The 72089-nt window shown below is 45.1% G+C and overlaps 4 protein-coding genes across 4 annotated transcripts; 3 read left to right on the forward strand and 1 right to left on the reverse strand.

Annotated features, from left to right (window-relative positions):
* The first annotated feature begins 6451 nt into the window (after positions 1 to 6451).
* Positions 6452 to 7405, forward strand: LOC146341500 (olfactory receptor 5V1-like). The gene has a single exon (XM_084807495.1). The coding sequence runs from the start codon at positions 6452 to 6454 to the stop codon at positions 7403 to 7405; it is 954 nt and encodes a 317-aa protein (XP_084663621.1).
* Positions 7406 to 22799: 15394 nt separating this feature from the next.
* Positions 22800 to 23765, forward strand: LOC146341501 (olfactory receptor 10A4-like). Its single transcript, XM_084807496.1, has one exon. The coding sequence runs from the start codon at positions 22800 to 22802 to the stop codon at positions 23763 to 23765; it is 966 nt and encodes a 321-aa protein (XP_084663622.1).
* An 8248-nt stretch (positions 23766 to 32013) lies between these two features.
* Positions 32014 to 32961, forward strand: LOC146341502 (olfactory receptor 5V1-like). Its single transcript, XM_084807497.1, has one exon. It carries the CDS (start codon positions 32014 to 32016, stop codon positions 32959 to 32961), a length of 948 nt encoding a protein of 315 aa, XP_084663623.1.
* A 9021-nt stretch (positions 32962 to 41982) lies between these two features.
* On the reverse strand, positions 41983 to 42939 carry LOC146341503 (olfactory receptor 10A7-like). The gene has a single exon (XM_084807498.1). The coding sequence runs from the start codon at positions 42937 to 42939 to the stop codon at positions 41983 to 41985; it is 957 nt and encodes a 318-aa protein (XP_084663624.1).
* Positions 42940 to 72089: the final 29150 nt, after the last annotated feature.

Below are 72089 nucleotides of genomic sequence, written 5' to 3' on the forward strand. Positions count from 1 at the left end.
TCTATGTAAGTTTTAATTACCTGAAGAAGAAGAGTCGCCATTTAAAAAGAAAATGGCAACTCCCTCCAAGACAGCAATGGCTGTAGGTGACCTCCATGGGTCCAGGTAAGGAGCAGGGGCCTTGCGAGCTGGGTGGGCAGTTGTTCAGATCGGCCCAAAGCAGCCCAAAGCACTTTGGATCAATCTGATGTTTCAGCCTGACCCACTCCAGAACTGGACCGCTTCAGTCCAAATCACCCCCTCCAGTTCGGGATTCAGACTGAAGTGGTGTGCAGCCCTATAACATTCCTGCAAAGATTCCATCTTGAGACTTAAACATGACTATTCTATCTACCATTCTTCTGCTTCATATAAACCTATACTGATCTAAATTATTGGAGTGTTGCTCCTTGTGAAGCCAAAAGGGCACCACCCACACACAAGAGGGAGGAATTAGCAGGCCTGGATAGGGATGTCATAAGCATCCATCCGGGGGTGGAGTCTGATGGACTCCCTCCTGCTCGGCCCCCCAGACTCAGCTTGCTGAGTCCCTACCCCCACCCACCGAGCTGCCAGGACTTACAGTCCCGCCCATGAACATCCGCAACCAAGTCACAAGTGGTGTCTTCCTGTTTTTCCTAAATTAAATCTTGCACACAATGGCCGTCAATTTCCAGCCAGCCACTGTGTTCAAGATTAAATTAAAGAGTGCTGGGGGCTGGTCACTGAGGCCCTTCTTCCATGTGCCCAGCCCTTGACAGCCAGCGTGAGGAAGGAGGGTGACCGCAGCACCCCGGTGCTCTCACCCTGGCCTCCTTTAGAGTAGGCCAGGGTGAGAGGCTGGGGCCTGGCTATGCCTAGGACTCAGTAATCAAGCCCTTGTGTGCATAAAGCACAAGGGCTTGACTGGAGTCCTTGGCGTGGAGAGGAGGTCCAGCTTGCACAGCTCACGGGTGGGGGAGTGAGCAGGGAGGCTCACCGAGCAGGCCCGGTCTGTCTGAGCTGCAGGGGAGGCAGCTTGTCAAACTCCCCCTGCCCCAGACAGAGATGGGCTTGTCCATTCCTAGGCCTGGGAAACCCCAGAAGTACAACAATTTGAGAGGGGGAACTCTAAGAGGCAAATCAACCCTAAAGTAGGGATGGCAGAGAATTCTGCCACGGATCTCGGTGAGGCCGAATGCCAGTGTATTGCCGGGATGAGACTTACCTGGGGCGAATCTTCCGGGCTCCGGAGGCGGCTGGACTTCTGACCAACTGCCGCCGCCACCATTTCCAGTCTTGTTATTTTTTTTTTAAAAAAAGACATGATAGGCTACATAAAGATTTACATAGCCTATCATGGCTGGGTTTTTTTAAAAAACAAGCATGACGTGATAGGCTACGTAAATCTTTCCGTAGCCTATCATGGCTGGGTGGGTTTAAAAAACAAAAACCGCATACGCAAATGGCGGCGGCTATGGCCACCACCATTTGCGTTCCTTATTTTGGACCATCTTAGTCTACGTAAATATTTACGTAGACTAAGATGGCAAAAATAAGGGGAATGCAAATAGCGTCCACTACGCTATTTGTGTTACCCTTATTTTCGTTGCCTTAGTCTACGCAAATATTTATGTAGATTAAGACGGTAAAAATAAGGAACGCAAATGGCGGCGGCTGTAGCCGCCGCCATTTGCATATGCGGGTTGTTGTGTTTTTTTCCCCAGAGCCCTCCGCAGCCAGAAATCCGGCTGCAGACAGCTCTGGCCTGGCTGGGCCTGGCAGGCTGCTCCTTGGAGCTGCCGCGGAGCACAACCGGCCGTGGAGGATTCCGGGGGGGAGGAACGGAGCGCCTCCCCCCCCATCGAGGATTCCGGGGGGAGGGACGGAACTCCTCCCCCCACCACCATCAACATAATCCATGAAAGGTAAGTGACTTTCGTACATCCCTACCCTAAAGCCAGTGTGATGTATTGGTTAGATTGTTGAACTGAAACTCAGGAGATCCAGGTTCTAGCCCCCACTTGGACAAAGGGTGACTTTGGGCCATTCACTGGCTCTCAGCGTAGTGTACCTCACAGGGTGGTGAAGATAAAATGGAGAGGAGGATTATATAAGCTGCCTTGGGTTCCTGAGGGAAAAGGTGGTATAGAAAAATATAAACAACAACCCAAAGGAGCCCAATGAGGACTAAGCATGTTGAGTGTGCGTGGAATGCTGATTGACAGTTTGGGGAGGGGTGGGGACAGAGTATCCTGGAAAAATATATGACTGAACAGGATCACTCCACAGTACAATGCTTTGCCACAGGTCCCATTAGTATATGCTAGTCCTAAGGAGTAATTATGGAGTCACGTGCCACTATTTCACTCTTTAGAACATGTTATGACAATGTCACATTGGTAATCTATGTTTAAAAGTAGTTCTGGGGAAATAAGGTGTCTCAGCTTGTTCCCTCACATAATTTATTAATGCTTCCAATATTTTGATACTGCATTTCTTCTCCCTTAAGACACAGACAGTCCAAAATTTTCATGACCTGTTGTTGTTTTTTAGAACAGTCATGGTCCTATCAGGATCAGATGTATCTTTTTGACAGTTTCTGAATTAAAAACAAAACAAAACAAATGTGTCCCCACACATGCTGGCTTCTCTTCAGAGGTCTGAAGTAAGAATGGGTGAATGAGCGATGTTCAAAATCATCCAGATTCTCCAAAAATTGTCTCGCTGCCTATGTCATGCCCAGTGCCCATTTGTGTTTGTGATTACTGCTCACTCTGCATGAATGGAAAACTTGCACAAATCGAGCAGCGATTGAATGGGAGACTTACGCAAATTTCCCCAAATCTGCACAGATTTCCTAATTTGAGCAGCTTTCCTCTGTAGACTAAAGCAGGGCTGATTCAATCCACAAAGGATATTTGCGCAAATGAGGAAATTTGCACAAATGGGGAAATTTGCGCAAATTGAACTGGGAACCGGGAACGAAATAAACACATGTTCAACAATTTACAAATATTTTTGGAGGACACTTGTCCACAGTCATGTTGATGTTTGGAGTTTCGAACTGGGTATGCCTGCATGTTTTGCGAGCAAAAATGACATTCTCATGCATCCCTAGTCTGAAGAGTCTTTTTAAGAACATTTGGCTGAAAGCACTGAGACACTTCCCCATGACTGGGAATCCTGATAACACAAGGGGCTCCCAATTTCAGGGAGGCATCTAAACGTGCTCAGCAAAATGTACTTAGAAACAGAAAGGACGAGCCCACATGAGTGGGAACATTGGAGATGAGGTTTATGTATGCATCCCCACTGAATAAGGCTGAAGAGAAACCCACACACCTTTCATACAAACAAAATATACAAGTGTGATAGAGGTTGCCAGTAGGAACGTTTACATGACACCCCCATTCCATACACCCAGTGCTGTGAACTCGTGAGGAAGTGTGCTTGCATCTGTTTGCCACACATTCAGCAGTAATGAGAAAAAATACCGTGTGTATGTACTGTGGCCATTTAAAGTTTCTGGTTGGTTGGAAGAGCCCTACTCATTAATAGTGAATTTGGGCTGCTAGTCACTGAATGCAAGCAGGGAGCTGTGTGAAGAAGACCCCTACTCCCTTCTGAAGATCCTATCCCCTACCACCAATTCACTAAGCAACTGACTGGGATTTGTGTAATCATGATGACAAGAGCAGAAACAATAGCAACAGGGTTGTGAGGGACAGAGGAAGGACTTGGAGGGTGAAAGATTGTGTGTGTGTGTGTGTGTGTGTGAGAGAGAGAGAGAGAGAGAGAATATGCTATATGATGCCGCATTCTCAAATGAAATTAGGGGTGTACGAAACCCTGCTTACCTGGCTCCGCCGGGTTCCGCTGGGGGGGGAGGCGCTCTGTCCCTCCCCCCAGAATCCTCGACAGGGGGAGGTGCTCCGGTCACCCCCCCCCCGGAATCCTGCCTGGCTGGCTCCGCTCCGCGGCGATTCCGCAGAGACACCGTCCGGCTCTGCCCGCGGCCGTACATCTGGCCGCTTGGCAGCAGGGATGCAAATGGTGGTGGCCGTAGCCGCCACCACTTGCATCCCTGTAGTGAGCCATGATAGGCTACATAAGTATTTACATAGCCTATCATGGCAGGCTTAAAAAAAAAAAAACGCATACACAAATTGCGGCAGCTACAGCAGCCACCATTTGCGTTCTGTATTTTTTGCCATTTTAGCCTACGTAAATATTTACATAGGCTATTATGGTGAAATAAAGTGGAACGTAAATGACGTAGTGGGCGCCATTTGTGTTCCCCTTTTTTTGGCCGTAATAACCTACGTAAATATTTACATAGGCTAAAATGGCAAAAAATACAGAACGCAAATGGCGGCTGCCGTAGCTGCCACCATTTGCGTACGCGTTTTTCTTTTTTTAAATACTTACGTAGCCTATCACGGCCTCCGCAGGGACACAAAAGGCGTCCCTGCATTAGCCGTGATAGGCTACGTATGTATTTACATAGCCTTTCACGGCCATGAAGAAGAAGCGAAGTCAGATTCGCCAATGGGAACAGGTAAGTGCTCCGTTTTGCATGACTTTCATGGGTTAGGGGGGCGGGGGCTTTGTCCCACCCAACTTTCATGGGTTGGGGGAGGCAGGGGCTTTGTCCCGCCCAACTTTCATGGGTTGGGGGAGGCGGGGGCTTTGTCCCGCCCAACTTTCATGGGTTGGGGGAGGCGGGTGCTTCGTTCCGCGATGGATTTCGGGGGGCCGAATGCACTTACATTTGGCCTCACTGAGATCCGTCACGGAATTCTCTGACATCCCTAAGTGAAATGGTTCACTGCCGAGTATGAGAGAGGACTGGATTCCTGACAGAGCTTCAAGCGCCTGTGTAAGAACAGGAGGGTTTATAAAGAGCGGGGAAGAAGCCTTTGCATGAGAGGCCCCAAATGACAGAAAAAGTGCTGTGGCAGCTCCTGCACTGGATGGATACTGAATTAGCTAGACTAGTGATAGATATTGATACAAGGTGTTATTTTACCAAGTCCATTCAATGTATTCTAAGTAGGGATATATGAGAAATGTTTTTCAGTTCGTTTTTGTTCAGGATTTACCTAATTCGCACCTTTCAGATGGAACACGGACTCAGATGCAATCAGCGGTCAAAGTCTGTACATTCTGAGCTTGCAATGTGTTTTGTGGACCCCCCCAAAAAAAGTGTTCAACAATATTCATAGATTTGAAAAATGCCCATAAAAAATGTGTACTTTGGAAAGATGTGCTCAACTATGCATTAATCAATGAGAGAAGAATGCATACATTTCAAAGAGGTGCACAGTGGATTCATAAATTTGGAAAAATACACATGAAAATACACTCAGAATTTAATGTGAAAAACAAACACAAAGCTTGTCCTCTGATACGCACTTGAGTTGGAATGAGCTTTGAGATGGAATTTGGAGAATGTTGGCGAGTTTGAGTTTTGCTGCTTTGCACATCATCCCTAATTCGAAGTAACAGACCACCAAACATATCTTCCTGATGTTGAGAGCCCTTCTTCCCATGGAAGTGATAGGTGATTTTGTGATGGAACTGTCAGTCCTGTTTACAAAGGCTACAACAGGTGATGAGACTCCCATGAATTATTAGTACTTCCTGGTATCTCTACGGGAAAATTTCTTATGACCTGCAATTTACTACATTACTCTTTACTGTAGTTCTATGCCCAATGGATGTTATTATTGAGATATGCCCAACAGCATCCCTTAGGAATTAGTTTCCCTCAAGAATTTGATGGCATATATGAGAATATTTTGGCTTGCTGCATCATGGTACACTGCTCTGAAGCAAGAAAAACATTTTTGTTCCTTCTACAAAGTAAGGGTTTGGTCAGTGGGGTATGTTTGTTGCATATAAATGAGTCAGTTCAGTCTGGTTTTTTGATTGAGAAGAATATAAAGAGTCTTGCTTAATTCACATTAGAACAATGAAACAAATGAATTACACACTTCAGAGAATCAGCTTTTGTGCAACTGTATTAAATGTGTGGTTTCTTTCTGTAAAAGAGAGGAGTTGGATTATGGGGAGGGCAACAGGATGCTATTCTATTAGGAGCATCCCAAATGTAAGTTAGGAGTTAGGACAACATCTCTTTTGTTGTATTTTAAGTATAGAACTTCTTCATATGGCAAGAACTTCATATGGCAAGAACAGTGTAGAGTGTGGATAAGTTATGCTTGGAAGGGATGGCTGGGTTAAGGATTTTTTAGCCCAGCATTTTAGGCCAAAGTAATACAAGAAACTTGAGTAGCATAGCCTGAAAATCATAATGGTTCCCATTACAACTACGGACATATAGTAGAAATATTAGTTAAAGGCATACCAGGGGTGTGATATGCTTTCCGTGTATCTATTCTATTCTGCATTCTTTAGTAATTATGATGTCTAATGTGGAAATGCCATAAACATCACTCTTCTACTTATAATATTCAGATTAATTATCATGAGCTTCCCTTGTACTGAGAATCAGACATCTGTCATGGAATTCATACTCTTGGGATTTAAACATATTAAACAAGGAAAGAGTTTCCTTGCCATCCTCTTTCTCACTATGTATACCATCTGCTTCTTGGGAAACTCACTCATAATCACTGTGTCTGTGTTAAACCAGTCTCTCCACACTCCCATGTATTTCTTTCTTGGCAATCTATCTTTCCTTGATATCTGTTATATCTCTGTAACAGTACCAAAAGTGTTGGCAGACCTTTGGGTTCAATGTCCGGGCATTTCTTTAATGGGCTGTGCTGCACAGTTGTATTTCCTTGTTGCCTTAGTGGGCACTGAAGGATTCCTTCTGGCTTCAATGGCTCTGGACCACTACTTTGCTATATGTTGCCCATTGGTCTATGACAGGCTCATGAATAAATGGACCTGCCTCCTGCTGGCTGCCATATCCTGGGCTTGTGGCTTCCTCAATGCTTCTCTCCACACAGCGCTAACATTTCGTTTGTCTTTCTGTCCATCAAATGGGATCAGCCACTTTTTCTGTGACATCCCTCCCTTGCTGAGTATTTCATGCTCTGATACATCAATCAATGAAGTTGCTCTTTTCACAGTGGGTGTGTTTATAGGGCTTAGCCCTTTCTTCTTCACTCTGGTCTCCTATGCTTTCATCCTTCATGCCATTTTAAGCAACCGAGAGAAAGGACAGCATCACAAAGCCATTTCCACCTGCACATCTCATCTCACAGTTGTGATTCTGTTCTATGGTTCTGGCATCTTCACATATTTCCGACCAACCTCAAGCTACTCACTGGAAAGGGACCAGCTTGTGGGAGTTTTATACAATATCTTAACACCAACACTCAATCCAATCATCTACAGCCTACGGAACAAGGAAGTGAAATTGGCAATGAAGAAGTTGATAAGGGAGATGATGTTTCCTCCTGGAATTTAGTTTCATCCACAACAACTGGATTGATTGATATCCATTTGACCCAAATGACGGTGTGAAGAGTGGAAGACTAAGACGAGACCATGGAATCTTTATATGGAATATGTCATCACACAGCTTGTGGTGTTATGAATTGACAGATGTTGTGACTCCTCTGCCTCAACCTGAGTTCTGCATTCCATGCCAAATCTCCCAGTTGTTGGTTGGTTTGTCCATTTGTCATTAATTTGCTTTATCCTGTTTTTATATGGGCTGCAGGTGGTCCCCCCCCAAAAAAAAGACAAAAGACAATTAGCATCCACCCTGTACATTTCCAATGGGAAATTTCTGTTTAGTGAATGTCAGTACAGAATATTGTACACAGATCATAGAGCAGAATAGGTTAGATGGATTGAGCATGACTTTGAGCACTTTGTATTAAGGAATGTGGGAAACTCACAGTTTTAGCAAACTTCTATTCCCTCCCCCCTACCCCCAAACTTACTGTTTTAAGAGAAACCCAAGTGTACTTTAAGGTCTGACTTTGTCTCATCATATCTCATTGGGTGATTCTCATCTGAATTCTTAACAGAAAGAACTTCCTGTTGCTGTATTCAGTCTATATGAGCTTTAGTTCTGGAGAGGGCTGGATGTTCCTGATCTCGTCTGATCTCGGAAGCTAAGCAAGGTCAGCTCTGGTTAGTACTTGGATGGGAGACCTACTGGGAATCAGGCTTCCTGCATTGAGCAGGGGGTTGGACTCAATGGTCTTGTAGGCCCTTTCCAACCCTGTGATTCTGTGAGTTACATGTGGAGAGACCTATGTTTAAAAATTGTGGTAGACATGGCCTGTTTCCCAGTGCATTGTGGAGACATTTATTATGTTTTGTAAAAAGTATAATAAAGGACTGCTGGTTGATTATTGACAAAACAAGATGGTAACTCTTCAAAGATATATGCATACTCCTGCAAAGCCTTGTGGATCATTAAAGCAACAAAATGAATTTTCCCCAACCAAATGCATGTGTGTGTGTGTGGGGCGGGGAGGGGAGGGGGCATAAACTAAAACCTTCCATAATCAACACATATGTGAGAAGTTGAAAGCTGTTTTTATTGTTCTTAACATTGGTAAACGTTTCGGTTGCTAAAATGCCATTCTTGATACCAAAGGCTCTGGAATGGGCAGGAGTCTACCCAGAGCTTGCAACACAAACACACTCACAACTTTGTATGCCTCTGTGGTGGCCTCTTGCCCACAAAAGCTGCCAGATAGGGATGTCAGAGAATTCCGCCATGGATCTCGTTGAGGCCGAATGCCAGTGCATTCGGCCCCCCGAACTCTGTGGTGGAACAGTCTGCCACCCCCCCTGTGGATCCCCCCCAGGACGAGACTTACCTGGGGCAGATCTTCCAGGAGGTGGCGGCTCCAGCGGCGGCTTCGGTGGTGGTGGCTGGTCTTCCGACCGGCTGCCGCCGCCACCATTTACAGTCTTGTAAAAAAACACACACACACACACACAAAATGACGTGATAGGCTACGTAAAGATTTATGTAGCCTATCATGGATGGGTTTAAAAAAAAAACCGCGTACGCAAATGGCGATGGCTATGGCCGCTGCCATTTGCATTCCTTATTTTTGGCCGTCTTAGTCTATGTAAATATTTACGTAGACTATGACGGCGAAAATAAAGAGGAATGCAAATAGCGTAGCGGGCGTTATTTGCATCCCTTTTTGATTTGCCATTTTAGCCTACACCGCTGACATTTGCGTACGCCATTTTTTGTTGTTGTTTTTCCCAGAGCCCTCCGCGGCCAGAAATCCGGCTACGGATGGCTCTGGCCTGGCTGGGCCTGGTCGGCTTCTCCGCAGAGCTGCTGCAGAGCGCAGCCGGCAGTGCAGGATTCTGGGGGGGAGGAATGGATCGCCTCCCCCCCATCGAGGATTCCGGGGGGAGGGATGGAATGCCTCCCCCCCCACCATCAACATAATCCGTGGTTAAGTAACTGACTTTCATACATCCCTACTGCCAGACCACTCTGTGCAGCAAGATCATTTCTCTGGAGACTTTGACTCGAGGTCAAGCAGGTCAGGAAGGAGACACCAGAGATGCACTTAACCAATAGGGGCCTTGGCCCTGATCCTTGATACTGGCACACCAGGGCAGGTTGCACAACATGACCGGGTCTGGGGCTCAGGCCAAACAAAAGCTAAACATTAAAGGCAAATTGTTTAAACACACACAGACTCACACAGAAAGAGGGGATAGATGGGGTTCGGGCCACATTTATAGAAGGACATTTGAGAGATTGTTGGTTTCCTGGATCTGAATGACCCAGTCCTATAGACAGGATATATTGAGGAACACTGGAACTCTGGGCTTCATGTGGCAGAGAACTCTGGGCTTCATGTGGCAGAAAAAAAAGACAATTTTTCCTGTCTTGGGGCATATGCACATTTGCAGGTTTGATTAGAAATTCATGATTCCTAATATAGCCATGTGTACATGACAAAGCTGCTGTTGCTTAACCCTTTGTCTCTCTTTTCCTGCCTCAGCCAAGGTCGGAGGTAAAAGATACCAAGCTTACTGTTTTCTAGCCAATTTGGTCTGTTTCGTTCTCTCTAGCACCGAGCAATACAATAATGTCACTTATTGAAAAGCTCCCAAATTCATACCTTAGTGCTAGCTTGGAAAACTTTGCTGGCATCTCTTGTTAGAACGTTGGGAGGCTTGAGGGCATTGTGTCAGAAAGGCATGCTAGAATGAAGACATGATACAGCTCCTTTTGAAAATATACAAACAAGAGGGAAGCATTGTCCTGCACAGTTCTTTATCTGAGTACCCTGCTGAGCAACTCTGAACCCTCAGAAATGGCAAAGTTCTAACCATATTAATTCATTAAGAACTTTCTCAATTTCACTGAGTAAATTAGGAAAAGCAGGGTTGAATGGAAGCAGGGCCCAGAAACTTGTTTTGTTTTTTTTGGGTTTTGCATATCCAGACTGGTGAAGACTAGTGATAGGCGAACGTATGACAACAGAAACCATAATTAGCTCACCAGGTTCCAAGTTCCTCTGTCTAATCTTGGCTGAAAGTTCTCCATTCTTTTGAGTTCTCATTTTGTGTATACAAACTACTGCAGAAGCACAAATTTCCTCCTTGCCCGTCAGCCAGTCACCTCAACCTTCACTAGTCCCCTCCTCTTCCTTGCAATGGCATGGGTGCATGCTCCTAGCCAGGGCTGCTCTCTTCTGAGATAGGGTTTCAGCCCAACAGCACTTCCTGGAATGCCCGTGTAACATTCCATGTGACGTGCCCTGCCATGGTCATATGACCATTCCAAGAAGTGCCTGCTGAGCTGAAATGCAATCTTTGAAGACAACTGCACTGCAGCAAGCACAGAAGGAGGTTTTCTAAAGTAGAAAATGGTTTAGAGAAACGTTTGTATTTGGAGAAGTGTGGCTGTCTTCAGCGATAGCATTTCAGCTTAGCAGGCACTTCTTGGCAGGGTGCATCAAATGATGGGCATTCCAGGACATGTAGGTGCTCACAATCAATTTCAATTTGAATAGCGAAGTTCATCAGACAGCCATCCAAACTTGGGAAACGTGCAAGCATTACGAACATAGCAGATCCAACTTATGAGCTGCCTAATTCTGAGTTTCACTGACATCATTAGTGAAGAATATTGTGTAAGTCACAAGCTTGTGTAATGCAGTGGAAGAAGTGGTTGGACAGACAGCTGGAGCATTTGAGGACTGGGAGAGGAGGCCTCATCTTTGCTCCCCCCGTCCTTCTTGTGTCTGCCACCAGAGGGCACAAACATCACAGATAGCAACAGTGGTGGTAGCAGCAGGGGTAAGGAAGCCCCATGAGAGACAGGGGGAGGGTCCATGGCTCAGTGGTAGAGCACCTGCTTTGCATTCAGATGATCTGCGGTTCAATCCCTGGTATTTCCAAGAAAGAACAACTGCTGCCTGAAACCCTGGAGATTCACTAGCGGGGATGAATCAACACCTCATTGATGTTCTCCAGATTCTTCTTCCTTGAAGCTCATTTTGCCGTGTTCTGGAAGCTGTTTCCAGGCTGGGGTCATTCTACTCAGAGACTGTTGTGGTCCAAAGAATCTGAAGCAAGGTCTCAAGATGAACATCTGAAGACTGAGTGAGGGAGATGTGTCAACTCCTTTGCTATGTTTCCAAGCTTACAGTGTGATTCACCTCCCCTGCATTTGACAGCATGAGTACATTTGAAAAATGTGCCTGAAAAATGTGTCAGATGGGCCTCAAATGGTTAAAAATGTGGATAGAAACCTGAAATTAGTCATCCCTGATGTCTCGAGACGTAACATTGTATCATTTCATCCAGAGATTCACTGCCTAATTATTTTGCCATTGTTCTTGACCCTATGGATTCATTAGTGGGAGAATCCCAAGAGCTCCATTCATGAATTCATTAGTGGGATAATCCCAAATAGAAGTACATAAATGAAGTTACTTTTGTTCGCTACATCACAGTGCACAGCTATGAAGCCCAGAAGAGCATTCATACCTTCTGTAAAGTAAGCTTCTGTGAGGGTGGCATGGGCATTGTTAAACAAAGGCCCCACCTGGGCATGGGCCTTGGATGTTCTGAGCTGTGCCCCAGATCTTTTGAGCTGTCCTAATTGCCGTTTTTGTTTTTAACATGTTCCTATTGACTTACTTGGAAAACAGAAGCGGCCATAACATTTTCAGTTTGTAAGATAAATACATGAAATCTGGAGATGGACTATCCCCCACAGAGGTGATTGACCCTTCCAAATTTCAGGTAATTATATCCAGTGGCTTTTGTGCTAGCCACATGTAAATGTTGCTTTTTTCAAGAAAATGTGTCCAAGAAAAGAGCTATAATTTTTGTGTGCTTCCACATAAATGCATGGGATCTGGGGACCTGGCAGCCCCTATGGGGCTGAATGAACCTGCCAAAGCTCACATAGGCTGTGGGTAATTTTCAGAACAATGGTCCACGAGGAACATAGGGAGATAAGTATGTCCTCTTTTAGTAGGGATGTTGGAGAATTCCGCCATGGACTCCAATAAGGATGGATTCTTTAGAATCTGGCCCCCCAGAGTCCATGGACTACCCCACCCACCATCCCCCCAAATCCCCCCCAGAATGGACCTATTTGGCGGCAGCAGCTCTGGTGGCGGCGGAGGCTCTGGGTCATCTTCTGGCCACTGCTGGGCTGCGGCTGCAAATGGAGGCCACTATGCCAGCTGCCATTTGCGTCCCTGACAAGCCTTGATAGGCTACATAAGTATCTACATAGCTTATCATGGCGAAAGGCAGGATGCAAATGGCATAGCGGCTGCCATTTGCGTCCCTGCCTTTTGCCGTGATAGGCTATGTAGATACTTACGTAGCCTATCATGGTTTGGCAGGGATGCAAATGGTGGCCAGCGTAGCAGAAGTCTGGCTGCAGCCGGCCCCGGCAGGTGGCGCTGCAGCATTGCCATGGAGTGAAGCCAGCCAGGGAGGATTCCAGGTGGGAGGGAGTTGGCCAGAACGGGCTAAGTGTTTCGAACATCCCTATCTTTTAGAGATCTCAAATGTCAAGGCTAACCTTGGCTTGCACCAAAAAACTGTGGCTTTCATTCAGAAATTTGGCAGATATGATCTCCTCTGATGGGACAATAAATCCTGAAATCTATATCCAATTCTTCCAAGGAATAAAAATATTATTGGCAGCTCCCTTTAAAAGTAAATCAAAATATAAACCCTGCACCTATTTTTGCGACATTGGGCAGGTGTAATCCCCTTCTAGGGGGCTATGATGCCTGGAATTATCATCCAGTTCTAACCAAGATTTAAAAAGTTACTCCCCCCCCTAATTTCCCATGCTAGTCAGCAGGAAGCCTAAAGACTCCTTTTCCAAACCTTGACTCGGGTATGGTATTGAGCTGCAGTGGACCAACTACAAATTGGCCTGAGTAGAAGTTGGATGTTTTCCAAAATGCTGAATGGGGGTCTGAGTTGAAAGGGGTGGGATGGGGGGTCATCAGTGCACACTTCTTATGTATGCATGTATGTATGTAACCTATGCACACACATACAGGCACACCACATGCACACCACACACACACTCACACACACATGCAAATTTGTGTCATGGTCCTGTGGCCTGGATCTTTTAGGAACCTAGCAATGCCCCTGGTGGGTGGGGCACATTTATATGTTATTTCAAAATCAAATGGATTCAGATCAATGTAAGTTTTGGACTGAGAAGAAAAAGATCTGAACACTCCATTTTCCTTCCAATATAACATAGTTCAGAGAATTAACTTTTCCATATCTATGAGAACCTTAGGCTACAGTCCGTCATACCATTCCTTGAGAGTGAGCCTAGCTGAACACAGTGAGACTTGTTTCTGAGCCAACGTGTCTGTGATAGCACTATAAGTCTGATGTGTGTGTGTGTGTGTGTGTGTGAGAGAGAGAGAGAGAGAGAGAGAGAAAGAGAGAGTGTGACTGCATATTGAAAAGGGAAACTTATCATGATGTACCAGCTGGAACAGCCAGCTATGTGTCTTTATTCTACCTTTCTTTTATGATGCAAAAAGTCCAGGTGGCAAGCAAAAAATAATGTAAAAAATCTAAAATTTAAACGGTTCTAGGCAGACCAGTGGAAGGGCCTTGCTGTCGCTGTTTCTCTTTGACTTTATTCTGCCCACAGAATAAAGTATCCAATGGGTTGTAGCCAACATTGGTATGAAGTCAGTCCCATTCATTTCAATGTATCTAGTCTAAGTAGAATTACCACTGGATAGCACAACCCACAGCTGAAATACTTGTAGTGGGCCAGTATATTTTCCTCTCCATGGCTAACAGCAGCTTCAGGGGGAGGCACTTTAAGTTTGGGGAATGGTGTGAGTGGAATGGATTAGCCCTTCTCCTCGAGTGCAGTGGTATCAAAAGACATCCCTTTCCTCTCCATGGCTGCTTTTAGCAAAAAACAAACAAACAAACAAAAGATATTGGGATGTCTATTCATGCATCTCCTACATCACACCTAGTTTAGCCCTTAGTTAGCACTCCATTTTTTTTGGGGGGGGAGGGGGTTGTGTGTGAGGTAGTAGTCTCTAGCACACTCTGAAATGAATGGACAACAAACTCTCAAGCAATCTAGACATGTGGATAAGGTGGCAATTTGAGGGTGGCTTCACCAAACCGATCAAATGAGCATGTCTTGAAATATGCTGGAAAGCAGGCCGGGGCAATGTCTGGGGTTGGCAGAAGCTGCATTGCCCCCTCTTACCCCACTGGAAGCCATGCCTCTGCCCCCACCACAGGATTTGATGCTGTAAGTCATCAGTGCACTAGCAGTGGGGGCAAAAAAGAAAAGAAAAAGGATAATGATTTTGCTTGAAAACAAAGTGTGTGGGGAGGACACTCCAGGTTTGGAACCAAATTTGCACTCCTGAGAGGCGTCTAGGAGGCTTCCAGGATAATGATTCTGCTCCCAAACAAGGTTCCCCACACGTCTTGTTTTCAAAGAAAATTACCACTTTTCAGCAGTGGTGGGTGGCACTGGAGGTCCAACGAAAGGTCAAGGGGGCACATGGGTCTGTTGGCACCCCTTTTGTAAAGGCTATGACAAATTACCTAGAATGATGCAAAGGTGCAAAGAAAGAATATGGAGCAAAATCTGGCTGACGATGGAAGGAACATGAGCCTCACGTCACATTTCATTGACACTTTCCATTTTCTAATCCATACATGTAGGTTTATTGGATGATGACTCACCAGCCAATCACAAAGAAAGGTTTGAGAGGGCAGAGGAATTATACTAAAGTTCCTTCTGCAGATATATCTCAAAAGAAGACAGACTGTTTCCAGTCTCACTTTTGTATCTGTTCACTCCTAAGCCCATTAAGTCCATTCAACCCCATTTCTACATCACTATAATATTAATAATATCATGAGCCTCTGATTGGATTGGGCATTTACAAAAAAAAAAAAAGCCATAGCAGAGTTGTAGATCTGCTCCCAGTGTAGACAATACTGAGCAAAATGGACCAGTGATCTGATGTAGTAGAAGGCAGCTTCCTATTTTCCTTAGAGCAAACAGATCTCTCTTCAGGCTGTGCAGTGACAACTGGGTACTCTCTGCCCCTCCAAAGAAATTGTGTGTGTGTGTGTGTGTGTGTGTGTGTGTGTGTGTAATTTGGTGATATCTGGCATGCAGGGCACAGCCTGTGCAGAGATCCCCAGTTGTCAGCACGATGATGAATTTGGACCTAGCAGACTCTACAAAGGGTCCATGAACATTGAGCAGAACTCAGAACTGGCCAGAATGCTCATGATCTCCAAGGACAACAGCAAAAACCATTTCCCCCATTGCATACTAAATTGTTGCTCTGGTTTGTTCTGTCGTGTATTCTACTCCTCCTGAATTCAAGTTTAGCAAAGAGCATTTCTAAAGTTCATTCTGAGATTTCAGTATGTGCAGTTTACCTCCACCTTCAGTCCCTTCTATTCATTTGCATTCCCCTGATCCCTCTATGTTCCCGATGGACATGTGTGAATTAAGGAGCAAGATTATGCCCCTTAGGCAGAGTTGGATTCCCACTGCTGAGGTCGTAGACAGTGCTACAACCTCATAGCTGAGAATCAGAACTGCCTGCTCCCTCCCCCTCCCCCTTGCGGCCGGTGTGGAGAGAACTGTGCCGGCTGCCCCTAGGAGCTCACAAATGTCAGCTCGTAGATGAAGGGAAGGGGGCAGTTCTGTGGCCAGGGAGGGGAGGCGACCAGGGCAGCCAGCTTATGAAGAATCCTCTGGTTGCCCCAGCCTCCCTCCTTCCCCCTGTGTACAGCCCCAGTTAGACAGGCAAAATTGCCATCTAGCAAAAATGCAGGGTGAGAGGATGATCATAACCTTCCAACTTCGGACGCTTATGATCAGCAAGGGCACAGCCCATGGGACTGTGCCCTTAAGAAAACATTACTTCCTAGAAATCACCCCCAAAACAAACTTGTTGGGATTGTATTGTTCATGGTATTGCTTCAAGGTATGTGTGTGTGTGTGTGTGTGTGTGTGTGTACTACTAGTAGTAGCAGGCCTGAATACTAAGGATGATAGAGAATTCCGCAATGGATCCCGGGGGGGTGAATTCCAGTGAATTCGGCCCCCTGGAATTTGTGGCAGAACGGATCCCCCCGACCCAAGAAAGCCCCATGAAATGGAGCCTACCTGGTTGCAGCTCTGGCTCCGACGGCGGCAGCATCTCTGGCCACTGCTGGGCTGCTGTGGCCGCAAATGGCGGCCGTCGTAGCGGCCGCCATTTGCATCCCTACACCGGCCCGTGATAGGCTACGTATATATTTATGTAGCCTATCACGGCTAAAGCAGGGACACAAATGGCATCCCATACGCCATTTGCGTTCCCGCTTTAGCTGTGATAGGCTACATAAATATTTACATAGCTTATCATGGGCTTGCATTGGGACGCAAATGGTGTCCCCTACACAGGATGCCATTTGCGTCCGCAGCAGCCCGGCAGTGGCTGGGGGCCCTGCTGTGGGTTGGCCAGGCTGGTGGCTCTGCGGCCAGGCAGGATTCTGGGGGGGAGGAACGAATCATCTCCTGCGCCCGTCAAGGATTCCTGGGGAAGGAACGGATTGCCTCCTTCCACCTGCGGAACCCGGCAAAGCCAGGTAAATGGGGTTTTGTACACCCCCCCAGAATACTTGGAATGTGAAGTAGGAGTGGGGAAAGACAGAGAAATGCATAAACATAAGGAACTGAAAGTGACAGTAAATTGCACATCCACAGTGACTAATATAAGATTCAGTTTTTTAAAAAAATGTAGAACTGTGAAGGAGTGGAAGTATGTGATTATAGTTTGGTTTGGATGTTAAGGGTTAATTCCCTTTTCATGGTTACTAAAACCAAATGATCGAAAGTTCAGGCTTTCAGCAACAGGAAAAGAGCTTTGTCCACCTTTTTGAAACTGAAATGTCTCTTCTGAAGGGAAAAAATGGTTTCAGTTTTGCAAGATGCAGAGGCTTTGAAGACATGTGTGCATAGAGCTCAGCAGAAGGAATTTAGGGTAAAGGTGAACCCTCTAGATTGCTCAAAGTTACAAGAGAATATGCTAGCTTTAAGATATAAAAACTAGAGGCCAAAAAAGTGTGATTTTTTAGAGGAATCCTGAAATAGAGAAGAAAGTTGAAAGTCTGCAAGGAGAGAAGAAAAAGGATCAAGAAAGAAAGCTGCTTGGGACAGTTAAGAATTATGACAGTAAGATATTGTTGGGAAGAAGAACTTTGACAAAATAGGGACTGAGTCTTGATAGGAATTGGTTGGATGCATTTCCCCTGATTATTTTCTTACTTTTTTGCTGTTCAGGCTTTTGGTGTGTGTGTGTGTGTGTGTGTGTGTGTGCACGTGCGTGCGTGCGTGCATGCATGCATGTCTATGTGTTGTAACCATTAATTTGTTAAAACCTGTTTCCTAATGATACATTTTATGTAAACATCTAAACTTTTGTTAACTGTGTGGTCTCTTTTCTTGTTGGGTTACTCATGCCATGCCTAAAAGCCAAATCCCGCATTACCCTGTAAAGATATTTACGAGACACCCAAAGGGTTTTAAGGCTGTTTGGTGGAGGAAGCCAGGAAAAAATAAACAATCCCACTCATGGCAGTAGAAAGGTAGGGCAAACAGGAGTGTGCCACTCTATCTGGCCTAGGGATGTGTGAACACACCTCATCTCAGGTTCTCTGGGGCCTCACTGAAGTGCCGCTTCTGCTTCCCCCCCAACCCATACTCAGCCCCCCACAAGCTCAGAGAGTTGCCCGGACTCACTGCAATCCCATCCAGTGAGCACCCTCCATTTTCCTGCCTTTGTTTTCTGCATCAAAAGGGAGTTTAAAAATGTGCCTGTTCAACTATGTGCAGTTTGAAGGCTGAGAAAGCTTAATATGTGGAATATTAGAGGCATTATGCCTCCAATATTGTGCGTATTCAATGTTCCTGGCCCCATACTGTGCATATTTAAATATGAACATTTTTAAACTCCCTTCTTTACAAAGAAAACAAAGGTGGGAGAATGGAGGGGGCTCACCAGATGGGATTGCGGTGAGTCTGGGAGGGCACGAGCTGGCGCAAGTGGTGGGCAAGTGAGGACAGTGGCTCATTGGGTGCAGTCTGGCGGTCAAGGTCAGGGGGGCAATGGAATCCCAGACCCACTTGGGTGCCTGTGACATCCCTAATTTGGCCTGGTCTCCCTTCCACACATGGTTCATGACATAGCTGGTCCCATGTCAGGTACATTGGGAGAATTGTTATGTATTGGTTCTTGGGATGTCAGAGAATTCTGCCACAGATCTCGGTGAGGCCGAATGCCAGTGCATTCAGCCCCCTGAAATCCGTGGCAGAACAGCCTGCCCCATCCCGCGGATCCCCCCCAGGATGAGACTTACCTGGGGCGGATGTAGGGATGTACGAAAGGGACTTACCTTGTCCCACAGCTTGCTTCGCGGTGGGTGGGAGGCACTTCGCTTCTCCCCCTGAAATTCAGGCCTGGGGGGGAGGCGCCCCGCCTTGCCCGGCCGAAATTCAGGCCGGGGAGAAGCGCCCCGTCTCCCTGGCCACGAAAGAAAAAGTGAAAAAAAAAACAAAAAACCCCGTGATAGGCTATGTAACGATTAACATAGCCTATCACGGCTAGATTTCCAAAGTCAGCCGTGATAGGCTACGTAAATCATTACGTAGCCTATCACGGATGACTTTGGGGAAAAAAAAGCGCGTACGCAAATTGCGGCACCCTATGGGCGCTGCCATTTGCGTTCCTTATTTGGTCCCAGTAGTCTACGTAAAGATTTACGTAGACTATGGCGAAAATAAAGGCAACGCTATTTGCGTTGCCCTTATTTTCACCGTAGTCTACGTAAATCTTTACGTAGACTACCGGGACCAAATAAGGAACGCAAATGGCAGCACCCATAGGGCACCGGCATTTGCGTACGCGCTTTTTTTTTTCGAAGTCACCCGTGATAGGCTACGTAACGATTAACGTAGCCTATCACGGCTGACTTTGGAAATCTAGCCGTGATAGGCTATGTTAATCGTTACATAGCCTATCACAGGTTTTTTTGGGTTTTTTTACTTGAATTTTAATGGCGGCGGCGGCAGCCAGTTGGAAGACCGGCTGCCGCCCCCGCCGAAATGCCGCCGAAACGCCGCCGGGACCCATCGCCAGAAGGGACTTTCGCCAAAGGTAAGTCCCATCCCGGGGGGGGGCAGCGGGGCGGAGAATTTCACCACCAATTTTGGGGGGCCGAATGCGTTGGCATTCAGCCTCCCGGAGGTTCGGGGAGAAATTCTCCGCCATCCCTAGGCGGATGTTCCGGACGGCGGTGGCTCCCACGGCAGCTTCGACAGTGGCGGCGGCTGGTCTTCCAACTGGCAGCAGCCGCTGCCACTGCCACTTGCATTCTTTTTTTTTTTTTTTGCCGTGATAGGCTACGTAAATATTTACATAGACTATCACAGCTAAAATGGTGAAGCGAATGGCGGCCGCAGACGCGCCCACCATTCGCAGAGCAGCGCGAACGGCAGCTGGTGAGTACTCCGTTTCACGCACCTTTCATGGGGCAGGGTGTGGGGGGCTTCACTCCACCACGGGTTTCGAGGGGCTGAATGCGCTGGTATTCAGCCTCACTGAGATCCGTGGCAGAATTCTCCACCATCCCTAGAATATTGCCAAAGGAATTACACTCCTTACTGGATGATGATGATAATGATGATATGATGATGATAGAGATGTACGAATTGTGTACCTTCAGTGCCGCTTGACTTCTGCAGTTTGCAGTCAGTGCTCCGTTCCATCCTTAACAAGCCCCCAGGATTCTCCTCTTTTTTTTCCACTCTGAAAATTATGAAGATAAATCTCTACCGACAACCATAATTCCAGTGCCCAGCCATCTCCTTGAATCTGCATAATTTCCGTAAGAATGGCTATTTTTTGTAGATATTTACGATAAACATACCAGGGAAACGTCTGGATTGAGAGAGAATCTACACACACACACACACATAATGGAAGAATACAATTCTTCATAGTCTGTGGTATGTCTCACCCAGTGAGATAACTAACAGGAGGTTTGCTCATGAGCTAGATGTGGAAATACAAAACTGAGCTGGGGGCAAGTGGGGTGCTGACATGTGTAGGAGTAAGTTGCATTGAACTCAGTAAGACTTACTTCTGAGTAGACATGCACAGAGTTGGTTCTCCTCTCTGCTCAGCTTTGTATTTCCACATCCAGCTCATGAGCAAACCTCCTGTTAGTTATCTCAGAAGACCCTTGGGTGAATGGGGGGAGGGTTCCAGGGAAACAGCTGGATTGAGAGAGAATCTCTCCCACACATACACACACATAATGGAAGAATACAGTTCTTCATATTCCCTGGTATGTTAATTCCTCATTTTGTCCATTCCCTGAGCATGTTCAGAGTGTGCTTTTTATTCAATCAAAGAGAAGCTTGCTGATCTTTCCCTTCATGCTGCATTTGTACAAGTGTGACTGCTTCAGAAAGAACTTTCCATTATACTGTCTCTTTTTCATGAGTTTCACAACAGAAGTGTGGTGTAGTGGATAGAGGCCAGCCCAAAGTCACCCAGTGAAATAACTAACAGGAGGTATGTTCATAAGCTGGATGTGGAATAGGGATGGCGGAGAATTTCTCCCCGAAACTTCAGGGGGCCGAGCGCCAACGTGTTTGGCCCCCCGAAGAAGTTTCAGGGAGAAATTCTCCGCCCCCCCGCCCCCCGCCCCCCCCTCGGGATGGGACTTACCTTTGGTGAATGTCCCTCCCGGCGGCGGGTCTGGCCAGCGGTTCGTCGGGTCTTCGTCAGGGGCAGGAGCGGCAGCTGGTCTTTCGACCGGCTGCCGCCACCGCCATTCCAATAAAAGAAAAAAAAACCACCCCCGTGATAGGCTACGTGATGATTAACATAGCCTATCACGGCTAGATTTGCAAAGTCAGCCGTGATAGGCTACGTAAATCGTCACGTAGCCTATCACGGGTGACTTAAAAAAAAAAAAAGCGCGTACGGATAATGGTGGCCCCCATAGGGAGCCGCCATTCCCGTTCCTTATTTGGTCGCTGTAGTCTACGTAATCTTTATTTGCGTTGCCCTTATTTTCGCCGTAGTCTACGTAAAGATTTACGTAGACTACAGCGACCAAATAAGGAACGCGAATGGCGGCTCCCTATGGGGGCCGCCATTTGCGTACGCGCTTTTTTTTTTAAAGTCATCCGTGATAGGCTACGTGATGATTAACGTAGCCTATCACGGCTGACTTTGCAGATCTAGCCGTGATAGGCTATGTTAATCATCATGTAGCCTATCACGGGGGCGTTTTTTTGTGTTTTTTTTTACTTTTAATTTCACGGCCGGGTGAGGCGAGGCACCTCCTCCTCGGCCTGAAATTCGGCTGGGTGAGGTGGGAAGCCTCCCCCCCCCGGCCTGAACTTCGCGGGGAGAGCAGCGAAGCGCCTCCCCCCCACCGCGAAAAGCTGCGAGACCAGGCAAGTGACTTTCGTGCACCCCTAATGTGGAAATACAAAGCTGAGCTGGGGATAAATGGGGTGCTGACATGTGTAGGAGTAAGTCACATTGAACTCAATAAGACTTACTTCTGAGTAGTCATGCACAGAGTTGGTTCTCCTCTCCATTTTAGCCTCACAACATCAACAGTGCTGGATGTGGAAATACAAAGCTTAGCAGGGAGAGTAATACCTCGTGCAGGGCTTCAGGACTGGCATGGTCGTTTTAAAAGGTTTTTTCTTTCTTTCAAACAGCATCACTTTCAACAAAAAGTGCATCGCTCAGCCACACCTAGGACAGCCATGTTTTGGGAAGCCCCTAGGAGGAGGAAGTGTTTTGGCTGAAAGTAAATGGAGACGGAGGATTTCAACTGAAAAAGAACACCAACAAACAAGATGGTGAGCACATATTTATTATCTGAACATACTACACTGCGTTTTTATTTACGAAAATTCCGCGACTCTTTGCAGGCGACGAAAAAAAAGCCGCATGACTGCTGGCTCCGCAGGACCTCGTGGTGCCGTTCCTCAGAGGATTCCGTGGCACGGACTGAAGGGAATTCGATCCCATTTCAGTCTGTGGCAGAATTCTCTGACATACCTAGATGATGATGATGGTGATGGTGATGATTCGGTGAGATATAGGGAATGGAGACAGTGAATTGGATCCAGTCACACTTAAAGCAGACCCACTGAAATAAAGGGGACTTATGTCAATCATGACTAACTTATGTCCCATTGTATTTACATCTGTACTGTACATTCCTGATTAAAGTGACTTTCAGAATCTGTCTTTTCCTCCTCCATATAGGCTATCCATTCTATGGAAGGACTAAGTGAGAACGAGACCAATCTTAATGAGTTCATTCTGGAAGGGTTTTCATATTTAGCTGAGCTGCAAATCTTGCTGTTTTTGGTATTTCTGGTGACATACATGATCACCTTAGTGGGGAACATCCTTATTATTGTGCTTGTAAAACTCAACCCTTCCCTTCAAACTCCCATGTACTTTTTCCTGGTGAACCTGTCACTCTTAGAAATTTGCTACACCACCAGTGTGGTGCCCCAGATGCTGATACATTTGTTAACACAGCATAAAAGCATTTCCAAAGCTGGTTGTGCAGCCCAAATGTACGTCTTCACCATTCTGGGACTGACAGAATGTTGCCTCCTGGCAGCCATGGCATATGACCGCTACGTTGCCATATGCCATCCACTGCACTACACAGTCATCATGAACCATCAAGTATGTACACAACTGTCAGCTGCATCGTGGATTACTGGCATCTCAGTGGAAGTTGCTGAAACAACATGGATCTTCAGCTTACCCTTTTGTGGTTCTAAACGCATCCAACACTTCTTCTGTGATATCCCACCCTTGGTGAAAATGGCATGCACAGACACCTTCAAATATGAGATTGTAGTCTTGGCCTTGTCAATACTTTTTATCATGAGTCCATTTTTGCTGATAATCATCTCCTACATCCGTATAATTTCCTCCATCATTAAGCTTCCTTCAGCAGACGGAAGGAGAAAAGCCTTCTCTACGTGCTCCTCACACCTCATGGTTGTGACCTTATTCTATGGGACAGCACTTTTCACTTACCTAAGGCCCAAGTCCAGCTCAACTCCAGGAAGTGACAAAATGATCTCTCTTATGTACACCATTGTGACTCCAGTTCTAAACCCTATAATATATACCCTAAGAAATAAAGAAGTCAAGGGGGCATTTAAGAAGACAGCTGCAAAAATCTTCTCCACACAGAACCCAACCAGTTTGAACATGTGAGCAATGGAGTAGCTAAACATGAAGGAAATGCACAGATAAAATAATTGCTGTTTAGGAGGCTGTAACCATACAAATAAGCTCTAGGTCATCAGTGAGTTGTTACATGAAGCCATTCTGATTCTAAGATATTGAAAGGAAGAAAAAAGGATCTCAGTGACACTTGTAAGTTGGTTGAAATCAAATTATGGATGCTTTAGTTAATAAATATTGAGACCAGATTCACTTATAGGTCATAGGTGCATGAATCAGCAAAACTCAAGCTTGCCAACGTTCTCCAAATTCCATCTCGAAGTTCATTGGGACTCAAGTCCGTCTCAGATTGCAAGCTTGGTTTTTTGTCTTTTCTTTTGAAGAGCTGGGCGTATGTTTGTGCATGCTGCCCCCCCAACGTACACATCAGTTCTGCACATCTTTGAAATATACACATTCTTCTCCATTTGATTTAAGTGCATTTGTGCACACTTTTCAAAAGGATGCTTTTTTTTTCCCATTCAGAGTTTTCAAATGTACACATGCTGTGAACACAGATGGGAGGGTGGGTGTCCCCAAATCACCTTGCAAGCACAGAACTGTACAGACTTCAACCACAGATTGTGTCTTGAGTTTGTGTTCAGTCTGGAAGGTGCAAATTGGGTAAATCCTGATCAAAATGAACTGAAACAAATTTCTCATACATCTGTTTTAGTTCTCATAAAGAGTAGATGAGTGGTACACTTGCTTCTGGAAGGCCGCAGCTTAAATTCCATGGAAGGTGAATTATCTGTACAATTGATAGCTGCACACAGGGGGGTGGGAGGAAGGAGAAAAAAGATAATTGGGAGAATGTCTGCTCCTCGACATAGCCATTTTTTTTCTTTGTGGAGGTGTTTTTGTTTTGTTTCGTTTTGTTTCTTCCTGAAGCAAGATTCAGCCCCATGAACAGCCACCTGCCAACTATTCATTCATTCATTCATTCATTCATTCATTCATTTCATTTCTATGCCACCCAATATCTGAAGCTCTCTGGGCTGTTCACAAAAATTAAAACCAAATAGCACACAATAAAATAATATAAACATATAGAACATTAAAACCACAATATAACTATACAACCACAATAAAACCTAGCAGCAATGCAGGAATTTAAAATACAGATTTAAAACAGCAAAGTCTAGAAAGCTAAAATGCTAAAATGCCTGGGAAAATAAAAAGGTCTTCACCTGGTGCTGAAAGGAATACAATGTAGGTGCCACGGGAACCTCACTAGGGAGCTCATTCCACAGCCGGGGAACTAACACATCGCCTGGAGGTTGAACTGATTAGGGTTGTATGAACCAGCAAAACCTGAGCTTGTCAAAGTTCTCCAATTTCCACCTGAAAGCTTGTTCTGACTAGGGATGTCAGAGAATTTCTCCATGAATCTTGGGGAGGCCGAGTGCCAGTGCATTCGGCCCCCCGAAATTGGTGGAGAAATTCTCCGCCGGCCCCCCGCCCCCCCGGGATGGGACTTAGCTTTGGCGAATGTCCCTCTCGGCAGCGGGTCCCGGCGGTGTTTCGGCGGCATTTCAGTGGGGGGGGGGCGCCCCATCCCTCACCAGCAAAATTCAGGCTGGGTAGGAGCGCCCCGTCTACCCGGCTGCGAAAAAAAAAGTAAAACACACACACACACCCGTGGCTCCCATGGGGACCGCCATTTGCGTTCCTTAGTTTGGCACGTCTAGTCTACGTAAAGATTTATGTAGACTACGGCAAAAATAAGGGAACGCTATTTGCGTTGCCCTTATTTTCACCGTAGTCTACGTAAATCTTTACGTAGACATGCCAAAATAAGGAATGCAAATGGTGGCGCCCCATGGGCGCCGCCATTTGCGTACGCACTTTTTTTTTTCCAAAGACACCCGTGATAGGCTACGTGATGATTTACGTAGCCTATCATGGCTGACTTTGGAAATCTAGCCATGATAGGCTACGTAAATCGTTACGTAGCCTATCACGGGTGTGTGTGGTTTGTTTTTTTTTACTTTTTTTTTCGCAGCCGGGTAGACGGGGCGCTCCTACCTAGCCTGAATTTTGCCAGAGAGGGATGGGGCGCCTCCCCGCCATCCTGAATTTCGGCCAGGCGAGGCGGGGCGCCTCCCCCCCTCGCATGAACTTCGGGGGAAGAACCGAAGCGCCTCCCCCCCACTGCGAAGCAAGCTGCGGGACGAGTAAGTCCCTTTCGTCCATCCCTAGTTCTGACTCGGGAATGTATCAGATCACAAGTTTTCCCCCTGCCTCACATTGAAATTCATACATATTTCTGTATGATTTTTTCTAAATGTGTGCATTTTTCAAAAGGATTATTTTTTTCCTTCCATTGACTAGAATATGCGTTGTACATTTTTTAAAAATGTACTTATTTTTCATGCAGTTTTTTCAAATGTATGTATCTTTCAAATGCATGTTTTGGGTTTGTGCAAATGTGATCACATGCTTGTAAATGTACAGAAATCAGATCCCAAGCTCGCAAAGATGTGGATTCTTGATCACAATTTTTGTTCATGTCTGCATTCAGTTTTTGGTGGGGCAAATTGGGTAAGATTATATAAATATGTTGAGTCAATGTGTGTGTTGTTTGTTCTATGTCATTACATGGTTTTATACTTCATATAATGCATTTTAATGGGGGGTTAGGGCTGTGCGGGGACCCCCCGATCCAACGCGGGAGCCACTTTGTGGCTTCTGAGGCAGGCCCAATCAGCTCGGGCAGATTCGAGGGGCCCCCAACCTGCCTCGGCCCTGAACCCGAAGAGGTGTTTGGATGGTGAACCCCACTTCAGGTCCCACGCACGCACCCATGCACCCCACCAGCACTTTACCTTGGTCTCCTCCCCCTCTGCTGTTGCCACTGCCACATTCTCCATTGTGCCGTGATGCCTTCTTCTGTGCCACCGCCACCACTGCTTAGGGATGTACGAAAGTCACTTACCTTTCTGATGGGGTGATTCGCTGTGGGGGGGAGGTGCTCTGCACCTGCCCCCGAAATCCTCATCCAGCTGGCTCCACTCCACGGAGATTCTGCAGAGCCACCAGCCGGGGCCTCCCGCAGCCAGACATCTGGCAGCTGGGCAGCCTTCCTGGAAAAAAAACATACCACGTACGCAAATGGTGGCGGCTACGGTGGCTGTCATCTGCATTCCATTTTTTCCGCTGTTTTACACTACGTAAATATTTACGTAAGCTATTACAGCAAAAAAAAAGGGGGAATGCAAAAAGCGTTGTGGGCGCCATTTGCATTCCCTTTTTCCCCCTCCGTTTTAGCCTATGTAAATATTTATGTAAGCTATTACGGCAAAAGAAAGGGGAATGCAAATAGCGCCCACTACACTATTTGCATTCTCCTTTTTTTCGCTGTAATAGCTTACATAAATATTTACGTATGCTAAAACAGCAGAAAAAAAGGAACACAAATGGTGGCTGCCGTAGCTGCTGCCATTTGCATACATGGTTTTTCTTTTTTAGTTTGCTGTGATAGGCTACGTAAGGATTTACGTAGCCTATCATGGCAAGGGCAGCTACGCAAATGGTATGGTGGCCGCCATTTGCATGGCTGCCTTTGCCGTGATAGGCTATGTAAATACTTACATAGCCTATCAAGGCAGCCTGGGCAGCCACCATTTGAGTTCACAGCAGCCAGCCAGCCGACAGACCAGCTGCCGCCACCACTGCCAGAGCTGCCGCCGGAGTCACCACTGCCGCCAGAACATCCGCCCCAAGTAAGCTCCATCCCGGGGAAGATTCTGCAGTGGGGGTAGGGGATGGGAAGCTGTTCTGCCATGGGTTTTGGGGGGCCAAATGCCCGTGCATTCGGCCTCACTGAAATCCGTGATGGAATTCTCCGCCATCCCTACCACTGCTGCCGTCTTCGTCACTGCCAGCCACTGCCACCGCCATTTCCTGAAGCCTGGACGTGAGGTGACTTGTTGTCTTCTTGCAGGGAGCCTCCATTTTTAAAATGGCAACATTCTGGAAGTTCCAGGAAGTTGCCATTTTAAAAATGGTGCCTCCTGCAAGAAGAGTCCCCATGTGGCCAAGCTTCAGGAGGTGGTAGTGGCGTGGCAACGGCAAAAGCAGGAGTGATGCACTGCTGCCGCCTGCCGCCACCTGCCACCGCCCGCTGCCAGCTCCTGAGGCCTTGACGCCCAGGGACGTGTGGGCAGCAGTGAAGACAGCAGCGGTGGTGGCAGCAGTGGGCAGTGGCAATGATGGTGATGGCGAAGACAGTACAGTGGTGGTGATGCAGCGACAGAGAAGAGGAAGAAGGCAGTGGTGCAGCAGTGGCAAGGAGAAGGTGGAGGTTGTGGCAGCAGTGGGGAAGGTGGCTCAGATAAGGACCTAGTGGCACCGGGGGGGGGGCTAGGCTTTGGGGAGGGCTGGGCTTTGGGGGGGCTGGGTGGGGGGGGCTGGGCGGGGGGGGATGTGCCGAGGTCCGAAGCTCTGAAGCACACTGAGCACTTCGGTGAGCCCCTGACCTGCTCCGGACTGCTTCATACCCCTCCGCCTTGCCTAGGAAGGGGAACGAACTGGCCTGAAGCAGCCTGCTTTGAATCAGGGTTCAGGCCTTGGGATGAAGCATTGTACAACCCTTAAAAAAATAATAATAATAATTGTGAACCTCTGAGAGAACTTTGACTATGGAGCAGTAGAGAAATACAATGAATGAATGAACAAATGAAATTTACAAATCAACACATTTTTCACATCCGTAGATGTACATCTTTCTATCTTTCTCTTGTTCTCTCTCTCTCTCTCTCTCTCTCACACACACACACACACACACACACACATAGAGTTTGCTTCCTAAACATCTCTCTATGAGAAATAGTATATAGGTCTTCTTTTTTCTTCTTTTTACTCAATTTCCACCCATTACCCCCTACCCTGTGTTCTATAGTCATGTTATGGCCAAGGAACATTGCATTGTTTTATCTTGGGATATAGCAAAGAAATTATTAAAGAACTCATTCGACTTCCGTTGCACTTTTTGCATTCAGGTTTTAATTTATTTAAATGTATGCAAACTTAAACTGTCTGTTTACTGGCACTGAAAAGAATCACAGCAGAAGGAATAAAAGAGCCTGGAAGGGGGAAAATCTCTCTCTCGGTCGCTTGTTCCCTCCCTCCCTCCCTCCCTCCCTCTCTCTCTCTCTCTCTTTCTCTCATTCTCACACACACACACAAGAAAAAAGGGATGATTAGTTCCTTTTTTTCACCTATTTCATGTCTACACAACTTGTAATCCATAAAGCCAAAGGCATCCCATCAGCCATGTATTGTAGTCCATCAAGTACTCAATATTTATTTATTGTGTTTATTATATTTAACTTACCCTTGCGCCAAGTGGCTCAGGGCAGCATAAAAAGCTCCTTGCCCACACACACATTTTATATTCACAACTTCACAGGTTTGATCTGTGGTCTTCTTGGCCTAGTGTGACATGCCAATCATTATGTCACATTATCACTCAATAATACCCTGTTTTTGCAGTCTACTGGGGACCTTAAAAACGAGAGCTATGGCGGGTCACAATACATGGCTAGTAGGTTGTGCTTGGCTTGTGCTATTGCCAGTTGTGTAGTTCTAGTCCTAATAGCAAGAAAACAATTTAAAAATTTTCTCTATAAAGGCCTGGTAGTATGGCAGCAAATAAAATTTATTCGCTTTTGATCTAATATGGCTTAAACATTAAAAATAAATCAAATATAATGACCCAGGTGCTGCTGTCCCACATCTGGCATTTCTTGTGGTAATTTATCCTCCTCCACACCACCACTCCAGTTCTCTCATTAGGTCATTGTGACTATTCCCATTGACTTTCCTCCTAATGCACTCCTCCCAAGTGATGGCAGTTAGATGTCTCTTTGCCTAACTGTGCATTTCATACTCCCTTCCACCGAGGATGGCAGGTCTTGTCACTGTTCAAAGGTAGAAATGGAGGAGCCTGTTGGAGCAGCTGGACCTCAGGTGAGCTACTGAATGATGGCAATTAGAAGTACCATTGCCTAACCCTTCTTACTCTCTTCCACCCAGGATGGAAGGCCATTTCACTGGATAATTCACATTTCATAACAATGTTTACTTTACATTTTATTTCAGATGTTCAATTTTGATCAAGCTCAGTTCAAAACAAGGACTTCGACACCATATCCTGTTTTACTATCTCATGGATGTGAATGATCTAAGATAATTGGCGTCCAAGTTCCTTTATAGTTAATGATTTTGTTTCCTATGACAAATGAACATTTTACATCCAAAACAATGATTTCAGCTTGCTCTGGGGACAATGATATGCTTAAGCTAATGATCTCTTTAGGGAACAGGTTTGTACATTTCAAAATCCTATGTGAAAAGTTTTATATCCCACACATGCACACCAGCACATAGTAAAATATATCAGCAGTTGGACAGCCATAGCAATTTCAGAACTCCACAAAGTCCATGATTGGAAAAGATGTTATATTGATCACAATCAGCTATCTTCCATAAGTAAGCGCTTGTTTATACTTGAAACATAAGACACAGATCAGTCTCCAAGCTTCTTATTTGATAGATGTCTAGTGCCCCAAAAGGTCTGTTTTGGGCAGTTTCTATAGTCTATACAGATCTCATCACCAGGTCTTGAAGATGCTTCCAAAACAAAGGAGCTTTGCAGTGATATATATTTCTAATCTAAAAGGAATTGGTGAGAATGTTGTTTCAGTGTGGTTTTGATAAGAATTTACAGAAATAGGCAAAGTTCTTCATTTTGGGGAGAGAAATAACATGTGATTTAAAAACAAAACAAAACTGACAGATTCACCCATCACTATAATCTAACAGACAATGGGTAGAAATATTACCAAGACAAACTCTGATAGTTCAGATGATGGATCCATCCCTATTTGGCAAAATATTTTGCAAGTACAGGTTGGGGGTGGGGTTTCCAGATTGGGACCACACTAGGGAGGAAGCGGTTAAAGCCCCTTCATCTCACATGCTAGTCAGATTGGGAACCCTGCACTTACACTAGAGTAAAGAGAGAGAGAAAGAAAAGATGTAGCTGCTTGCTACATCCTTGAAATGAAATGTGCGTTGGTATTGAGTGGTGCAGAGTAAGACTGTAGAAAAATGAAATGAGAGGGACCTAGAAATCTTTATTTTTCTGGATGGAGTAAGCCCAATGGTGAGTTGGAAGATCACCTATTTCTGCCTGCTAAGAGAAGCTATTCTAGTAAGACAAGAGGACAGGATGAAAGAGCAATTGGAGGACTTGCTGCAGGAATACCTAAAGACTTTAGAGTGCACTACAATCTTAAAACATGGGTGAGTTAAAAGCGCTGATGTAAAGACAGTACTATATTTAAACATGGCATTTTTCTGCGATCTCAGTGATGAGCCAGGCTTCCTGCTCCTTAACTAAACTGGGATAATTTGGAACCTGAATGCCTCCTGTCTGACATCAAAGGGGTGAGGTTTAATGCTCTGAGAGCAACAGAAAGTGTGGGATTACACAGTGTGTGTTACATTAAATGTTTGGTCACACTTAATATGTCTGGGTTTTCTTTTTGATAAATAGCAGCCACAGGAGACAGTTTTCAGGGCTGTAACATGGTGGGATAGGACTAATACTTTCCTTCATGCCATATTCCTGATGACGCCCCCTCCCACGTTTTTTTGCTGCTATTGGTTAATCTCCCCTCTCTCCCCCCATATGCCGTGGTCCTGATCTTGATTCCCACCCACTGCTAATATTTAATAAACAAAACAGAATCCCTGACATGTTAAATGCAATCGCACATTTAATGTAATGTGTAGTTTAGTCCTTAGCCAGTAGGCTATATTCTGTTAATTCGGATAAAGCCAAAGATCTTCTAAGACCCGGGCACAATCCATAACATGGAGAAACAAAGAAGCCTGGTGTAAGCTATCTGGACCTGAAACAAAATGAAAGTAATTGGGAAAAGTGGAAAACTTACAGACTTACTATGCAACCCTATGGATGTTTATTCTGAAGAAGCTCGCTCTGTGTTCAAACTGGCGTATGGCGTCAAGTGTTTGGAATATCAAAAGGTGGGGCGCTGTATACTCCTACCTGCAGTTTGCACAATAGCTGCATTACAATAATCAATGCACAGTAGTCATGGTAGTAATGATTCAGCTACAACCATATAGCAAAATTGTTCCAGGCAAAAAATAGCATTGAAATGACTTGAATATCATACTTGAATATATAATGTTCAGTTTCAGCATCATGAGGTCAACCTACACTGAGAATCAAACAGTTGTCATGGAATTCATACTCCTGGGCTTTAAAAATATTAAACAAGGAAAGAGCTTCCTCGCCATCCTCTTTCTTACTGTGTATACCATTTGCGTCTTAGGAAACTTGTTCCTAATCACCGCAGCTGTGTTGAGTCACTCTCTCCACACCCCCATGTATTTCTTTCTTGGCAACCTCTCTTTCCTTGACGTTTGTTACATCTCTGTGACTGTCCCCAAGATGCTAAGAGATCTCTGGGCTGAATCTGCAGGCATTTCCAAAATGAGCTGTGCTTCACAGTTGTATTTCCTTGTTGCCTTAGTGGGCACTGAGGGTTTCCTTCTGGCCACTATGGCCCTGGATCGCTACTTTGCTATATGCCGCCCATTGCTCTATGGCAGACTCATGAATAAATGGATTTGTCTTCTGCTGGCTGCCATATCCTGGGCTTGTGGCTTCCTCAATGCTTCTCTCCACACCACACTCACATTCAGGCTGTCTTTCTGCCAGTCCAATGAAATTAATCACTTTTTCTGTGACATCCCTCCATTGCTGAGTATTTCATGCTCCGACACAACAATGAACGAAGTTGCCCTTCTCACTGTGGGTGTATTTGTTGGACTTAGCCCTTTCTTCTTCACTCTGATCTCCTATGTATTCATCCTTCATGCCATTTGGAGCAACCATCAGAAAGGACAGCATCACAAAGCCATTTCCACCTGCACATCACATCTCACCGTTGTGATTCTGTTCTACGGCTCCAGCATCTTTACATATGTCCGGCCTACCTCCAGCTACTCCCTGGAAAAGGACCAGCTTGTGGGGGTGCTATACAGCATCTTAACACCAACTCTCAACCCTGTCATTTACAGCCTACGGAACAAGGAAGTGAAATTGGCAATGAGGAAGCTGATGGGTGACAGAACATTCTTTAGCTAAGACATCAAAATGTGGGTAAAGAGACAAAGATCTATAGAAGACCATGGGCATTTTCATGGAACAAACTTTTGCATTACCTCTCTGGTGATATGAACTGAAGGACACTGAATTACATTTACTTAATACCAAGTAAGAAGAAGTGCCGGAACTGTCTCCTCTGCCTTGCCTAGGTGACTTACTTTAAAGCTTTGGGCCTTGGGCAGTATAGAAACAAACAAACAAACAAACTTTCTTTGGACTAACTGGTACTCTGGTCTTATAGGGCACTGAATTCCAACAGCCCCTGCAAAATGTTTTTAAATAGTAATAAATAATGTGCCTCTTTTTGAGTTTTGTATTCACAAACCTGCTGGATTCTTTGTCTCTTTGTTTCTCATCCAAAATATACTCAAAATGCAATTAATTATTTAGACCCACTTTATTTCAAAAAGGTGATTCAGTGCTTTGCGAGTACCATGATGTAGTGTTGCAGACAAATCCTGAGGCAGAATAATTAAGAGGATTAAGGGGCACTGTTGGAGATCTACAAGACCTCAGCAGGCTTAAATGCTTATGTCAATTAGTTTGGCTTCTATGAAAATGTCTCACTGGTTTGTTTTCTAGGGATGTGTGAACCCACCACCATCTGGGTTCTCCGGGTGCCCACCCACCCCCTGCCCCCACTTACCAGTCCCTGGATGACACTCGAGCCCCTCCTGCACTCAGCAAGCAGCTCACACTCACCCTGGTAGACTCCTCAAGCTCTGCAATCACAATTTTTTGAAAATAAATGATGATCGCTAGGGATCTTGGAGAAATCCTCCACAGACCCCAGTGAGGCTGGATTCTATTGAATCTGCCCCCCCCAAGTCCATGGAGGATCAGCTCTCCTACCTCCTCCTCTGTCGTGAAGTCATTGCTGGCAGAGCCTGATGTGATAGGCTATGTAAATCTTTATGTAGCCTATCACCTCAAAGAGCAGGGATGCAAATGTCATATTTGGTTATGCTGGAGGCCATTTGCATCTGCAGTTAGTTAGTCCAGCCAGCGATATGGCAATGGCGGCCATATTGCTGGGGCTTCGGAGCCGTCTGGTGGCTCCACAGAATTGCCACAGAGCAGAGCCAGCTGGTGAGGATTCCAGGGGGGAGGAATGGATTGCCTCCCCCCCACTGCAGACCCCCCGGGGATGGCGAGGTAAGGGATTCGTACATCCCTAGTGATCACAAAATGCAAATATTTGCGTATGTGTGGGAATGCACATTTTTGCAAAAGAGTGCATTTTTGTGCATACACAAATACATGCATTTGCAAAACGCATGTTTTCACAACTGCAAATATACGCATTCACAAATATGTGCATTTTGCAGTTGCCATTTTATTTATCAAAAAATGGTGACCACGAAGTTTGATGAGGCCACCGGGGTGAGTGCAGTCTGTTTTCCGAGAGTGACAGGGGGCAAGCAGGGGCAGGGGCTCAGTGACCAGTGCTCGGGGGTGAGGGCAAGGGCAGTTCTGCCAGATTCCAGGAAGGAATTGGTCACCCATGCCATCACTAGTTTTGCCTGACTAGAAACATTCAAATGTTCCTCAGAAAGACAGAATATTATGGTAGGCAAAATCTGATGGCAATTCTATTTGTATCTCATTGGGTGACTTATGTGTGAAGGTCTAACAGAAGCAAATTTCCTTTGCTCAGCCCCATCAATATAAGGAACTCCTATTACTGGTCCTCTGTTTCCAAACAGTAAAAGAAATTACCAGCTATCAAATGAATTGGGGAAAAGGTGATTTGCTCTTCAAAAATAGACTGGATCTGGTAAGCATGGTGGCTCAGCCAGTATGTGTGTGTGGGGGGGGGGGAAGGTGTTCCACCAGATTTTGTCCCCCTCTTAGACTCCTGCAACATCCCTACATAGTATCCAGTAAGTTAAATATGGCCCTAAATGAGGGCTGAACAACTTATGAGCCCACTTATGAAAAGTGATGTGTACTTACCTATCAGGGCTTTAATTAAATCTCATTTTTTTCTGCCTTCCTTAGATTGGGTGGGATGGGGGTGTAAGTGTCCAGTACCTACAAAGACAAAATACATAGCTGGGGAGCTGGATTCAGCTTGGTAGGTAACAGTACCAGTCACAAAGGTCTGCCCTAACTTGTTGCTGAATAATCCAGGCTGCAATGATGATGACGACAATGACGACAATGACAACAGCAATGATGATGATATGATTATGAGCATCAGGAGCAACAACAATCTTGGGTGCCACATGCTCCTGAGATTCACTTCAGCATCACTTGCAGGAGAACATTTAGTGTTGCATCACCCACTTTCTGGAACACTCTACCAATTGGCATTAGGCAGGCCCCCACAGTTATGACATTCAGATGTCTTCTTAGGACTCAGCTCTTCACACAGGCTTTCTCTGAAGTGGAGCCAACCAGCTATGGCTTATAGCACACAGCAGAATGTGTGGTTTTATGGCTGATTAATTTGTATTGTGTGTTGTTTTCATTGATATATTTATTGTTGTTTTTTTATCACACTGAATTTTTTGTTCACTGCTTTGTACCCTTTGTGGAAAGTGGTATATAAATGTAAATAAAAGGAAGGAAGGAAGGAAGGAAGGAAGGAAGGAAGGAAGGAAGGGAGGGAGGGAGGGAGGAAAGAAAGAAAGGCAGAAAGGAAAGAAAGAAAGAAAGAAAGAAAGAAAGAAAGAAAGAAAGAAAGAAAGAATCTGGGTCATGATGATTCAGATTGAGTTTAGTGGATCATCTCTCCCATCTTTTCTGTTTTTAAGAGAAAAAAATTAAACCTGGGAATTAGCATCATGCTTTGAAATGGTGGTCTTCTATCCAAAGGCCTGATCTGCCCCACACCACTTGGCTTCTAGTCATTGCCCCCATCTTTACAGAACCTTATTTTTCAGTAGCTGACAAAGTCACTGGTAAGTAAAACTTGTTGACAGTGCCTTGACTGAGGATGAAACCAATGGGTTAGATCCAGAGTTAGTCATACTTAGAATAGACCCACTGAAATCAATGGGTCTAACGTTAGTCATGACTAACTCAAATCCCATTGCTTTCAGTGGGCCTACTCTAAGTATGACAAACTCTGGATCCAGCCCAATGTCCTTAAGTATTAGAGAGATATGACTCACTGAAGTTGGCCAACCAATTTTGGTCCATATGGTTCTGCTGGCAAATTCTGCAATATTGACCAAAGGAGAAGCTGTTGTTGTGGGGAAGAAATAGGAAGGCAGCAGTGCCCTCTAGATGCTGCCATTGATGGGATTCTGCCCCATTGGCCTTGGAGCTGCTTCATATTTGCTCTTGGAAACATGCTGGCATTGACCAGAGGTGAAAGCTCCATCTTGTTTTATCCAGTGCTGACCTACTCACTATAAGTGATGCTTTCTGTAACCTTTGGAGTGATGTAAACATGGGTTATATGTTTGTTTGTTTTCAGTTAGAGTCTCTATCTCTGTTTACCACCAGAAATATTCCAGAATGTTCCATAAAAACTCAAAGCTTCCCTCTCTGTCTTATTAAAATAAGATACTATGTTTTTGTATTGTTACATATTTCAAATATTACACTGTCATCCATTATTGTGAAGATGCCATCTGCAACTATTAACTAAAAATATGTATGCTTCTGGTTTGATGTCTCTATGTTTTTGTTTGTTTGTTTGTTTTTAAAAACACACATCATAAATAGAACACATAATAAATCTTTGCAAATTATTTTAAAGAAAATGCCCTACCTCACATGTGGCTTGCCTGACTGCGGGGGGCGTTTCAGGTGGCAAGGGAGGGAAGATATGTAGGAGACCACCATTGGCAGTCTCAGGTGGTGCCACTGGGGGGGAATGGGCCCGAGAGGTGCTTTTAGTTGTCTGAGCCCCTCCTCAATCACTCTTGGAAGTACAGCTCCCTCCTGCCCCACCCCTATTGCAGTGTGTTTCTGCTGGTTGCCCTTTGGGGGGCCAAGTAGAAATTTTTGGCTCACAGTCTGGTTGGCCGGGCCATATTGCTGACGCTCCAGAGCCGGCCAGCGGCTCCGCGGAATTGCCATGGACTGGAGCCAGCCGGCGAGGATTCCAGGGGGAGGGACGGATCGCCTCCCCCCCACAGACCCCCCCCTGAAACAAAAAGTAGGGATTCCTCCCATCCCTAACTGTAAATGGGTGAAGTAGGTGAATTTGGCTTTATTTGATGGTCAGTTTATTGGTCACATTTTCCAGGTAAGCTGCTGGGGACAGGCAATGCTGATGAGAACAGGGATGGTGAGCATTCAGAGGCAGTGTTTTGGTGACAGGTGATGCCTGAGGCCTACTCTGGGATTTGTGGCCCCAGCAGGGGGATAAGGGCAACCTGTAAGGCCACCTCACCTCACCTCACCCACCCGGTGTTTTGTGGCCTGGGAGGGGGTGACAGGAGAAGGTCTACATCACCCACATGTCAGGGATTCTGTTTTGTTTATTAAATATTAGCAGTGGGTGGGAATCAAGATCAGGTCCATGGCATATGGGGGGAGAGGGGGGATTAACCAATAGCAGCAAATAACAGTGGGGGGGCTGCTATTTATCTAAAAGAATGATTCCGGCGGGAGTGACGGGGCGCCTCTCCCCCCCCAGTGGAACCCGGCAGAGCCAGGTAAGCGACTTCCGGCCGCTGGTTAGCAGGGAGCAACTTCTGGCTGCTGGCAAGCAGGGATGCAAGTGGTGGCGGCCGTAGCCACCGCTGTTTGCGTCCCTGTAGTCAGCTGTGATCGGCTACGTAAAGACTTACATAGCCTATCAAGTCTGGCTTAAAAAAACAAAAACAAAACGCGCATACGCAAATGGAGGCGGCTACGGCCGCCGCCATTTGCGTTTCTTATTTTTGGCCATCTTAGTCTATGTAAATATTTACATAGACTAAGACGGCAAAAATAAGGGGGAGCGCAAATAGCATCCACTACGCTATTTGCATTCCCGTTATTTTCGCCGTATTAGTCTACGTAAATATTTACGTAGACTAAGACGGCCAAAAATAAGGAACGCAAATGGTGGCGGACATAGCCGCCGCCATTTGCGTACGCATTTGTTTGTGTGGTTTTTTAAGCCAGACGTGATAGGCTACGTAAGTCTTCACGTAGCCTATCACGTCTTGTAAAAACAAAACATAAACAAAGCGACAAGACTGCAAATGGCGGTGGCGGTGGCCGGTCGGAAGACCAGCCGCCACCGCCGGAACCAGTGCCGCCTGGAAGATACGCCCCAGGTAAGTCTCGTCCCGGGGGTGGATCAGTGGGGGGGCGGGGGCAGGCCGTTCTGCCACAGATTTCAGGGGGCTGAATGCACTGGCATTCGGCTTCACCAAGATCCGTGGTGGAATTCTCTGCCATCTCTATCCATGAGATAGTAAAACAGGTAGGGATGTCAGAGAATTCTGCCATGGATCTCGGTGAGGCCGAATGCCAGTGCATTCGGCCCCCCGAAATCCATGGCAGAACGAAGCCCCCCGACCCCCACCCAACAAAAGGTGCGTGAAAAGGAGCACTTACCTGCTGCCGTTCGCGCTGCTTTGCGAATGGTGGCCGCGTCTGCGGCTGCCATTCGCTTCCTCATTATAGCCGTGATAGGCTACATAAATAATTACTTAGCCTATCAAGGCTAATGCAGGGATGCCATTTGTGTCCCTGCGGAGGTCGTGATAGGCTACGTAAGTATTTACGTAGCCTATCACAGCAAAAAAAAGAAAAAAACAGCAGATGCAAATGGCGGTGGCTACGGCGGCCGCCATTTGCGTTCCCTTTCTTTTGCCATTTTAGCCTACATAAATATTTACATGGGCAAAACCCATGGCAGAACGGCCTCCCACCCCCCGCCACCCCATGGAATCCCCCCCGAGACGAAGCTTACCTGGGGCGGATGTTCCGGTGGCAGCAGTTCCAGCGACGGTTCCGGCAGCGGCTTTGGTGGCGGTGGTAGCTGGTCTCACGGCCGGCTTCTGCGGACACCAATGGTGGCTGCCGTAGCGCCGCCATTTGCGTCATGCCAGTCTGCCGTGATAGGCTATGTAAGTATTTACATAGCCTATCACGGCAAAGAGCAGGGGAGCAAATGGCGGCCACCATGCCGTTTGTGCTGCAGCTCTTTCCGTGATCAGCTGCATAAGTATTTATGTAGCCTATCACGGTAAAGACAACCACGCAAATGGCGGCCACTACGCCATTTGCATGGCTGCTTTTACCGTGATAGGCTACGTAAACATTTATGTAGCCTATCACGGAAAGAGCAGTGGCGCAAATGGCGTAGCGGCTGCCCTTTGCGTCCCTGCTCTTTGCCGTGATAGGCTACATAAATACTTATGTAGCCTATCATGGCAGCCTGCCATTTGCGTACGCAGCAGCCCGGCCGTGGCTGGAACTCCAGCTGCGGACGGCCCTGGCTTGCGGCTCCACGGAGCCACCATGGAGCAGAGCTGGCCAGGGAGTATTCCGGGGGGAGGGACGGAGCGCGTCCCCCCCACCGTGAATCACACAGGCGAAAATGTAAGTGACTTTCGTACATCCCTAGATGGGATGCCTTTGACTTAGGGATGGCGGAGAATTCTGCCACAGACTCCAGTAGTCCATGGCGGAATGGCCTTCTGCACACCCGCCACCCTGCTGAATCCCTCAGGATGTACTTACCTGGTGGTGGATGTGGCGGCAATGGTGGCTCCGGTGGCAGCTCCAGCGGTGGATGAAGCGGCGGCAGCCCCTGCCTTAGCTATGATAGGCTATGTACTATGATAAGCTTATGTAGCTATGATAGGCTACATAAATATTTACATAGCCTATCACAGGGCAAGCGTAGGGACACAAATGGCATCCCCTACTCAGGACGCCATTTGTGTCTGCACCAGCCTGGCAGCGGCTGGAGGCCCTGCTGTGTATCAGGCCAGCCGGCGGCTCCGCAGCATGGCTGTGGAGTGGAACCCGACAGACAGGATTCCAGGGGGGAGTACCAGATTGCCTCCCCCCTGTTGAGGATTCTGGGGGGAGGAACGGATCGCCTCCACTCCCCCAGCGGATGCCCCGACCGGAACTAGATAAGGGATTCATACATCCCTACTTTGACTTCATGGATTACTAGTTGTGTAGGCATGAAATAGGTAAACCAAAGGACCTAACCATCCTTTTCTGTGTGTGCGTGCGTGCGTGATAGAGAGAAAGAGAGAAAGAGACAGAGAGAGAGAGAGAGAGAGAGCATATTTCCCCCTTCCAGGCTCTTTCTTCCTTCTGCTATAATTATTCTCAGTGCTAGTAAACAGACAGTTTAAGTTTGCATACATTTAAATAAATTAAGACATCATGAATGAAAAAGAGCAATGCAAGTTGAACGAATTCTTTAATCATTTCTTTGCTATATCCCAAGACAAGACAATGTAATTTTCCTAGAAAAAAATAGATAACGTAACTATGGAACACAGGGTAGGGGGTAACAGGTGGAAATTGATTTAAAAAATGGCCTATATTCTATGTATCATGAACAGACATTTAGGAAACAAACTGTGTGTGTGTGTGTGTGTGTGTGTGTGTGTGAGAGAGAGAGAGAGAGAGAGAGAGAGAACAAGAGAACAAGAAAAAAAAGGTGTAAATCTATGTATGTGAAAGATACTGTATGTGTTGATTTTTAAATTTCATTCATTTTTTTTCAAAGTCACCCATGATAGGCTACGTGACGATTAACGTAGCCTATCACGGCTGACTTTGCAAATCTAGCCGTGATAGGCTACGTTAATCGTTACGTAGCCTATCACGGGGGTGGTGTTTTGTTTTGTTTTTTTCGCGGCCGGGTAGACGGGGTGCTTCTGCCCGGCCTGACTTTCGCCGGCAAGGGATGGGGCGCCTCCCGCCCGGCCTGAATTTCGGCCGGGCGAGGCGGGAAGCCTCCCCCCCTCGCATGAACTTCAGGGGGAGAAGCGAAGCACCTCCCCCCCCACCGCGAAAAAAGCTGCGGGACAAGGTAAGTCCCTTTCGTACATCCCTAACTCTGACACACTCAGGTTTTGCTGGTTCATACCACCCCAATCACTTCAACCTTCAGGCAATGTTTTAGATGGCACGTTCATGTGGCTGAATTTTGCTTCAGGAAAAAGAAAAAGAAATCTCCACAGAGAAAAAAACAAATGAGCATCTCAAGTACCAGACATTCTCCCAATTATCTTTTGTTTGTTTGTTTTTGTGTTCTGTGTGCGGATAATGATTGTAGGGATAATTCAACTTTCATGCAATCTGAATTGCTGCCTTCCAGAAACAGGTTAACCACTCATTTATTCTTTATGAGAACTAACAGGGATGTATGAGAAATTTGTTTCAGTTCATTTTGATCAGGATTTACCCAATTTGCACCTTCTGGATTGAACACAGACTCAAGACACAATCTGTGGTTGAAGTCTGTACAGTTCTGTGCTTGCAAGGTGATTCAGGGACACCCACCCTCCCATCTGTGTTCCCAGCATGTGTACATTTGAAAACTCTGCATGAAAAAAAAGCATCCTTTTGAAAGGTGTGCACAAATGCACTTAAATCAAATGGAGAAGAATGTGTACATTTCAAAGATGCACAGAATTGATGTGTACATTTCAAAGATGCACAGAATTGATGTGTACATTTCAAAGATGCACAGAATTGATGTGTACATTTGGGGGGGCATGCACAAACATACTCCCAGATTTTCACAAGAAAGGACAAAAAAACCAAGCTTGCAATCTGAGACGGTCTTGAGTCGGAACGAACTTCGAGATGGAATTCAAAGAACTTTGGCAAGCTTGAGTTTTGCTGATTCACACAACTATGAGCTATAAGTAGCTTCCATGTATTTTTTCAACCAACTTACAAGTGTCACTGAGATCCTTTTTTCTTCCTTTCAACATCTGAGAATCAGAATGGCTTCATGTAACAACACATTGATGACCTAGAGCTTATTTGTATAGCTACAGCCTCCTAATCAGCAATTATTTTATCTGTGCATTTCCTTCATGTTTAGCTACTCCATTGCTCACATGTTCAACTGGTTGGGTTCTGTGTGGAGAAGATTTTTGCAGCTGTCTTCTTAAATGCCCCCTTGACTTCTTTATTTCTTAGGGTATATATTATAGGGTTTAGAACTGGAGTCACAATGGTGTACATAAGAGAGATCATTTTGTCACTTCCTGGAGGTGAGCTGGACTTGGGCCTTAGGTAAGTGAAAAGTGCTGTCCCATAGAATAAGGTCACAACTATGAGGTGTGAGGAGCACGTAGAGAAGGCTTTTCTCCTTCCCTCTGCTGAAGGAAGCTTAATGATGGAGGAAATTATATGGATGTAGGAGATGATTATCAGCAAAAATGGACTCATGATAAAAAGTATTGACACAGCCAAGACTACAATCTCATTTTTGAAGGTGTCTGTGCATGCCATTTTCACCAAGGGTGGGATATCACAGAAGAAGTGTTGGATGCGTTTAGAACCACAAAAGGGTAAGCTGAAGATCCATGTTGTTTGAGCAACTTCCACTGAGATGCCAGTAATCCACGATGCAGCTGACAGTTGTGTGCATACCTGACGGTTCATGATGGCTGTGTAATGCAGTGGATGGCATATGGCAACATAGCGGTCATATGCCATGGCTGCCAGGAGGCAACATTCTGTCAGTCCCAGAATGGTGAAGACGTACATTTGGGCTGCACAGCCAGCTTTGGAAATGCTTTTATGCTGTGTTAACAAATGTATCAGCATCTGGGGCACCACACTGGTGGTGTAACAGATTTCTAAGAGTGACAGGTTCACCAGGAAAAAGTACATGGGAGTTTGAAGGGAAGGGTTGAGTTTTACAAGCACAATAATAAGGATGTTCCCCACTAAGGTGATCATGTATGTCACCAGAAATACCAAAAACAGCAAGATTTGCAGCTCAGCTAAATATGAAAACCCTTCCAGAATGAACTCATTAAGATTGGTCTCATTCTCACTTAGTCCTTCCATAGAATGGATAGCCTATATGGAGGAGGAAAAGACAGATTCTGAAAATCACTTTAATCAGGAATGTACAATACAGATGTAAATACAATGGGACATAAGTTAGTCATGATTGACATAAGTCCCCTTTATTTCAGTGGGTCTGCCTTAAGTGTGACTGGATCCAATTCACTGTCTCCATTCCCTATATCTCACCAAATCATCACCATCACCATCATCATCATCATCTTATCATCATCATCATCATCATCATCATCATCATCATCATCCAGTAAGGAGTGTAGTTCCTTTGGCAATATTCTTCTTTTCTGTAAACTGGAAACCTGGTGTCAAATTAGTTTCAAACTGGCATTTAGGACAGATTTTCATTTCATTTTCATTTTTAAAATTCCTCCTTGGCTTGCTTGCAAAATTGTCCTAATCTTATTTTCTTCTCATTCTAGGAGTTCCAAATTACTTGGATTCATTTCTGAAACAGAACCAATACAATCAGAATGCTTCCAATGTTCCTGACATGGGACCAGCTATGCCATAAACCATGTGTAGAAGGGAGACCAGGCCAAATTAGGGATGTCACACACACCCAACTGGGCCCAGGTGTCCATTGCCCCCCTGACCTTGACTGCCAGACTGCACCCAATGAGCCACTGTCCTCGCTTGCCCACCACTCGTGCCCACTCATGCCCTCCCAGACTCATCTCAATCCCCTCCAGTGAGCACCCTCCATTCTCCCACCTTTGTTTTCTTTGTAAAAAAAAGGGAGTTTAAAAAATGTTAATATTTAAATATGCACAGTATGGGGCCAGGAAAACTGAATACAGACAATATTGGAGGCATAATGCCTCTAATATTCCACATATTAAGCTTTCCCAGCCTTCAAACTGCACATAGTTAAACATGCAAATTTTAAACTCCCTTTTGATGCAGAAAACAAAGGCAGGAAAATGGAGGGTGCTCACTGGACAGGATCGCAGTGAGTCCAGGCAACTCTCTGAGCTTGTTGAGAGGCTGAGTATGGGTCGGGGGGGGGGAGCAGAAGCGGCACTTCAGCGAGGCCCCAGAGAACCTGAGATGAGGTGTGTTCACACATCCCTAGGCCAGATGGAGTGGCACACTCCTGTTTGCCCTACCTTTCTACTACCATGAGTGGGATTGTTTATTTTTCTTGGCTTCCTCCACCAAACAGCCTTAAAACCCTTTGGATGTCTTTACAGGATAATGCGGGATTTGGCTTTTAGGCATGGCATGAGTAACCCAACAAGAAAAGAGACCACCCAGTTAAGAAAATGTTAGATGTTTACATAAAAAAGTATTATTAGGAAACAGGTTTCAACAACTTAATGGTTACAACACATGCACACACATGAACATGTACACACACACCAAAAGCCTGAAGAGCAAAAAGGTAAGAAAATTATCAGGGGAAATGCATCCAACTAGTTCCTATCAAGACTCAGTCCCTATTTTGTCAAAGTTCTTCCCAACAATATCTTACTGTCATAATTCTTAACTTTCCCAAGCAGCTTTCTTTCTTGATCCTTTTTCTTCTCTCCTTCCAGACCTTCAACCTTCTTCTCTGTTTTAGGATTCCTCTAAAAATCACACTTTTTTGGCCTCTAGTTTTTATATCTTAAAGCTAGCTTATTCTCTTGTAACTTTGAGCAATCTACAGGGCTCACCTTTACCCTAAATTCCTTCTACTGAGCTCTATGCACACGTGTCTTCAAAGCCTCTGCATTTTGCAAAACTGAAACCATTTTTTTCCCTTCAGAAGAGACATTTCAGCTTCAAAAAGCTGGACAAAGCTCTTTCCCTTTTGCTGAAAGCCTGAACTTTTGATCATTTGGTTTTAGCAACCACAAAAAGGGTATTAACCCTTTAACATCCAAACCAAACTATAATCACATACTTCCACTCCTTCACAGTTCTAATTTTTTTTAAAAAAAATCTGAATCTTATATTAGTCACTGTGGATGTGCAATTTACTGTCACTTTCAATTCCTTAAGTTTATGCATTTCTCTGTCTCTCCCCACTCCTACTTCACATTACTAGTCAGGCCTGCTGCTGCTACTACAACTACTACTACTACTACTACTACTACACACACACACACACACATACCTTGAAGCAATACCATAAACAATACAATCCCAACAAGTTTGTTTTTGGGGTGATTTCTAGGAAGTAGTGTTTTCTTAAGGGCACAGTCCCATGGGCTGTGCCCTTGATGATCATAAGCCCCCGAAGTTGGAAGGTTATGATCATCCTCTCACCCTGCATTTTTGCTAGACAGCAATTTTGCCTGTCTAGCTGGGGCTGTACACAGGGGAAAGGAGGGAGCCTGGGGCAACCAGAGGATTCTTCATAAGCTGGCTGCCCTGGTCGCCTCCCCTCCCTGGCCACAGAACTGCCCGCTTCCCTTCCTCTACAAGCTGACGTTTGTGAGCTCCTAGAGGCAGCCAGTGCAGTTCTCTCCACTGGCTGCAAGGGGGAGGAGGAGGGAGCAGGCAGTTCTGATTCTCAGCTATGAGGTTGTAGTGCTGTCTACGACCTCAGCACTGGGAATCCGACAAATCCTATGTCCCCAACTCTGCCTAAGGGCCATAAGCTTGCTCCCTAATTCACACATGTCCATCAGGAACATAGAGGGATCAGGGGAATGCAAATGAACAGAAGGGACTGAAGGTGGAGGTAAACTGAAATCTCAGAATGAACTTTACAAATGCTCTTCGCTAAGCTTGAATTCAGGAGGAGCAGAATACAGGACAGAACAAACCATAGCAACAATTTAGTATGTAATGGGGGAAATGGTTTTTGCTGTTGTCCTTGGACATCATGAGCATTCTGGCCAGTTCTGAGTTCTGCTCAGTGCTCATGAACCCTTTGTAGAGTCTGCTACGTCCAAATTCATCATCATGCTGACAACTAGGGATCTCTGCACAGGCTGTGCCCTGCATGCTGTTGGCCAGATATCACCAAATTACACACACACACACACACACACACACAATTTCTTTGGAGGGGCAGAGAGTACCCAGTTGTCACTGCACAGCCTGCACAGAGATCTGTTTGCTCTTAGGAAAATAGGAAGCTGCCTTCTACTACATCAGATCACTGGTCCATTTTGCTCAGTATTGTCTACACTGGGAGCAGATCTAACACTTCGCTATGGCTTTTTTTGGTAAATGCCCAATCCAATCAGAGTCTTATGGTATTATTAATATTATATTGATGTAGAAATGGAGTTGAATGGACTTAGGAGTGAACCGATACAACAGTGAGACTAGAAACAGCCTGTTTTATTTTTAGATATATCTGCAGAAGGAACTTCAGTATAATCCCTCTGTACTGTCAAACCTTTCTTTGTGATTGGCTGGTGAGTCGTCATCAAATAAACCTACATGCATAGTTCTGTATGCATTAGAAAATGGAAAGGGTCAATGAAACGTGACGTGATACTCATCTTCCTTCCATCAACAGCCAGATTTTGCTTCATATTCTTTCTTTGCACCTTTATATCAGTCCAGGCAATTTGTCATAGCCTTTACAAAAGGGGTGCTCAACACCTGCCCCCTTGACCTTTCGTTGGACCTCCAGTGCCACCCACAACTGCTGAAAAGTGGTAATTTTGTTTGAAAACAGGACGTGTGGGGAACCTTGTTTGGGAGCAGAATCATTATCCTGGAAGCCTCCTAGATGCCTCTCAGGAGTGCAATTTTGCTTCCAAACCTGGAGTGTCCTCCCCACACACTTTGTTTTCAAGCAAAATCATTATTCTTTTTCTTTTCTTTTTTGCCCCCACTGCTAGTGCACTGATGAATTACAGTACCAAATCCTGTGGTGTGGGCAGAGGCATGGCTTCCAGTGGGGTAAGGGGGGGGGGCAATGCACCTTCCACCAACCCCAGACATTGCCCTGGCCTGCTTTACAGCATATTTCAAGACATGCTCATTTGATCGGTTTGGCGAAGCAGCCCTCAAATTGCCACCTTATCCACATGTCTAGATTGCCTGACAGTTTGTTGTCCATTCATTTCAGAGTGTGCTAGAGACTACTGTCTCACCCACAACCCCCTCCGCCCCCCCAAAAAAACCTGGAGCGCTAACTAAGGGCTAAACTAGGTGTGATGCAGGAGATGCATGAATAGACATCCCAACATCTTTTGTTTGTTTCTTTGTTTTTTGCTAAAAGCAACCATGGAGAGGAAGGGGGTGTGTTTTGACACCATTGCATTCGAGGAGGAGGGTTAATCTACTCCACTCATACCATTTCCCAAACTTAAAGTGCCTCCCCCCTGAAGCTGCTGTTAGCCACAGAGAGGAAAACATACCAGGAGATAGGGATGGTGGAGAATTCCTGCCACGGACTCAAGTGGGGCCAGATTCTTTGGAATCCAGCCTCCAGAATCCATGGCACCACTCACCTCTGCCTCCCAAGGATCCCCCACAGACCAGCACTCCTACTTTGGATCCTCAGCGATACAGCAATGGTGGCTGCCATTACCATTTTGCTTGGAGAAAGACAGCCACAAATGGTGTAGTGGACACCACTTGTGGCCATAAAGCCCTGAGCTTTATGTAAATAGAGCTGTAAGTGGCTGTGTTTAGGTAAAACTCAGGGGTTTACAGTTCCAAGTGGCATCCAATATGCCATTTGCATCTATGTTTCTCGAAGTGAGATGGTAATGGTGGTCGCCATTGCTGTATCAGCTGCAGTACGGAGCTGGAGTGCAGCTCTGTGGAATCCAGTGGATGAGGAGCCACTCCAGTGGATTCCGGGGGGGAGGAATGGATCACCTGCCCCACATGGAACACCCCCCCCCCCCGCGGAATGAAAGGTAGGGATTTCATCCCTACTACAAATATTTAGACTGTGGGTTGTGCTATCCAATCGTAGTCCTACTTAGACTACATGCATTAAAATGAATAGGACTTTCTTTACACCAGCATTGGATACATCCCATTAGATACTTTATTCTGTAGGCAGAATACACCAAAGAGAAACAGCAAGGCCCATCAACTGGTCTGCTTTGAAATATTTGAATTTTAGCTTATTTATTTATTTATTTATTTTTGTTTGCCACCTTGAATTTTTGCACCATAAAACAAAGGTAGAATAAAAACACGCAGCTGGCTGTTCCAGCTGCTACAGCATGGTAAGTTTCTCTTTTTGATATGCATAGTCATTCTCTCTCTCTCTCTCTCTCACACACACACACACACGCCAGATATGTTGGATCAGAAGCAACTGTTTAGCTAGCCTAGGCTGACTCTCAAGGAATGGTATGAAGGATTGTAGCCTAAGGTTCTCACAGATATGGAAAAGTTAATTCTGTGAGCTATTTTATATTCGAAGGAAAATAGAGTGTTCAGATCTTTTATTTCTCAATCCAAAACTTAGACTGATCTGAATCCATTTGATTTAGAAGTAATAAAAATGTACCCCACCCACCAGGGGCATAGCTAGGCTCTTAAAAGATCCAGGGCACAGGCCTATAACACAAATTTCCACTTGTGTGTGTATCTATCTATCTATCTATCTATCTATCTATCTATCTCTACATCTATATCTAATTCTATCTCTATCTATATATCTGAGTCTAAGTGCACCTCTGATATCTATATCTATGTGTGTGCATGTCCGTGTGTGTGGTGTGTGTGTGTGTGGTGTGTGTGGTGTGAATGCATGTGTGTATGTCTTTGTATAGCTTCTATACATACATATATACATACTTAAGAAGTGCGCACTGATGACCCCCCACCCTCTTCAACTCAGACCCCAATTCAGCATTTTGGAAAACATCCCACTTCTGCTCAGGCCAATTTGTAGTTGGTCCACTGCAGCTCAGCACCAAACCTGAGTTAATTTTTGGGAAAATGAATCTTTAGGCTTCCTGCTGAGTCTGACTACCATGGAAAATTAGGGGGGAAAAGTAACTTTTTATCTTGGTTAGAATTGGATGATAATTCTAGGCATAGTAGCCCCCTAGAGGGGGATTACACCTGCCCAATGTCAGAAAAAAATAGGTACAGGGTTTATATTTTGATTTTCTTTTAAAGGGAACTGCCAATATTTTTTTTTTTATTCCTTGGAAGAATTGGATACAGATTTCAGGATTCATTGCCCCATCAGAGGCAAACATAATTTAGGGATGGACGAAAGTCCCTTACCTTATCCCACAGCTTGCTTCACGGTGGGGGGGAGGTGCTCCGTCCCTCCCCCTGAAATTCTGGGCAGGGTGGGAGGCGCCCCATCCCTCCCCGCTGAAATTCTGGCCGGGGGGGAGGCGCCCTGTCCCTCCGGCCGAAATTCTGGCTGGGGGGAAGGTGCCCTGTCCCTCCTTCTGCGAATCTCATCTCCTGCCGGGACGCAAATGGCGGCAGCCGTAGCCGCCGCCGTTTGCGTCCCTGCAGTCAGCCTTGATAGGCTATGTAAATCCTTATGTAGCCTATCATGGCTGACTTTGGAAAAAAAAAAAAAAGAGCGTACGCAAATGGCAGCGCCCATGGGCGCCGCCATTTGCATTCCTTATTTGGGCACGTGTAGTCTACGTAAACATTTACGTAGACTACGGCGAAAATAAGGGCAACGCAAATAGCGTTGTTTACATAGCAAATGTTTACGTAGACTACACTTGCCCAAATAAGGAACGCAAATGGCGGCACCCATGGGCACCGCCATTTGCGTACGGGCTTTTTTTTTTTTTCCCCCAAAGTCAGCCGTGATAGGCTACATAAGGATTTACGTAGCCTATCACGGTGTTTTTTGAAAATCTAGCCGTGATAGGCTACGTAAATCTTTACATAGCCTATCATGTTTTTTTTTTCCACCATGGAAATGGTGGCGGCGGCAGCTGGTCAGAAGACTGGCCGCCGCCACCGCTGCCATCGAACTGCTGCCAAACCACTGCCGAACCGCTGCCGAACTGCCGCCGGGAGCCACCAGCGCAAGGGACATTCGACAAAGGTAAGTCCCATTCCGGGGGTGGGGGGACGGACCGTTTCTCCACCAATTTCGGGGAGAAATTCGTGGAGAAATTCTCCAACATCCCTAGAACATATCTGCCAAATTTCTGAATGAAAGCCACAGGTTTTTTTTTTGTGCAAGGTTAGCCTTGACATTTTGAGATCACTAAAAGAGGACATACTTATTTCCCTGTTCCTTGTGGACCATTGTTCTGAAAATTATCCACAGCCTATGTGAACTTTGGCAAGTTCATTCAGCTGCATAGGGGCTTCCAGGTTCCCAAATTCCATGCATTTATGTGGAAACACAAAAAAAAAAATATAGCTCTTTACTGGGACAGATTTTCTTGAAAAAAAGCAAAATTTACATTTGGCTAGCACAAAAGCCACTGGACCAAATTGTCTGAAATTTGGAAGGGTCAATCTCCTCTGGGAGGGATACTAGTTCTCCAGATTCCATGTATCAACCTTACAAACTCAGAACGTTATGGCTGTTTCTGTTTTCCAATGCAAGACAATGGGAACATGTAAAAAAAAAAAAAAGGCAATTAGGACAGCTCAAAAGATCTGGGGCACAGCTCAGAACATTTGGGTCCCATGCCCAGTTGGGGCCTTTTCAAACAATGCCCATGCCACCCACACAGAAGCTTACTTTTCAGCAGGTATGAATTCTTCTCGGCTTCAAAGCTGTGCACTGTGATGTAGCAAACAAAGGTATCTTCATTTATGTTCTTCTATTTGGGATTATCACACTAAGGAATCCATGAATGGAGCTCTTGGGATTATCCCACTAAAGAATCCATAGGGTCGAGAACTATGGCAAAATAATTAGGCAGTGGATCTCTGGATGAAATGATACAACGTTAACTCTAGAGACATCAGGGATGACTAATTTCAGGTTTCTATCCACGTTTTTAACCAGTTGAGACCCATCTGGCACATTTTCAGGCATTTTTCAAAGGTACGCATGCTATCAAATGCAGGGGCGGGGCGTGATTCGTGAATCATACTGTAAGCTTGGAAATGTAGCAAAGGAATTGACCCATCTCTCTCACTCCATCTTCAGATGTTCCTCTTGAGACCTTGCTTCAGATTCATTCTTTGGACTACGACAGTCTCTGAGTAGAATGACCCCAGCCTGGAAGCAGCTGCCAGAACATCCAGAAGTTAGTTAGAGGAACATAGGAAGCTGCCTTATACTGAGTCAGGTCATTGGTCCATCTAACCCGGTAATGTCAACACTGACTGGCTGTTAGGGATGCATCAGAATTTCATTCATGTTCTCAAATCATGCAAAAATATATCATTTGCTGCCCCGAACATGAACAGGAATGCAATTCTTGGGAAAGTTTCGAGATTTCCCGAACTTGCATTCACATTTGAAAGTACGCACTTGTACATATGCACTCCAGTCCAAGTTCACACTTCTAAAAATGAATACATGAACAAATGTGCTTCCCCTCATCGTCATTTTCATGCTATAGTGTACATAGGGAAATGTGCATTTCCAATTTGGGGAAAAATATTTTTAAAATGGCATATTTTTTTTTTCAACTGGAAAAAATGTGCGCTTTTGAAAATGCACATTTTTTTCCGATCGAGAATGCACAATTTTTGTGATCAAATAAAAAAAAAGATGCTCACATTTGAATGTGAAAAAGGCAAAATGAGCTTCAAGGAAGAACTTGGAGAACATCAATGAGGTTGAGCATTGCATGTTGATTCATCCATGTTAGTGACTCTCCAGGGTTTCAGGCAGCACCTGTTCTTGCATGGAAACACCAGAGCTTGAACCTCAGACCATCTGAATGCAAAGCAGGTGCTCTACCACTAAGCCATGGACCCTCCCCCTGTCTCTCATGGGGCTTCCTTTCCCCAGCTGCTACCTCCACTGCTGCTGTCTCTGGTGTTTTTGCCCTCTGGTGGCAGACACAAGAAGGACGGGGGGGGGGAGCAAAGATGAGGTCTCCTCTCCCAGTCCTCAAATGCTCCATCTGCCTGTCCAACCACTTCTTCCACTGCATTACACAAGCTTGTGACTTACACAATATTCTTCGCTAATGATGTCAGTGAAACTCAGAATTACCCAGCTCATAAGTCAGATCTGCTATGTTTGTAATGCTTGCACGTTTCCCAAGTTTGGATGGCTATCTGATGAACTTCGCTATTCAAATTGAAATTGATTGTGAGCACCTACATGTCCTGGAATGCCCATCATGTGATGCACCCTGCTGTGGTCACTTAGCCATTCCAGGAAGTGCCTGCCAGGCTGAAATGCTATTGCTGAAGGCATCTACACTTCTCCAAGCACAAAAGGAGGTTTTCTAATATGTTTTCTATGTTAGAAAACCTCCTCCTGTGCTTGCTGCAGTGCAGTTGTCTTCAAAGATTGCATTTCAGCCCAGCAGGCACTTCTTGGAATAGTCACATGACCATGTCAGGGCACGTCACATGGAATGTTACATGGGCATTCCAGGAAGTGCTGTTGGGCTGAAACCCTATCTCAGAAGAGAGCAGCCCTGGCTAGGAGCATGCACCCATGCCATTGCAAGGAAGAGAAGGGGACTAGGGAAGGTTGAGGTGACTGGCTGATGGGCAAGGAGGAGATTTGTGCTTCTGTAGCAGTTTGTATACACAAAATGAGAACTCAAAAGAATGGAGAACTTTCAGCCAAGATTAGACAGAGGAATTTGGAACCTGGTGAGCTAATTATGGTTTCTGTTGTCATAAGTTCACTTATCATTACTCTTCACCAGTCTGGATATGCAAAACATAAAGAAAAGAAAACAAGTTTCTGGGCCCTGCTTCCATTCAGCCCTGCTTTTCCTAATTTATTTAGTGAAATTGAGAAAGTTCTTAACAAATTAATACGGTTAGAACTTTGCCATTTCTGAGTGTTCAGAGTTGCTCAGCAGGGTACTCAGATAAAGAACTGTGCAGGGCAATGCTTCCCTCTTGTTTTTATATTTTCAAAAGGAGCCATACCATGTCTTTGTTCTAGCATGCCTTTCTGACACAATGCCCTCAAACCTCCCAACGTTCTAACAGGAGATACCAGAAAAGTTCCAAGCTAGTGCTACTACTAGTACACACACACACGCACACACACATGCACACGCACACATACCTTGAAGCAATACCATGAACAATACAATCCCAACAAGTTTGTTTTTGGGGTGATTTCTAGGAAGTAGTGTTTTCTTAAGGGCACAGTCCTATGGGCTGTGCCCTTGATGATCATAAGCCCCCGAAGTTGAAAGGTTATGATCATCCTCTGCACCCTGCACTGGGAATCCAACTCTGCCTAGGAGCCATAATCTTGCTCCCTAATTCACACATGTCCATCAGGAACATAGAGGGATCAGTGGAATGCAAATGAGTAGAAGGGACTGAAGGTGGAGGTAAACTGCACATACTGAAATCTCAGAATCAACTTTAGAAATGCTCTTTGCTAAACTTGAATTCAGGAGGAGTAGAATACAGGACAGAACAAACCATAGCAACAATTTAGTATGTAATGGGGGAAATGGTTTTTGCTGTTGTCCTTGGACATCATGAGCATTCTGGCCAGTTATGAGTTCTGCTCAATACTCATGGACCCTTAGTAGAGTCTGCTAGGTCCAAATTCATCATCGTGCTGACAACTGGGGATCTCTGCACAGGCTGTGCCCTGCATGCCAGATATCACCAAATTACACACACACACACACACACACAATTTCTTTGGAGGGGCAGAGAGTACCCAGTTGTCACTGCACAGCCTGAAGAGAGATCTGTTTGCTCTAAGGAAAATAGGAAGCTGCCTTCTACTACATCAGATCACTGGTCCATTTTGCTCAGTATTGTCTACACTGGGAGCAGATCTACAACTCTGCTATGTTTTGTTTTGTTTTGTTTTTTGTAAATGCCCAATCCAATCAGAGGCTCATGGTATTATTAATATTATAGTGATGTAGAAATGGGGTTGAATGGACTTAATGGGCTTAGGAGTGAACAGTTACAAAAGTGAGACTGGAAACAGTCTGTCTTCTTTTGAGATATATCTGCAGAAGGAACTTTAGTATAATTCCTCTGCCCTCTGCCCTCTCAAATCAGTCCAGGCAATTTGTCGTATCCTTTATAAAAGGGGTGCCAACACACCCATGTGCCCCCTTGACCTTTTGTTGGACCTCCAGTGCCACCCACAGACAAACAGACAAAGGGGAAGCATCAGCAGCTTTGTCTTTTACACATGGCTATATGGGACATCATGAATTTCTAATCAAACCTGCAAATGTGCATATGCCCCAAGACAGGAAAAACTTAGGGTGAAATTGAGCAAGATATACATGCCACATCCATAGGGAGATTTCTCTCTGGAATATTGCCAGGTGTCATGAATAGGTTTCCTCAATGTGCACTGTTGGAAGAGTCATCTTCATAAAGTATTCCTTTTGTGTCAAGAATCAGTTTTTCAGGAAGGGTGATTGAGTCCTTTTCTTAACACAAACACTGCCACTTCCTATACTTAGAACAGTTTAGCACATCTTTAGTTAGAGTGTCACACTGGTTGTTGTGACATCAGTTCTTTTGTTCAGAAAGTATAGAAAGTCAATTATTTTAGTAGTAACGTGTGCCATTTTCTTTGCCATTCAGTGCCAGACACGGTGGATTGAATACGCTGTACCACAGGACTGTTGAACGACTCAGCCTGAGGACCAAATTCTATTTTGGAGAAGCTATCAGGGGCTGCATCCCAGTGGTGGGAGGGGCTGAAGACCAAGTGGGCAGGGCCAAAAACTAAAGGGGCATGCCAAAAGCAAAATGCAAGCATATTTTAGCTTAAAGCACTTACTCCTAGTAGCTAAACTTTAGGAGAGGCATTTCAACCTTTTTGAATGAGAGAAAAAGTGCAGAAAGCTGGGAAACCTCCACATCACCATCAGTCAGGGGCCAGAGGAAGGATATATGGCTATCTGGAGAACACCAGGGGGCAGGATTGGGGCCAAAGGAGGGCCAGACTTGGTCCCCAGGCCTGAGGTCCTTCACTCCTGCTGTATCATCTTGGCATTCTCCCTACAACAATCTCCTGGACCGGGCTCTTCCCTCCTTTCCTCTTCAGCAAACATTTTAGGCTGATCTCTCAGGGGAGGAAGGTAAACCCAGGATCCACCTACTTTCAGAAGAGGCCAGATAGAGAGCCCATGCAAAGGTACTGCATACTGCTTTTCTGTCCATCTCTTTCTAGCATCTTTTTTTACCCACCAAGTTGTCTGAATGGGGCTGTGTCTCTCATAGGAGGATGCTCATTTTTAAAAGGGAACTTTTTCTTCCTCTGCCACCTGAAGCCCAGAGTTCCAGTGTTCCTTAATATATCCTGTCTACAGGACTGGGTCATTCAGATCCAGGAAAGCCATCAATCTCTCAGACATCCTTCTATAAATGTATCCCGAAACCCACCTGACCCCTCTTTCTACGGATGTGTGAAAGTCACTTAACTTTTCGAAGGGGTGATTCACAGTGGGGGGGGAGGCACTCCACACCTCCCCCCGAAATCCTAACCCAGCCATCTCCACTCCACGGCAACTCCGCGGAGCTGCCAGCCGGGTGCATTTGCAGGCCTGCGGAGCCTACGGACGCAAATGGTGGCGGCTACAGCGGCCGCCATTTGTGTTCCTGTTTTTTTTCCATGATAGGCTGCATAAATATTTACGTAGCCTATCATGGCAAAAAAACAGGGGCGCAAATGGCGTGGCAGTTGCCATTTGCAACCCTGTCTTTTGCCATGATAGGCTACGTAAATATTTATGTAGCCTATCACAGCAAAAATGGTGAAGCGAATGGCATCCGCAGACGCGGCCGCTATTCGCAAAGCAGCATTTACGGCACCAGGTAAGTGCTCCGTTTTGCAACCTTTTCACGGGCTGGTGGGGCGGGGGGGGGCTTCGTTCTGCCACAGATTTTGGGGGGCCAAATGCATTGGCATTTGGCCTCACTGAGATCCGCGGCAGAATCCTCTGACATCCCTACCTCTTTCTGTGTGAGTCTGTGTGTATTAATAATTTGGTGTTAATATTTAGCTTTTATTTGGCCTGCGCCCTGGTCATGTTGTACAACCTGCCTGGTGCTCCAGTATCAAGGATCAGGGCTGAGGCCCCTATTGGTTAAGTGCATCTCTGGTGTCTCCTTCCTGACCCACTTGACCTCGAGTCAAACTCTCCAGGGAAGTGATCTTGCTGCACAGAGTGGTCTGGAACTTTTTGTAGGCAAGAGGCCACCACAGAGGCATACAAAGTTGTGAGTGTGTTTGTGTTGCAAGCTCTGGGTAGACTCCTGCCCATTCCTGAGCCTTTGGTATCAAGAATGGCATTTTAGCAACTGAAACATTTACCAATGTTATGAACAATAAAAATAGCTTTTAACCTCTCACACATGTGGCGATTATAGAAGATTTTAGGTTACCCTCCCTTGTGCGGAGAAAATTCGTTTTGTTAGTTTAATGATCCACAAGGCTTTGTAGGAGTATGCATATATCTTTGAAGAGTTGCCATCTTGTTATGTCAATAATCAGCCATTGAGTGATTTATTATACATTTTACAAAATAGAATAAATATCTCCAGTGCATTAGGAAACAGGTCATGTCTACCACAATTTGAAAACACAGGTCCTGTAACTAAAGCTCATATAGACTGAATTCAGCAACAGTAAGTTATTTTTGTTAAGAATTCAGATGAGAATCACCCAATGAGATATGATGAGACAAAGTCAGACCTTAAAGTACACTTGGGTTTCTCTTAAAACAGTAAGTTTGGGGGGAGGCAATAGAAGTTTTCTAAAACTGTGAGTTTCCCACATTCCTTAATACAAAGTGTCAGGCTCAATCCAACTAACCTATTCTGCTCTATGATCTGTGTACAATATTCTGTACTGACATTCACTAAACAGAAATTTCCCATTGGAAATGTACAGGGTAGATGCTAATTGTTTTTTGCCTTTTTTGGGGGAGGGGGGACCATCTGCAACCCATATCAAAGCAAAATAATGCAAATTAATGACAAATGGACAAACCAACCAACAACTGGAGGTTGGGCATGGAATGCAGAACTCAGGTTGAGGCAGAGGAGTCACAACATCTGTCAATTCATAACACCACAAGCTGTGTGATGACATATTCCATATATAGATTCCATGGTCTTGTCTTAGTCTTCCACTCTTCACACCACCATTTGAGTCAAATGGAAATCAATCCAGCTGTTGCGGATGAAACTAAATTCCATGAGGAAACATCATCTCCCTTATCAACTTCTTCATTGCCAATTTCACTTCCTTGTTCCATAGACTGTAGATGATTGGATTGAGCGTCGGTGTTAAGATATTGTATAAAACTCCCACAAGCTGGTTCCTTTCCAGATGCACAGGTGGAAATGGCTTTGTGATTTTGTCCGTTCTGATGGTTGCGCCAAAGGGCATGAAGGATGAATACATATGAGATCAGGGTGAAGAACAAAGGGCTAAGCCTTATAAACACACCCACTGTGGGTGGGTGGCCATAACTGTGGCTGTAAAGGGGCCATCTATGCAACATTACAGGCATAAATGGCCCATTTACGCCTGTAGTATTCAGTAGGTGGCCCCTTTTTGGACACAACCTATGCAACATTTAATTAACATAAGAAGAAGACTCATCATTTTAATAGAAAATGATGACTTGGTCCAAGCTGGCAGACCTACGGACACTCCCCATGGGTCCAGATAAGGAGAAGCAGGGGGCTTACAGGTCTGAGTGGATTCGGCCTCACGTGGCTGGGCAAGGAGTGGGCACTTTGGATGTCCAGATCTTGCTTTGGATCCAGAGGCTGAAGCAGGTTGGCCCAGCTGTGGATTTGGCCAAAGTGAGTCAGAGCCAATTCAGAATTTAATCCATACCTTGTCGTATAGAAGATGAAAGGGAGTGGAGAAACACCATTAGAAAAAAATGCATCTCAGAATTCTGGCTGGGGCTGGGAAGAGCAGCTAATGGGGTGGTGTTCCCTGGCCACTGCTTCTCCCTCCAAAATTATGCCCCCCTTCTATATTTTTAGGAGAAATGGGGGGGCAGATTTGTAAACCAAGATCTTCCACTAAATGTCTAGATTGGCCTTAGGAATATGTATTTTTGTGCTATGATGATGTCCAGATACCCATGTTTTATTAGTTATTTTAAAGGCAGAATCATCACCTCCTCAATACATTAATCAGCAGATAATGTCTTTCACTTTTAGGAAAAAAGGCTTATAACAAAACAGATCCCAAAACATAATATTGATAGAGATCAACAAGGGGGATGTTGTTAGGTTCTCACATATGATGATGAGAATCACACAAATTGATACAGATACAGTTCCTACCAAACATTGTCCAATGTGGAATTCTGAAGGAAATATCAAAAAGCCTTCCCTAAACTGCTGTGCTGGATGGGGGTGATAGAAGCTGTAATTCAACTCATCGAGATGATACCAGGTTAGCTAAGGCTGGTCTGATGAAATTTCTGAGAAGTCAAGAGTTCCAATGAAATTATTTAAAAGAATATAATGCTCCTCTGGATTTTGTATATCCCTAAACTGAAATTCCTATATTCAAGCCTACTAGCTTAATAAATATGTGTTCCTTTAATTTTTTCTTTTTCTTTAATGCTCACTACAGACACTTACAGGCACCAAATTCAATTTTTGAAACTAGGGGTCAGGAGACATTAATTGCATTGCATTTTACTTTTTTTTTTCTTTTGGGAACCTTTAGCACTCTATAGCAAAATAGAACAATATCAAAGAGGGCTTTTCTACACAAAGCTGTTAATCCACTGCATCTATCTTTGGTTTCGTCACAGAATTGACGAATTCTGCATGAGCAGTGTTCCCTTGCCTGCTATTCCACTACTTAACCTCTAGGAGGCACTGTGGTACAGCAGAAAAGTGCAAATACACAAGAGGAAACCACACTCCTTTTTGCCATCAGAAATAATGCCCTATTTTCTTTGCTCTAAAACTCACAGAAAGTACTGTTTACAAACAAAAGTGCAACTGGAAGGACCCAATACCATCTAAAGAATCCATAAAGAACTGTGAGTAGAAAATGATGAGTGCACAATAAATGCCTCATGTAGAGCAGCTCTGAGAAACAGAAGGAAGAACAACAATATTTAAGTTCAGGAATGGAGAGCTATAGCTGATACAGAGAAGTTCTTGTTGGTATTTATTTATATGCAATGCTCAGTAATAGTTATTCAGCATCCCTCATCTAGGGATGGAGGAGAATTCCACCATGGATTTCAGTGAGGCCGAATGTACTGGCATTTGGCCCCCTGAAATCCATGGCGGAATGGCCTGCCACCTCTCTGCCCTCCTGTGGATCCCCCCCGGGACGAGACTTACCTGGGGCAGATGTTCCGGACGGCGGCAGCTCTGGTGGCGGCTTCAGCGGCGGAGGCGGCTGGTCTTTCGACCAGCTGCTGCGGCCGCCATTTGCAGTCAGGTCTTTTTTTTTATACCCAGACGTGATAGGCTACGTAAAGATTTATGTAGCCTATCACATCTGGGTAAACAACAGCAACAACAACAACGGTGTATGCAGTTTTAGTCTATTTATGTAGACTAAAATGGCAAAAAATAAGGAACACAAATGGCAGCTGCTGTAGCTGCTGCCATTTGCATATTCCTTCCCCCCCCCCCCCAGACGTTATAAGCAATGTAAAGACTTACGTTGCCTATCATGGCTCCCTGGAAGGATGCAAATGGTGGCCACTACGGTGGCCGCCATTTGCTCCGCACCAGCCAGTCTGCGGCCGGAAATCTGGCTGTGGACGGCCCTGGCCTGGCCAGCTGCTCCACGGAGCCGCCACAGAGCAGAGCCAGCTGTTGAGGATTCCAGGGGGGAGGACCAGATCACCTCCCCCCCGTCAAGGATTCCAGGGGGAGGGATGGAGCACCTCCCCCCCAACGAACAGAATCTGCAAAAAGGTAAGTGACTTTCATATATCCCTACCCTCATCCCACTTCATCACAAACTATGTAGACCCCTCCAAGAAAAAAAAAGATGCACAAGATGCAGGGGAAATGGGGGTGGGAATCCTGAAAATCCTGAAAATTGGGCAGGGACACCTTCCATGAGGTGAGGTCCTGCTGCCCCATTTTCTGAATCCCCCTTTCCTCTAAACCCTCTCAATCATAATCTACCCTTTTGGCAGCCACCCCAACCATTTGTGTAACATTTTAGGGGTCTGGAGGGGCTTCCTTTGGGAGGACGGGCAGATAAACTCTCTCCCACCAGCCCAGTTGCGCATCCCTAAATCTGGATCCAACTCATTGTCGTTGGCTGTTCTTCAGCTCTTCACCATTTTTGTGTGTATTTGTGTGTGTTATGTGGAGGGGGTCTCAGTTCAACTTAGTTGTTGTGGAAGCTCCCACATTGCAAGAGAGAATGTTCTTTCAGTATAAACTTCCTCATCACCATTTTCACTTCCTTGTTCTGTAAGCTGTAGATGACAGGATTGAGTGTTGGTGTTATGACATTATATAGAACCCCCACAAGCTGGTCATTTTCCAATGAGTAGCTGGAAGTAGGACAGAAATATGTGAAGATGCCTAAGCCATAAAACATGATCACAACTGTAACATGTGATATGCAAGTGGAAATGGCTGTGGCACTGTCCTTTTTGCTGCTTGCTCAACACGGCATGAAGGATCAAAGAGTAGGAGACCAAAATGAAGAAGAAAGGGCTAAAACCTACAAATACACCCATTGTGAAAAGGGCAACTTCATTCATTGCTGTGTCAGAGCAGGAGATACTCAACAAATGAGGGATGTCACAGAAAAAATGGCTGATCCCATTAGATCTGCAGAAAGACAGTTGGAATGTAAGTGCTGTGTGGAGAGAAGAATTAAGGAAGCCACAAAACCAAGATATGGCAGCCAGCTGGAGACAGGTCCGTTTACTCATGAGTCTGCCATAGACCAATGGCTGGCATATAGCCAAGTAGCAGTCCAGAGCCATAGAGGACAGAAGGAATCCTTCAGCATCTTCCAAGGAGATAAGGAAATACATCTGTGCTGCACACCCCTATTTGCGTTTTTGCGTTGCCCTTATTTTCGCCGTAGTCTACGTAAACATTGACGTAGACTACAGCAACTAAATAAGGAACGCGAATGGCGGCTCCCTATGGGGGCCGCCATTCGTGTACGCGCTTTTTTTTTTTTTTAAGTCACCCGTGATAGGCTACGTGACGATTCACGTAGCCTATCACGGCTGACTTTCCAGATCTAGCCGTGATAGGCTACGTTAATCGTCACGTAGCCTATCAGGGGACGTTCTTTTTTTTTTTTACTTTCGTGTTCGCGGCCGGGCGAGGCGGGAAGCCTCCTCCCCGGCCTGAATTTCGGCCGGGCGAGGCGGGAAGCCTCCCTCCCCGGCCTGAATTTCGGCCGGGCGATGCGGGAAGCCTCCCCCCCCGGCCTGAACTTCACGGGGGGAGCAGCGAAGCGCTCCCCCCCACCGCGAAAAAGCTGCGAGAAAAGGTAAGTGACTTTCGTTCACCCCTAGATCCCAGCAGCATGAATTCTGTTATGGATGTTTGATTCTCAGAGCACAGTGAGCTCATGATTTCTAATCTGAATATTATAGATAAAAGAATAAGGGTTTAGACATTTCTTCACTACCAGTGTCAGGTTTAAACTCTTAGAGATAAGGAAATTATATGAACTTGATCCCAGTCATGGCTTTGTCTATGGCATATCTGTAATATGCTTGTAACTGAAGTGCTAAAGATTACTCTACACTTATTGTCCAAGAGGAGTTCACAGGTACTGCAATTCATAGAATACACTACCTCATCTCCTTATGCACCAAAATCAATTTGGCTTGTAAACACCTGCCCTCCTGCCCTTCTTTCCAATACATCAGCCATTCTACATTCATTTTTAGGGTACCTTTTATCATCTGATGGTTGACCTTCCAATACAATGTCTGATTGCTTCTAGAATTATGTTAGCCAAATATCAGAAAGCTCCTACATTACCAACCATTAAAGAATGGCTGATTAAGCCCTTGCAATTTGTGAAATACATAAAATGACAGCAGGATAAAATGATAAAATATGAAAAAATGAACCCTTCCTTCAGTTTCAATACTGGAAAAATGGAATCGTTTTATATCATACTGGAATTTAGATTATAATTTTGACTCATTCAGTTGGATCCAGATTTAGTCATACTTCTTATTTATTTTTTTATTTGAGTTTTTTTTAATATACAGACATGAAATTGTATATATACATAGCAATTGACACATATGAAATGTATATATGTGGAAAATACAGCTTACTAGCAATTATGCACAGGTTTCAATAAAAGTGGACCAGATATCAAAATAAGTGTCCATTTGAAGATAGCTTCTATTTGCCACCTGTTCAACTGTTGAAAGGTCCCCGATCCATTGTATTACAGGAGGTGAGCATTTATCCTTCCATTGTTGCAATATCAGTTGTCTAGCTCTCAAGAGGGCCTGGAGAATCCATTTACACTGACCATGCGTTAATTTCCATGAAGCACATAAATAATTTAAAAGAAGATGTATATCAGCAAATACTAAAGACTGTTCCAGTACACAATTTTTCTGTGTAATAACCTCCTCCCCAAAGAAGCAACTACTGGACATTTCCTAAACATTTATTTATAAGAAGCATTAGCTGCATTGCACCACCAGCAATTCGCCAAATTAGACAAGTTAATTCCCATTGATTTCAATGGAGTCTGCTCTAAGTATGACTACATCTGGAACCAACCCATTAAACAGAAGTTTGTGTCAATATGCTAAATAAATAAAGAAAAACAGCTTTGCAAACAGCACCTGGCATGAAGTGCTTGGCCTCTGATATTCAGGCCACTTCCTGTTTGCAGACTCTAGATATCAAGTACATTACACTGGGCTGGATCCAGACTTAGTCAAGCTTAGAGTTGATCCATTGAAATAAATGGGATGAGTAAGTCATGACTACCTTAAGTCTTACTGATTTCTATAGGTCTGTTCTGAGCATGATTATGTCTGGATCCAACCCTTTGTGTTCAAGTCTAGCAGTACCCAGTGGATTCCAGGAGACATTCCAGAACTCAGTAAGCCTCCCTGTCTATGCATATTCTGACTGTAGGTCTAGAAATTCTGCAAACATCCAACCCCAAATTTGGGATGCAGAATTTCTGCACTAGATTTAAACCCTTCTCTAATTATATCAGCCTTCCACAACCTCAGTTCCTCCAGATGTTTTCTCAGCATCCCTGACCATTGGCCATGCTGGCTGAGGCTGACAGGCACTGTAGTCCAGAACATCTGGAGGTACCCAGGTTGGGGAAGGCTGACTTATATTATGTATTTGACATAAGCAAGAGACACTGATCATATGAACAGAGGGCTGAGATTAATAGAAGAGTGAAGTTCAATATATACGTATGTGTCCTGCCAGTTGCAAGCAGAGATGGGTAATATAGAGAGATGGACACAAGTGCTTGGATTCAAATTGGGCCACATTTCTTCGAATATCTGCAAATGTCGGGCACTGAACTGTGCCAGCCACTAGCTGACACTTTAATGGGTGAAAACCTTCACAGCCCGTGGAGTGGTGTGTCAGCATCACCACCCCTCAGGGCTACCCCTTTTGAGGGAGGTAGACCTTCCCCAATCACCCCCTCCCAGGCCGCAAAACACCGGGTAGGTGAGGTGAGTCGGCCTCACAGGTAACCCTTATCCCCCCGATGGGCTGCAAAACCCAGAGCGGAGGCCTCAGGTGTCACCTGTCACCAGAACAGTGCCTCTGAATGCTCACCATCCCTATTCTAATCCCCATTGCCCATTCTAGCAACCACCAGGAGTGACAAGCCTATTGCTTAGTCAAACTCCCGCCATCTGTGCTGAAGAACTTCCCTCAGACACCTTTGCAGATCCAACAAAAATATGTTGTTTCCTAGATCGGACAGGTGCACACCATCCTGTCTATGAACCTCCCCCCAAGTCTGAATAATTTCCAGATGAGCAATGATTCCATCCTCATACCTATATAGCCCCTAGGCTATCTCCCTGTTCACTTTCCAGCAGGCTGTTTCCATGGCCCTCTGGTTCTGAACATACCTCCAATTAATTCTAGGAAGCAAACAAGACCAAATGATCATTATCCCTGGCCAACAGTGCTGGATAACCTGAAAATCAGACAGATGAGGGCTGCAAAATGAGATCCTTGCCTTTCACACAACCCAGGTCATTCCCTCCTAGATGCAGCACCAAAACCTGCAGGGCGACATGCACCAAACCTTGATGGAATAGAACAGGAAGGAGGCACTCCCACCACATGCTGCATCTGCCAAGCTACTGAACACCGGAATGCCAGGACAGTCTGAGCTGGAGACCGCAGCCTGGCCTGGATGCCCTCCGACTAGGGATGTACAAAAAGGTCACTTACCTTTCCGACGGGGTGATTCGCGGTTGGGGGAGAGGCGCTTCGCACCTCCCCCTGAAATCCTAATCCATCCATCTCTGCTCTGCAGAGATTCCGCGGAGCCGCCGGCCGGGGCCGCCCGCAGCCGGACATCCGGCTGCTGGGCAGCCTTCTGAAAAAAAAAAAGGCGGTTCCTGCGGCGGCGGCGGCTGGTCCCCTGGCCTGCTGCGGCCGGGCTGCTGCCGCTGCCATCCTTGCTGCCATGATAGGCTACGTAAGAATTTACGTAGCCTATCACGGCTAACCCCCCCCCAAAAAAAAAACCAGCATACGCAAATGGCGGCGGCTATGGCGGCCGCCACTTTCGTTCCCTATTTTTCACCGATTTATCTTACGTAAATATTTACATAAGATAAAACAGGGGGAAAAAGGGGAATGCAAATAGCCTATTGGGTACTATTTGTGTTCTTTATTTTTCTCCGTTCTAGCCTACATAAATATTTACGTAGGCTAGAACAGCAAAATATAAAGGAACGCAAATACCGCCCACTACGCTAATTGCGTTCCACTTTTTTTGCCGTTTTATCTTACGTAAATATTTACGTAAGATAAATCGGTGAAAAATAGGGAATGGAAATGGCAGCCGTCGTAGCCGCCGCCATTTGCTTATGCTGGGTTTTTTTGGGGGGGTTAGCTGTGATAGGCTACGTAAATTCTTACATAGCCTATCACGGCTGCCTGGCTGGATGCAAATGGTGGCCGCCACGGCTGCCGCCATTTGCGTCCGCAGGAGACCATTTGTGGCTGGAAATCTGGCTGCAGATGGCCCGGAACTGGCCATCAAGGATTCCGGGGCTGAGGACCGGATTGCCTCCCCCCCCATTGAGGACTCCGGGGGGAGGGACGGAGCACCTCCCCCCCCACCACGAAAGATTCCGCGAAAAGGTAAGTGAGTTTCGTACATCCCCAACTGGCTATGTAAGTATTTACATAGTCTATCACAGCAAAAATGGGGAAGCTAATGATGGCTGCAGATGCGGCCGCCATTTGCAAAGCAGTGCACACGGCACCAGGTAAGTGCTCTGTTCCACACGCCTTTCACGGGGTGGTGGGGCAGGGGTCTTAATTCCGCCATGGATTTCAGGGGAGCCAATGAACTGGCATTCGGCCTCACTGAGTTCCGTTGCGGAATTCTCTGATATCCCTATTGGAAACATGCTGGCAGTGACCCGGGGTGCCTTTCATTGAATCACACTGATGAGAAAGCTCCATCTTGTTTTATCCAGTGCTGACCTACTCACTATAAGTAATGCTTTTTGTAACCTTTGGAGTGATGTAAACATGGGTTTTATGTTTGATTGCTTTCAGTTAGAGTTTCTATCTCTATTTACCACCAGAAATATTCTGGAATGTTCCATACTATAGTATTAAAATATGATACTATGTTTTTGTATCTTTAGCTCTTTACATATTTCACACATTACATTGTCATCCATTATTGTGAAGATGCCATCTGCCACTATTAACTAAAAATATGTCTGCTTCTGGTTTGATGTCTCTATGATGCTTTAAAAGATACAATATAAATAGAATGCATAATAAATCTTTGTATTTTAAAGTATTTGTATTTTAAAGTAAAATATTTTAAAGAAAATGTCCTACCCCGTGTCCAGCTTTCCTGCTCGTGGGGGGCGGGGGGCGTTGTGGATGCCAGGGAGGGAAGAGATGTGGGAGACCACCATTGGCGGTCTCTGATGGTGCCACTGTGGGTGGGAGGGGCCTAAGAGGTGTTTTATCTGTCTGAGCCCACCTCTTGGAAGCACGGCTCCCTCCTACCCCACCCCTTTTGATGTGTGGTTCTCTTCGTTGCCCTTTGGGGGGCTGAGTAGAAATTTTTGGCTTACAGTCTGGTCGGCCGGGCCTGTGGGCCTTTTTGTCTACTTCACACTGTAAGTGGGGAGGGTGTGTCCACTACATGAATTTGGCTTTATTTGATGGTCAGGTTATTCAGTCACATTTTCCAGGTAAGCTGCTTGGGACAGGCAATGCTGATCTGATGAGAACAGGGATGGTGAGCATTCAGAGGCAGTGTTCTGGTGACAGGTGATGCCTGAGGCCTCCCGCTCTGGGTTTTGCAGCCCCAGCAGGGGGATAAGGGTAACCTGTAAGGCCAACTCATCTCACCCACCCGGTGTTTTGCAGCCTGGGAAGGGGTGACAGGGGAAGGCCTACGTCCCCCAAAATGGGTAGTCCTGGGGGTGGCAATCTCTTAGAACCACTCAGCAGGCTTTGAATGTTTCGCCCGTTACAGTGCCTAGCTAGTGGCTGGCACAGATTAGTTGTCTGTCCAAGTATTTTCCCGTTTGCAGATTGATCAATGAATGTAGCCCAATTAGATACCATTCACTTGTGTCTCATCTCTTTATTTTCCACCCTTTATGCCTGCAATAAGCAGAACAAGAACAAATCCCTAAGGAAGGGGATTGTATGAAATGGTCAAGTACTCCTGACCCATTCACAGTTTTTTCCTTCCAAACCTAGGGATGTCATAGAATTCTGCCCGAATTTTAAATGAGATCAAATTCTGACAAATCCGATCCGCGGAATCCTCCTTGGAATGGGGCGAAGGTCGACCCGGACTGGAGCTCACATGGACCCTTTTTTTGTGTGTCTGCTAAATGGCGGATTTTACAAAAATAGTTATGAAAATAACTCCGTAAATCAGAAATGGAGGAAGAAGACCACGAACAGCTTTACCCTTTTTACGAGGCATTTTCCAGAGGCTTTCTTCACTGGGGCTGAGTCATCCACGGAAATACTCCATCTTTTCTGTTTATTGTCTGTGGAGGTCAGGTCCGATTAGGTCAGGTGAGGTGAGGTCAGGACAGCTCTAGTGAGGTGAGGGCAGGACAGCTCCAGGGAGGTCAGGTGAGGTGAGGTCAGGTGAGATCAGGTGACCAGAAGTTACATGAGGAATCCCCATGAAGGGCTTTACTCTTATGGAGACCAGGAGCATGCAAAAAAGGATTTTTTAGTGGTACTTATGAAATTATTTATGTAAGTTCGGGGAGCTGGAAAAAAAGGGGGGAATCTGGGGCAGGTGGACAGCAGAACAGGGTGGCCCTCGGCTCTGCAGAATCCTTGTGGAGCAGAGCTGCTCTGCGAGGATTCTGGGGGGGAGGAACAGATCACCTCCCCCCCATGGATTCCCCACCGGTCCGGAACTGATGGTGGGGAATCCGTACATTCCTATCCAAACCACAAAACCCTTCTTAGATTTTCAGGAGAGACTAGGTTCTCAGATGTGCATCTTCTGTGAAACATCTAGTCCAGCTCTTTGGAATAGAGCTGTTAGTGTAATGGCAATGCTTGGATACAAGAGTGTTATTAATCAGTTTATTTTTAAATAGCAAATCACCTTGTCCCCAATTCATTTGATAGCTGGTAATTTCTTTTACTGTTTGGAAGCAGAGGACCTGCAATAGGAGTTCCTCATATTGATGAGGCTGAGCAAAGGCAATTTGTTTCTGTTAGACCTTCACACACGAATCACCCAATGAGATGCAAATAAAATTGCCATCAGATTTTGCAAAAAAATGAAGGCTTGGGTTTTTCCGTAAATGTAATGCTACTTAAATGGCAGCCGTACAGGGGCCATTTAAGCAACACTGCAGGCATAAATTGTTAATTTGTGTAAATGACCCCTTTATGGCCGTTGTTTATGTAACAACATTACATTTTCAGAGAAACCTGAGCTGCCATTTTGTGAAAAACAAATGGTGGCTCAATGAGGGAACAGGCAGCGACCAGGTGCCAGCAGACTGTGTGGTGGCTTGCACAGCAAGCAGGGGCACCCAGCTTCTGGGGTTTTGGGAGATGTGCAATGGTGTGGATGGAGGATAGTCCATCCATCCCTAATACCATGTTCGATACAAAGATCAAACTGATTATTTTGACTATGTTCAGAATGACTCCCTCACCCATTACCTATGCAATTTGAAATGGCAAATCTAATTCACCTTTATTCCTACATTATTTGGTTATGGAAAATCAGACTGGCCCTTTTCATTGCAGGTTTTTGCTACTTCTATAATGTCTATCTCAGGGTGGAAGAAAAGTTCAGGGGGTTGTAGGTAAGCCATTAACATGATTACTAATTCCTATTACATTTCTCTCTCTCCATCAATTATATTTTCATAGAAACATAGGGTTGCAAGGGGCCTACAAGAACATCGAGTCCAATCCCATGCTCAGTGCAGGAAGCCTGATTCCCAGGCAGTCTCCCATCCAAGGACTAACCAGGGCTGACCCTGCTTAGCTTCGGAGATCAGATGAGAATCATGAGATTGGGCACATCCAGCCTTTTAATACGCATTGTTTCATTGCTCAAGCTCAGCAGGTCTCAAGCTGTTTAGTACATTGATGGGTGATTGCCTAGGTGTACCATGTAAGTCTCCAATTAAAAAAAATAATGGGATGTAAGTATAGCAAATAAAGTATTTTCATCCAGTTGCAATATACACTATAAATTGCACGTCTTTATATTCTTAAGAGCATATATGTGTTCAAGTTTATATTCACATACCAACATTCTACATCTACATAATAAAACATTAACAAAAACCAATGCTGAAGCAAACATATTAAACATTAGAACATATTTTAAACTAGAAATACTACAAATCAGTACAAATCAGTACAAATACAGCCCAAAGCAACCAGCAGCAATTTAAAAATCCCTCTCTCATAAGAAGGTCACAATAAACAAATGGATCTTTAAGACCTTTCTAAATGCTTGTAATTATGGGGCCTGGTGGACCACCATTGAAATGGTATTCTACAAATGTGGGAGCACTACTGAAAAAAAACTCTTCCCTCATACCCACCATCTTTATTTTTCTTTTCAATAAATCCCCGTATTCTACCAACAATATTAAACATCAACATTAAAATAACTTGCCTAAGGGTTGCATTATTTTTAAAAAGCCATCCAGCTAAAGCTCTCACAGATCTTCTCAGTACTGAGTTCTACACTATCTTCATTGAAAGAGCCTTGCTGTACTGCATCTTTGCATAACAGACTGAAAATGCCCTAAGGTACATTTGGGGATATCTATCTTGTAAACAACTTCTATAGTATAAATTTTGAAATTCCACTAAGACTGAGCTTAAGAAGTTTGTTTTCCAGGACCAAATTTCCTGAGCATCATTCTTTTCAAAGACTTTTTGACATCTTCATTTCTCAGGCTGTAGATGACTGGGTTGAGCATAGGGGTCACCACACTGTAGATAAAAGAGACCACCTTGTTATTTTCCATTGACTGCTGGCCTGCAGGGTTGACATATATGAAGATCACCGTCCCATAGTAGAGTGAAACTACAGTCAGATGGGCTGTACAGGTGGAAAAGGCCTTCTGTTGTCCTTTTCTTGAGGACATCCTTAAGAGGGTTGCCAGGATGCAGGCATAAGAAAGCATAGTCCACAGAAAGGTGCTTAATACTATGACAGCTGAGCTGATGAAGATGATGATTCTGCTGATGTAGGTGTTAGTGCATGACAGACTGAGCAGTGGTGGGACATCACAAAAGAAATGGTTGATAATGTTGCCACAGAAATGCAGCCTGCTAACTAAGATAGTAGATGGGCAAGGATTTAGGAAACCAGTCACCCAGGAACCTAAGGCTAAGCGGATACATATTCTGTTGCACATCAGTGTCTGGTATCTCAGTGGGTTGCAAATGGCCAAATAACGGTCATAAGCCATAACAGCAAGTAGGAAACACTCTGTGGAACCCAGAAAGAAGAAGAAATATGACTGCACTAAACATGCTGTAAGAGAGATTGTCTTAGGTCCCCCTAAAGTTATTGCTAAAAGTTTAGGGAGAGTCACTGAGGTGTAACCAATCTCCAGGACAGCAAGGTTGCTCAGGAAGAAGTACATAGGTGTATGGAGACTTGACTCCATCTTTAATGTGACTAGCAGGATGATATTACCCAAAATAGTAAGTAGATAGATCAGGAGGAATGTGATGAAATATATAATCTGAAGGTTCTTGTTACCTGGGAATCCAACAATAAGAAAAGTTCTCACTTCTGTGTAATTTAATCTTTCCAGGACAATAGTGTAATCCATCTGGAAAGCAAATGGGAATAACAAAAGTTCCGTATCTCCATTGGCAGGAATGGCAACAGCAAATCCTATGTAGAGTAACATTGGATAATATTGGCCATATCATTAAAATCTGTGATAATGCAGTACAGGCTTTTATCATTTTTTACAATAGCACATAAAGTGAAATGATGAGATGAGTTTGGAGGTTCCTCTTTAGGTGAAATATCTGAGAAACTTTGAGCAGAGGAAAGCATAATTTTAATTTAAAAAAAAAAATCCCCAGAGGGATTCTGCATAGAAAATACTAACAAACATTGTTAGAGAAGCTGTGATGTGGTTGTCATGTGCCTCTCATCAACATAAGATATCCTTTTGTCCAAAAGGTGTCCAAAACTGGATAAAAATCAACAACAACTTTTCAAACAGTAGGCAAAATGAATCACCAAGAGTGAAACGGAGGCTTCAATGAAACATACAAGGGAATCATTTTGAGGGAAGCAAAGACAATAAGACTAGCCACATTTCTCAGAAGAATTCCAAACTTGCCTGCATACAATTATTTAGATTAAATCAAAATGTAATATTTTTTTCACTAATATAAATATTAACTATATCTGATTTCTGATTTATATGGAATATTTCAAATGCCACCACAACAACAATAACGAAGGCTGTCAATGATCTCGTATAGTACCTCTAGATGACGTCCCTGGAATTGTATTTTGAACATCTGGAATTGAGTTTTACCATCGGGAGAAAAGCAGCTTGATTTTATTTTGTACCTTCTTTTTCTCAAAGTGGTTAATACTTCACTCGCCAAGCCACTTAGCTTGGAAACTATTTAGTGAAAACTACAACTAGTGTGAGCTATTTTTATTTTCATGATTTCTAGATATCATATTATTTGGGGTGTTTTTGTAATCTGTGTGGAATTTAAGGCTTAGTATTAGTGGTTTTACCCTTAAAGGTGAACTAAAAAAAATTATAAATACATAAATAAATATTTTTCGGTGTTGCAGACACGTTAAAGGGACTCTGTAACATCTGTGAGGTGAGTGTTCGTGTGTGTTGTTTTTTTTAAACAAACAACAAAGTATCTCTTTGTTGTTGTTGTTCAGTCCTTAGGTTGTGTCGGACTCTTCGTGAGCCCATGGACCATAGCACGCAAGGCCTTCCTGTCCTCCACTCTCTCCCGGAGTGTGCTCAAGTTCATATTCATTGCATCAGTGATGCTATCTAGCCATCTCATTCTCTGTCATCCCCTTCTCCTTTTGCCTTCAATCTTTCCCAGCATCAGGGTCTTTTCCAGTGACTTTTTTCTTCGCATTAGATGGCCAAAATATTTGAGCTTCAGCTTCAGTATCTGTCCTTCCAATGAGCAGTCAGGGTTGATTTCTTTGTCCAGCTCTCACAGCCATACATTGCTACTGGGGAAACCGTCGCTTTGATTATATGAACCTTTGTTGGCAAGGTGATGTCTCTGCTTCTTACTATGCTGTCTAGGTTTGCCATAGCTTTCCTCCCAAGGAGCAAGTGTCTTTTAATTACATGGCTACAGTCACCATCTGCGGTGACCTTGGAGCCCAAGAAAATAAAATCTGTCACTGCTTCCATTTCTTTCCCTTCTATATGCCAGGAAGT

Source organism: Heloderma suspectum, chromosome 6 (assembly GCF_057233095.1).
Source record: "Heloderma suspectum isolate Gila_16-S chromosome 6, 16-S_ref, whole genome shotgun sequence".
NCBI lineage: Eukaryota > Metazoa > Chordata > Lepidosauria > Squamata > Helodermatidae > Heloderma > Heloderma suspectum.

What these genes read in the sequence shown, in the direction of transcription:
- LOC146341500 (XM_084807495.1), top strand. Translation starts at nt 6,452, where the DNA reads ATGAGCTTCCCTTGTACTGAGAATCAGACATCTGTCATGGAATTCATA.
- LOC146341501 (XM_084807496.1), top strand. Translation starts at nt 22,800, where the DNA reads ATGGAAGGACTAAGTGAGAACGAGACCAATCTTAATGAGTTCATTCTG.
- LOC146341502 (XM_084807497.1), top strand. Translation starts at nt 32,014, where the DNA reads ATGAGGTCAACCTACACTGAGAATCAAACAGTTGTCATGGAATTCATA.
- LOC146341503 (XM_084807498.1), bottom strand. Translation starts at nt 42,939, where the DNA reads ATGGAAGGACTAAGTGAGAATGAGACCAATCTTAATGAGTTCATTCTG.